The sequence below is a fragment of the Bombina bombina genome, chromosome 2, assembly GCF_027579735.1.
Source record: "Bombina bombina isolate aBomBom1 chromosome 2, aBomBom1.pri, whole genome shotgun sequence".
Taxonomy (NCBI): Eukaryota; Metazoa; Chordata; class Amphibia; order Anura; family Bombinatoridae; genus Bombina; species Bombina bombina.
Genome location: NC_069500.1, coordinates 219,406,273 through 219,478,361, shown reverse-complemented (window position 1 = coordinate 219,478,361; position 72,089 = coordinate 219,406,273).

The window sequence follows — 72,089 nt, the reverse complement described above, 5'->3', positions numbered from 1 at the left end:
CAGGTGCTCAGAGCGTGAACACAGTCAGGGAGCGCGGGGTCAGGGCATCAACCTCTGTTACAGGGACAGTGAATGAATGGAGTGGTAATATGGATGACGAAAGGGCTAGGGGGGTCCCAACTAGTGCTGGGGTCAGTACTTCTAACCCGGTTGGGGGTGGCAGGCAAGGGGGCCGCATGGCTGGCCTGGATATCCCCCTCTTGTTTGTTTCTCCTCCACAGGATATAATGGCTGCAGCGCCAAGGGCAGAGATCTCTGGTACAGCAGGAGCTGGACCATCAGTACAGATTCAGGAGGATCAGTGGGAGCTGCACCCGGAACATCTACACCTTCCACATCTGCAGTTGGTGAGAGAAATTTATTTAATTTGTCACACACCATTGACACTGACTATAGCACTGATTCAGACTCAGATGGAGGGAAGAAATTATGGCTAAATAGCAAGGGGCAGCGCCACATGTTCAAAATGTTGAAGCTGCTGGTTGCAGAGCGTAATCAGACTAAGGGTTTAGGCAGCATGGAGCAGCCTGTGCTGCCGGCAGGGCAAAGCACAGCGGCGGCCTCCGCGGGCAGTGCTCAGGGAGGGGAGAGTGCTGCGCAGCCGCAGGACATTCCAGTTAATGCTAGGAGGGTGGCTCTGCAGGGGGACTCTTACCCCTGCAAGATCCACTGCCTGCATGCGGATCTCAAACCCAAGATGGTGTAAAAAATTTGTGATCTTAAGTATTTTAATATGTTTGAGCTGTCACTAGAGGCACAGCGCGACAAAGAGCGTAGCGAGGATGGGACTGGACCAATAAAGATCCAGCGCCCGGATACATTTGAAGAGTGGAGGCGGTGCTTTAGGGTATTCTCCTCCTGTTACATTGAACAGAGGCCGGAGGCTGCGGTAGATGTAATCAAGTATGCAGAGATAATAGAATTTATCTACAATAGATACAGGGAAGGCATGTGGCGGGCCTACGATAGTGAATTTAGGAGAAAAATGGTCGGGAACCCAGTTTTGAACTTTGGGGTGAAAGACTTGGACCTGTGGTCCCTGCTCATACCAGAAAAAGGGGTGGCAGGGGGATCGCTGCTGCGGACGGGGAACCCGAGGCCACAGAGCCTTGTCAAGCATCGGGGCAGGGAGTGTTGGAAGTACAATGAGAAGCAGTGTGACAAGGGGGCTTCCTGTTCCTTTCGACATGCCTGCATGTACTGCAGCGGTCAACCCCCGGGCGTCAAGTGCCCCAAGCGGAGGGATGGCGGAGCCTTCCGTGGGGCAAAATCGGGGGGTCTCGACAAAAGAGCTCCAACACCCCTGAAGCTGGATGCCATTAGGCCTTGGCTAGCAGCCTACCCAGATAGGGTGGCGGCTGCCAACCTATTGGCGGGGATTGGAGACGGATTCAAGATACCAACATTGGGGTTGGTAATTGGGTCTGCCTCGCATAAGAATTTAAAGTCGGCTTACGAAATGCCGGGGGAAGTTTGGGCAAAATTGAGCAAAGAAATTGCTCTGGGGAAGTTTGCTGGTCCATTTGAACAACCTCCCATCCCTGACCTGGTTATCTCCCCTTTAGGGGTGGTCCCTAAAAAGGAACAGGGGAAATTCCGCCTGATTCAGCATTTGTCTTATCCAAAGGGCGGTTCTGTCAATGACGCAATAGACCCCCTGATAAGCTCGGTGTCTTACCAATCATTTGACCAGGCATTGGAGTTGGTAGTTGCGGCGAGTCCGGGCGTGCTGCTAGCCAAAATGGACATCGAGTCTGCCTTTCGGCTGCTCCCCATACACCCATCATTGTTCAGGCTGATGGGGTGTAAATTCAAGGGAAGTTATTTTATTGACAAATGCTTGCCCATGGGTTGCTCGCTATCGTGTGCTTATTTTGAAGAATTTAGCTCATTCTTACATTGGGCTATCGTCGCGGAGGCCGGCGGGGGAGTAGTTGCCCATTACCTGGATGACTTCCTGCTGGTCAGCACCACAAATACCCACGAGTGCAATTGGCTAATCGCAGTAATGCGGGGATTAATGGCGAAATTCGGAGTGCCGCTAGCTGAGGAAAAAACCCAGGGCCCCTGTACAAGGCTCACGTACTTGGGGATCGAGATTGACACTGCTGCAAGGCTATGTCGTCTTCCATCCGTCAAGGTGGAAGCCACGCTCTCAGCGGCACGCAAGGCAGTGGTGGCAAGGAGCATGCCACTGAGGGAGCTGCAGTCAGTGCTAGGCTTACTCAATTTTTCGTGCAAAATTATACCCATGGGCCGGATGGAAGCTATGCTTTCCACTCCTCATGGTGCATGTAAGATGACGGTTTCAGAGGACATGCGGGAAGACCTAAGGGTATGGGAGCATTTCCTGAGAGACTTTAACGGAACGCTGCTTTGGCGTGCTCCTCGGGTTTCCAGTCAGACAGTGCACCTGCTGACGGACGCAGCTGGGGCGGCTGGTTATGGTGCTTACCTGGACGGGCAATGGAGCGCTGAGCCATGGCCCCTATCCTGGGTCCAAGGGGGCCTGACAAGGAACATGACACTACTGGAGCTCTTTCCCATAGTCATGGCTATGGAGCTCTGGGGGCCGGCCTTAAAGGACCGGTTTATCGTGTTTTGGACGGACAACGCTAGCGTTGTGTTCGCAATAAATAGGTTGTCTGCGTCGTCACCTGTAGTGGTTAGGTATTTGCGCCAGCTGGTGCTGAGGTTCTTGCAATGCAATATTCAGTTTACCGCAAGACTCGTCACCAGGGTCAACAACACCCTGGCGGATGCACTCTCAAGGTTTCAATGGGAGCAGTTTCGCAGACTGTCTCCTAATGCAGCAGCAGTTGGCTAACCTTGTCCCCACTCTATTTGGCAGTTGGCGGGGCATGGAGGTCCATAGGGCACCTCGTGAGGGCGTCCCTGGCGCCGAATACTTGGAGAGCTTATTCACAGCACTGGGGCGAGTGGGTAAGTTATTGTCACGAACAGGGCGCAGCGGCAGGAGAAGCTCCTAGGGAACTGTTCTTGAAGTGGCTTGCAGAGAGAAACAGGCAGGGAATTTCGAAGGGTGCTATATCTAATAGGATAGCTGCTGTCTCCTTCTTCTGCAACATGTTAGAGTGGCCCAACATCACTAAGGGATTCCTGGTGAGGCAAGTGATTAAGGGTTGGGGTAGACTTGAAGGCATATCGAAGGATGCGCGTGAACCAGTGATGTTTTGCAGATTAGCCAAGCTGCTAGATGCCACTGGGGGCGTTTGCGTTGAACCTGGGGAAAGGGAGCTGTTTCAGTGCGCATTTTCTTTGGCATTTTTTGCTGCCCTTAGGCCCGGGGAGCTGGTCGCCGCTTCAAAGGACGCGGTTAACTCTGGAATGCAGTTGGCTCATGTTAAATGGGCTGGGGATAATTTGTTATTGTTTATCTCGCATTCAAAGACAGAACAGGAGCGGAGAGGAGTGTGGTTTACTCTGACACCCTCATTCTCGGGTGTCTGCCCGGTTTTGATTACAAGGGCTTATATGGCGCAGCGACCGCAAGGCCCTGTTCAGTTCTTAGTGCACTCTGATGGATCAAATCTTTCTCGGTAATAGTTTGCAGCGGTGCTCAAAAAGGTAGTGCTCGCGGCAGGTTTGGGGACCTGTAGAATCACCCCTCATTCCTTCCGGATAGGGGCTGCTACCAGCGCTGTGGCACTGGGTTGGAGGGGGGAACACATCCAGAGGTTGGGAAGATGGAGGTCCCAATGTTATAAGTCATATGTGTGCCCGCCAGCAGAGGCGTAGTGGTTAATTGGGGCGTGGGTAAGAAAACATGCGTCTTGCAGTTTTTCTGGTTGTGTTGTCTGTTTATGGTTTCAGGTGATTAACTATGTAATCCGTTTTTTAGATGTGGCTACAGGTCCTACTCGAATCTGGATAATAGGGCACTCTTACATGCACTGGCGACACTAAGGGCCCATTCTCTTCCTGAGGGGCAGCAGTTGGGTCTTCCGACGTTAAAGGCATCAATACGGTGGCTGGGCAGCAGAAGCTTACAGTGGGATGGTTTGCCTGCCCTCCTCCAGAATGCTAGACATAGATTGGGACAGCCCCACATCATCCTCCTACACATGGGGGGAATGATATAGGGAGTGCACCGGCTTTGGACCTCATCAATGCGATGAGGTCCGATGTCAAGTGGATCTGTACCACGTTCCCGGGGGTTAGGTTGGCTTGGTCCAACATAATTCCCCGGTTGCGTTGGAGACATAATTCCCACACCTAGAGTAGCTTATAGGGTTAGGAAAAAAGTTAACAGGGAGCTTGGTAGAGCGGTACTAGCGGTAGGGGGTTTTGTGGTCCGCCATGAACTGATCTCAGCGGACAAGAAAGGGCTGTATCGCCCGGACGGGGTGCACCTGTCTGATGATGGGCTGGCGATCTTCCTGGCAGACCTCAAAACGACATTGGTTAGTAATATTTAGCGGGTGGCGGCAAGAGCCCGGTTTTGGGAGTGCCTGTCTCTTGTGGCGGGAGGTCGTGGCCATCAACAATTGAGGGCAGAGTCTGCAGAGGTGACAGTCGGGCTAATGGGCGGGGTTGATGTCCTCAGGTTGTGAGGCTGAAGATCCTTTAGGACGTCCGTGCCTATTAGACGGAATGGGGTGGGGCCACAGTTGCGGCCCACCCTTGGCATTTGCAATTCCACAACATTTGGCTGCGACCTCTTGTCATATGGAGCTAATAGTATCATTTTACTAGGCCTCGAATGCCGCCACAGGTTAAATATTTGAAGTGACTTCCGTTGAAGTCAAGTTAATCTTTGTTAATAAATATGACCATTGTCATGGTCTTTAAAACCCAGCTATCTGTGTTGTGTGTTTATTTCTAGAATAAGTAGTTATTTAAGTGATTTCGTAAGGGGTTGGAACTACCAAATACAGCATCAGCCATTAGGGGAATGAAAGGTAGCAGAGTCTCCTGTAATGGAGTTAAGGGATGAGCTGACAGGCTAGAGAAAAATCCCAGTGCAGTGTAGTAGCAACAATGTTGCAAAGTGAGGGGAGGTCTTAGGCTTACCTCATATAAGGGAAGTTCTAGAACAATCTGGCCTCTTCCACCTGGGATTTTCAAGAAGAAAGTTTCCCTCCCTCCCAACCCTATTGTTAGTGGTTATTCAGGCAGATGGCTTCCCAGATGGGTTGCTGGTCCTTAGATGCGAAAGGCAGGGATGGGGTTAGTTGACCTAGTCTTGGTAAGACCTTAGCCGTAATTTTAGTTGCTTCCTGGATAAGCATTGCTGCAAGGCTTTGCTATACCAGTGCCTTAGAGGTTGAAGCGCATCATAACAACCACGTATCTCCTAGTGGCGGGAGGTCGTATTCATCAACAATTGAGGGCGGAGTCTGCAGAGGTGACAGTCGGTCTAATGGGCGGGGGTGATGTCCTCAGGTCGTGACCTGGGGGGCCCCGCCCCGCGGGTCTGCTGGCTGAAGATCCTTTAGGACGTCCGCGCCTATTAGATGGAATGGGGTGGGGCCACAGTTGCGGCCCACCCTTGGCATTTGCAATTCCACAACATCTGGCTGCGACCTCTTGTCATATGGAGCTGATAGTATCATTTTACTAGGCCTCGAATGCCGCCACAGGTTAAATATTTGAAGTGACTTCCGTTGAAGTCAAGTTAATCTTTGTTAATAAATATGACCATTGTCATGGTCTTTAAAACCCAGCTATCTGTGTTGTGTGTTTATTTCTAGAATAAGTAGTTATTTAAGTGGTTATGTAAGGGGTTGGAACTACCAAATACAGCATCAGCCCTTATTGTAAGATCTGCAAAAAAAATCACTGGGTGTCATCTTATTTCTCCTAAAGGTATAGTAAACACCTCAAAATATTAATATATATTATTTAATCACATATAGTAAAACAACTTTGCAATATACTTTCATTATTTATTTTGTTCTCTTTTCCTAAATTTCAATTCTAAATATTCTGGGCTTTCCAATTCATGTTAAACATGGAAGTGCAGACACAGCTATATCCCGCAAAGTAATTGATTTCACACTCTAGTAAGCCATAAATACCCATTCCTAATTGGCCTCAGGAGGAAAGATAACTTAAGTTACAATATGGTGGCATACCCACTGCTTTATGGACATTATCTCTACCCTTTTTTGTAATATTTAAACAACTAATATAATTTTAAAAAATAAAAAAATGTGCAAATTATTATTAGGCCAATCTTTGCTCTGAATACATCAATCAAGCAATGATTTATCTAGTGCGTAATGTCCTTTAAGGACATTTACTTTTCAAGAATGAATAAGAGAGTCAGAAAAAAATTATCTGATTCATTTCACCCTGGCCCTTGTTTTGCTTGTCTATCTTTTTATCCTAAGCAAAGGTTGAGAGTTTTATGAACTTGGACATTACAATAGCAAACAGGATTACTTCTCTTAGTTCATTTTAGTCAGTCTTTGTGAATATATTTGATGGTAAAATTTACACTGCTGATTGTATTTGTTTGTTCATTGTCATCTGATACATTTAAAACATTTCTTGTATAATTTTCTTTTTTTCATACTTGGTAATCAGAGAAGAATCCCTTCACATTGAAGCATAGATCAATATTAATTGATTAATTGAAAATATGTGTTTTCTTCATAGTCACATATGTGAACTCAGTAGACTCATACCGCTCCATCCAGGAAGATTACTTGGAGCTGTGATACACAGAGGCATCATTTAAAAAAAAAATAAAAAATACTTAATACAATTTTAAAAAGTAAAAAAATAAATAAAAATAATGATACTTCATTTCTGAGTTTAGTTTTTTATTGTTGAACTGATGTTTAACGTATAAATGCCAACTAATATACTATATGCAAAGACAATGGGCTCTGTTTATGAAACTACAGCCACATCTTTTGAGCCAGAGCGATGTAGGGATGTGCAATTAGGATTGAAAGGCTACTTAACCTCTCTTCCACCTAAGGGTAGTGGAATGAACAGGATGATTGACAAGCCCTGCTCTTGCTCAATTGGTTGCGTGAGAGCATGGGGTATGGCAGCACAGTTGCGATGCTGGGCAAACAAGGATTTTGATATTTGAGGCCAAAAATGTGCCAGATTACAATTCTCGCTTAATATTTCCGCTCATGTGCAATCACAAAGTAAACTTTTAACATGGGCAGGCGAAACCCAATGCACACTAACTTTAAGACTTCAGATATTGCATCCACGGTAGCTTCTTCTCCCCATAGACTTCAATGGAGTGTGCTTTCAAAAAACCTAACAGCAGTTGAGCACTACTTTGACACTGTGTTAGACCTACAGCACTAAAGCGGAAGTTAATTATTAATATTTAACTAATATTTTACATTCCATTGTGCATCCCATAGAAGAAAATGTTCTTTTTATTTTTAAATATATATTTCTCTTTATTTATGGGGCAACTGGGGCACATTTTTAATTAACCAGATGTCTCATCTCTGGTTAATTGCACTAAGCACAAAGTGCTCCCGCGAGAGCATTAACCAGCCATTTGTAATGGCTGGTTATTTAACATTTGCCCGTAAACTGGCAAATTTGCCGCTTTAAGGATGCATGCTCCACTTGTAATCTAGACCTTAATTATTTTTTTTTAAAAAAAGTTGTTTTCAGATTATTATGTAGCCCAATTTTCTTGGATAAAAAATAATGTTTTTTTACAATTTATACTTAAAAACAAATCTGATATGCTGGAATTAAGAAACATTAAGATTTAGATCTAAACATTACCATAACATGTGTACATTGTTAATAAAATAAAGTTCAAGTCTTAAGTTGCATTTTTGCCCATCCCTTTGTTTTTTGTAGTTTCTTTTTGAAAACTGCCATAATTGTCTTCAAGAAAACTTAAAGATATATCTTTACTCTATTATTCTGATTGGTCAGATTGCACAAGCCAAAGCATGAATAGGTACAATATTTTTCTTAAAAACAAAATGTAACTATTATACAATTTATCATTTACTTGTTCCCAATATAGACAAAAATAAGAATTTAAGCAAGATATCTCTTTGCAGACTCAATACTTATTTTCCTCCATCATATTACAGTTGCAACTATGACTACTAGACAAGGAACAAGTTTATAACTGGACATTTTGAACCAGAAGCACATACACTTTTTACAGAGAGTTCTCAAGATTTACAACCACATTTGGATTCACTGAAATGCAATTTAAAAGATGAAGTGAGAAAGTGGTTGGACATAGCTAGATTAAAGCAATTTTTCAAAGCCAGAAACATTCCTAAAGGATTGAAATATTTGCAGAAATGTATTTCTTTTTTCTTGACATAATTTGGGAACTCTTAAAATATTTATTTAGAAATTAGTTGATTTACGTTGTCATTTTCTGAACAAATTATTACAATTAGTTTAAATCACTATAATCAAACCATTTTGTTTTTTTCTATCCTTCATTTATCAAGCACAAATAACTTTATCTTCATTTGGTAGCTAATGCGTTTGCTGAAAATAATGGAATGAAATAGATTAAACAATGTAACTGAAGAAAAGATTTGGAGATTCTAAAAAAATCAGGTTCATCATTCAGGAATACCTGATCCCTAACACTTGCAGTTAAAAAGATCACTTTAGTATTAGGTTTAAGTGCACTGGTTTTAATTTAGCTTTCTTCTTCTTCTTCATCTGATTATTATTATTATTTCTGATTTCAGAATATTTTTTTATCATATAAACAAACTCAAAGTGTATAAACATATGAAACTGAATAATCAAGGAGTAAGTTTTTTGCTTTGAGTGTTTTCATAGTTTATATATTTATTGAAAAGTACTGGTGCCAATTCAGAAAAACTCTCCAGCTTCGATAGAAATTATAGTGCAGAGAACTAAGCAAATTTGATAATAAAAGTAAATTATAAAATCGCTTAAAATGATATGCTGTATCTGAATCATGGATGTTTAATTTTGAATTGCTATCCCTTTAATGGCTCGGATAATGCAACAATTAAAACTGTGTCTAGTCAAAAGGGTTAGAATAGACTAAATTAATGTAAAATTGCATGTTCCATCTAAACAATGAATATTTAATTTTGACTTTACTGTCCCTTTAAGATTTTATTTTTTGTTTGCTCACTATAAGGTAAGCACATGAATTTGTGGGCTGTAATGGTATTATTAAACGTCATGGTTGTCATGACAATATTCTGAAGTAAATAGCATCTGGGATGTTGTGGGTTCAGATATATTCTTGTTGTTGGTTAAAAAAGAGAATTCCTTTGAGACACTGAAATGGACATTATTTCAGTCTGTTAAATTTCTAAAATCAAACTTTAGTATTTTTTATTGATCAGAGGCATTTTATTTTCTTTGCTGGACTGAATCAGGTGGTTAATGATCATCAGGGACACAATTCACATCCCTAAGAGCATTCTAGGCACTCTAGAATATCTAAGGATCTGATTTAATCATTTTCTTGTTACTGGGAGACCAAATATGATAAACTTGTTATGTTTGATGTTAAAATAATCCACATTGTTTCATGGTGTGAATGATTATCAGTTTGTAGGTACTGTATATACTTAAACAAAATTATAAGATATTATAATATTATTTCATCCAGGGCTTGGGAGCTGGTTTATAATCTGCCATAAAAGTGATGGCTACAGTCCTTCCCCCTTTCTGGAATGGGAATGGTCAGAAACCTAACCTCATCCAAAAATGTATTTAATGTTTAATTTAGCTATTTATTTAATTGTCATTTACATGGGAGGCTGCTACAGCATAGGTGACCATCTTTCCTTCCAATATCTCTTCCAACATTAGAAAGTATGGAGGAAAGCACACCAAGTATCAGCAGATAGCACATGAAAATTAAATGTATGACAACAAATGCAAGAAGCATGACAGGTAAAATGGGGAGCTGACGCTCTTAGTTGCAGAAGAAGACTATGATGTTATCAGTATAACTGAAACTTGGTGGGATGATTCACATGACTGGGCAGTTAACTTAGAGGGGTATACATTATTTAGGAGGGACAGAAATAATAAAAGGGGTGGAGGAATCTGCATGTATATTAAACCTAACCCACAATAAGGGAAGATATTTCTGATACAGGCCACAATGTAGAGACCCTGTGGGTTGAAATAAAGAGTGTGTGTGGGGGGGGGGGAAATCCTAAAAAAATATTACTAGGAACATGCTACAAGCCCCCCAACATTAGTGACCTGGATGAAACTCAACTACTAATACAAATAGGTAAGGCTGCTAATAACAGTGCTGTAATTATGGTAGATTTTAACTACCCTGATATAAACTGGGCCAATGAAACTAGTAATTCAGCTAAGGGGGATAGCTTTATAAATGTTCTCAGGGATAACTTCTTGTCACAATTAATAGGGGAGCCAACATTGAAATTTATTTTCATAAGCAGTGTCTTAAAGGTTTAACCAAGACTTTTAATTTTAAGAAAGCAAAATTCAACGATTTAAGCAAATCATTAAATAACATAAATTGGGACAAAGTATTCTCTAATAAAAATACAGAGGATACATGGATAACATTTAAAACTTTGTTAAATAAATATACATATCAACAAATACCATATGGTTATAAAAATAAAAAATCCAGGCCAATGTGGCTGAATATAAATGTGTTAAGAGAAATTAGGAAAAAACGTAGGGCATTTAAATTATTCAAAGAAAATAGTACAGACTAAAAATTCCATATTTATAAGGAATGTAACAAAGCATGCAAAAAAGCAATCAAATTAGCCAAAATTGAAAATGAAAAATTAATTGCAGGGGGGCGGAGTTTGAAGCCAAGCTGAACAGACGTGCTGAGTGAGAGCTCTGCTTACAGCACAATCTTTTTGCCCAAAAACTACATATAATTTGTAGTGTTATTTGCCTGCAAATAACACTGTCAGCTCCGGAGGGTCGGGGATCCGCTCCAGAGCTCTGCTGACACACTACAGCTACAGGCAGAGACACCGAGCAGATAGTACCGCAACAGAGGCATTGAATTGAGGCGGTTGCCTTAACTAACCCTTCAGCACCATCGAGATCTGTGAGTAACGGTCAATACAGTTGTGGCCATCTACCTGTCCCCCACAACAGCCGCACTTACATAATCACATAGACTAACCCACAAGCCCTACACAGTGCCCAGGACATAAGCAGGCAGCAACACATGTGCTTTGACTGTGGCGCAAATCGCCATATTTATTTGGTCTCCCTCTCAGTTGCGCAGTTCACTACTGTACCGGCCAGACTTTATAAAGCTTCTGTTGGCCCTTAGGCCTGTTTGTGATAAAAATCCCCTAAACATCTGTGAAGGATTTTCCTCAATCCGGTAGCACTAATAACAGTTAAGGAGTGCTGGTAACCCCATATGTACACGCATCTGCCTATCAGTGAGTCACCATTTTCCTCCCAGACACGTGGAGCTTTTATGTGCTGCTGAGATCTATTGCGGACATTGCAACTGGCTACACTATTCACATCATTACTATACCAGCAAACCTGTGGCCACCCTGCTATTTGACACGGCACATCCCCTTATAAAATTAGGGGAACTATAGAGGTCTTTGAAATCACAATAACAGGGGAGACTAATAGAGACAATCTTTTTTACATATGGTGTCTGCATTATTTACTTTAATAGCTGCCAGTTATTTTTTTTTCGAAAGCTGCTGCGCCAGCGTTATTGTCTTCGCTAGGCACGAAGTGTAGTGTGATGCTTGTTTGTTATTTGGTGCTTGTCTAATAACAATTACCTTCTCTCAACAGCGCTGATAAATACTGTAAGGTTATACACAAATACTATTTAGAGGTTTTATGTGAGTACTGTTTTCAAGCAAATATATCCAGTGTGCTCTTAAGGGGCCTCCTATAACTGTATTATCACTGCCTGCCTAACCACCTTTATTTCCTGACAGGCTTTCATTATTGCTGTCTTACTCATTGCAATTGTTTAGTTATTGTTGTTTTAAGGCAGTGACCCCTCAAGACTCACCGTTTCCGGTCTAGCTAGTCTAGGCTGGTCACTTCCCCTTCCCCTTTTCCCTTCCTTAGGGTCGTATCCCCTGTCCTGTCGAGAGGGGGCCCTGGTGATCCGGAGATAGCCCATTCAGCAACTCAAATTCTAATTATTTCTCCCTACTGTGATGTACCCTAAGGATATGTAGGTTACTTTTCTATGCCAAGGCCCCAGTCAGCCGGACAACAGCAGATCTTTATAGTGCTGTCTCATGCCCACAAATCTAACTGAAAACCCATGCAAGTCCACAAAATGCCTCAAACATTTAAAAGAAAACAGAAACCCCTGAATACCCCTAAGCGTACAATGGTGGATCACTTCAGTAATCCTCTCTCCAGATCTCAGGCTGGCTCTGATGAAGAACTTACAGATGCTAGTAGCTCAGCTGAGACCACCGGTGAGTCGACCTTGACCCAGGCTGTGGGACGTTCATTACGTGCTGAAAAGGAGGTTAATAACAACCTTATGGACTCTATCACAACGCTTCTGGCCTCACATCATGACTCCCTAACTAAAAAATTTGAAAAGAGCCACGCAGATTTGAAACGCGACATAGCCTCCATAGGTGAGCGCACAGACATAATAGAGCGCAAACAGGAGGATTTGATGATTGACCATTCCAATTTGATGATTGACCATTCAGGTACTCTCAATGCTTAGCTGAGCAAATAACAGATCTTGAAGTCAAATTGGCGGACCTAGAAGATCGCACCCGGCGCAACAATATCCGGGTGAAAGGTATCCCCACAGGATCTAGAGAAATACCTCCGGGAGATGTTCACTACGATATTAGGCCCAGAAGAAGGTCAAGAGATGTTGATGGATCGGGCACACAGAGCACTGAGACCCAGATCTAGTGAAGGTGATAAACCTTGGGATGTTATAATCCGCCTGCATTATTACACCTTCAGAGACAAACTCCTTCGAGCTCTTGCAGGGGGCAGAACCCTCCCGGGCCAATATTCAGAGGTACAGGTCTACCAAGATCTTTCACCGCACACTCTTCAGCTGAGGCGCCACTATCAACCTTATACCAGGTTAATGAGAGATAAAGCCATCAAATATCGTTGGGGTTCCCCGTCAAGCTACATATCACCAAAGAAGGCCATCAATACACAGTCTCCTCACCGCAACAGGCTAGAGAACTCATGCAAAAATGGGACTTCTTACTGCCAGATCCGCCTGATTCCCAGCAACTTAAAGATCCAAACAGGGGATTGAGGGCTTCAGCCCCAGAGTGGCAACCTCTCCCCCAAAGAGTGGGCAATGCCCAGAAAAAACCTCCACAGTACACAGAAAAATGTGCGCCCATATGCAGTACCTCTGCTGATCCAGGCGCAACATGACCCCACCTCACTCAACACTCCACGCTAATCTTTGGGCAATGAGGCCCCTTGTTTTCCCTTGAGGTTCCAGATGTCCCTTATGGGATTTACTACCTTTACTGTTCACTAAAGGACTTAGCATGGATGTTTTCAGTTTCTTCTGTTTTGTGGTTTCTCCCAAATTCTTCCCCTCTCTTTTTATTATATGCTCTCCTCCCAACACAGAGGGATATGCAAATATTAATGCGTTGCAGCACAGTTATTATTACTAATGTCTGCTTGTTTATATTACACAAAGTCGAGAGACTTGTTTGTACAATAGATTAGCCAGCACAGTTAGGTGAAAAGGCGGTTACTCCGCCAGTTTTCTAGACATAGAAACACAGCTTGACAGTGGGGTAACCATGTTCCGCCACTTTCAGGCAATGCTCCATTGAATTGTCCTAAAGTATATACCTTGGGACCACTTACCTTACTGTCAATGTTTGTTGCTAGTTAGTAGACTATTAAGTAGAGGGGGTGAAGGCCCTGGAGATCACTTCTCTGAGTGACTTCTACCTTAATGAGAATCTCCTCTTGCCCCAAGACATGATATCTAAATTCGGCATTCCTGGCCCCTAGAGTTTGACTTTATGAGACTAAGATCCCTGATGAAGGCATGGGGCTTCCTGGTTGAAAAGATCAGGGCACCTACTATCTGGGAGATGAGATGGAGAGCGAACCTGCAACTGTGCAAGCCTCTCACTGCCCATTACCGATCTCTCTTGGGACCTCCCACACTAGTGAAAACTAGACATATGACCTCCTGGGAAGCAGAATTGAGACACAATTTTACGACACTTGACTGGACTAAGGCGATACAATTGACTAAATCCACACTCCATTGTGCCACAATGTATGAACTCCACTTCAAGATCATCACCAGATGGCACTTAGTGCCGACCAAACTCCGGACTCTGTACCCTGAGCATTCGCCCCTATGTTGGAGAGAGTGTGGAGAGATAGGTACCCCGCTCCATATGTGGTGGTCATGTACCAGACTCCGACCACTTTGGTTGAAAACCTGTGAGGTCTGCAAGGCCCTAGAACTCCCGACTCCAGATACTCCAGGTCTAGCTCTTCTGCATTTGGGGGTTAAAAAACTGCCAAAACACAAGAGATATATGTTAGTCTACCTGTTGACATCAGTCAAGATGTTAATTGCCAGGAATTGGAAGAAGCAGCAGCCCCCAAGATGGCAGGCAGTCATTGATTACCTACAATACGTTAAAGCAATGGAAGACTATGTCTTCCGGATTAGGAAACAGTCAGACGTCTTTTGCCTAGTCTGGGGACCCTGGGAGACCTACCTAAAGCCGACTACATAATGCCCCTATTTACGACTATAAGCGCCTCGCTATGTCAGACCTGAGGTGCCCTAAGAGAGGTGGGTGTATATGTTTCCTATTTTGCCTTACTTAACTGTCAGGCTCATTGGGTATGGCGTAATTGGCTATACACTACCCAAAATGCTGAAAAAACAAAAAGCTAAATTTTTCCTATGACAAACCAATACATAACACATGTGACGTGCGAATACACAGCTGATGAAGGACTACCTTATAGGCTTGACCATTAAGTTTGGTAAACTGATTTTCTTGGAATGCCATTTAATCTTTGAATGTTCGAATGTAATCCTGTTACCTATTATACCGAGTAAAATTGTGTTGTTATGTGAAAAAAAAAAAATTAATTGCAAAGGATTCTAAATCTAACCCTAAAAGGTTCTTTAAGTACATAAATAGCAAAAAATCTAAGAAAGACAATATAATTACATTAAAATGCAGGGAGGGTAGCATGATTAACAGTGACAGGGAGAAGGCTGAGATACTAAACCAGTTTTTTTTCTTCAGTATACACAAGAGAGGAACCATTGGATGATACTTTGGAACAAAATAGAACATGCCAGCCCATACCATTAATTGGGTTATGTATAGAGGAAATCAGGAACAAATTGGATAATATTAAGGTAAATAAAACTCCAGGCCCAGATGGAATACACCCAAGGGTGTTAAGGGAACTTAGCACTGTTATAGACAAACCTCTACTCTTAATTTTTCAAGACTCATTATTATCAGGCATGGTACCCAAGGATTGGTGTAAAGCTGATGTGGTGCCACTCTTCAATAAGGGAAGTAGAGATGATCCAGGAAGCTATAGACCAGTTAGTCTGACATCAATAGTGGGGAAGATATTTGAAGGGATTATAAGGGATTATATTGATGAGCATATTCATGTAAACATGGTTTTATGAGAAATAGATCATGTCTAACTAATCTAATTAGATTCTATGAGGAAATAAGTAAAAATATAGATCTGCTGAGCGGGTCTGTAATATTTAGTCAGCACATCGGGCCAGCTGTATAGTCACAGCCCGGCCCGACCGCGCCATAGCACTAAGTGCAGCTCACTCCTGTCACAGCAGAGAGCAGAGAGCGGGTCTGTAAAAGCGCCACAATTTTTACATATTAAAAGGTAAAAAAGGCGTTTAGAACTATAGCACTTAAATAATGTTATATAATTCTGCACTATGTGCAGAATTATATAACATTATTTTTAAGGTTTACTGTCCCTTTAAACTATGGTGCAGGGTAGCTAACCAGGGTTTTTGTAGTTAGCACTGCTGAATTGTTTAGTAAGACTCCTAAAAAGGAAGTAGGCTTTTATTTTGATGTTTGCCTGTTTTTTATTTGTTTTGTTGCAATTTAAAGGGACAGTAAATCCACAATATTTATGTTGCAATAAAAAGACTGAAATTCTACTAGCTGTCCTGACTGATTATCTAAGTGCACTGGCAACTGCCTTGTCACATGTGGTGTCAGAAGTGGAATTGACTAGGAGTGCAATTTGTCAACCCTCATAAAGGGGCAAAACCCATTGCAATTACTACAGACTTTGCAAACATGGAAGATGTTGTAAAAGCCCTTCTACATGCTACAACAGTCCAGCATGAGACTAATCAGGCACAGCAGGACTGCAATCGCTTGCTGGCTACACAGCTTGCAATGGTGTTGCAGGCACGAAGAAGTGACAGAGAAATTCTTAAAGAGATAGACCAGAAACTTGTGGTCCCAGGAGTTACTGTGCAAGATTGTATTTCAGACAGGATACAGTCAAGTGGCTGCCTTCAGAAAATTACTCCAGGAGATGACGTGAAGGCATATCTCCTTACCTTTAAACACACTGCAATTAGGGAGGCCTGGCCCCAGGAACAATGGGCAGGAATAATTTCTCCTTTTCTTCTGGGAGAAGCCCAGAAAGCATACTACAACTGATTGCAACTGATTACTCCCATCTAAAAGCAGAAATACTAGCCAGAATGAGAGTTACTACTACTGTGAGAGCACAACGTTTCCACAACTGGCGATATGATGAAGGAAAGCCCCCACAGACTCAGATGTTTGATTTGAGACATTTGGCACAAAAGTGGCTGAAACCAGATAGTCAGGGACCGGAACAAATTTTGCAAACCCTCGTACTTGACTGTTTTTTGCCGGAACTACCCTAAAGTTTCTGTAAATGGGTCACACAAAGTAACCCCACTACTTATAATGCCATGGTGACACAGGTTGAGAGATACTTGTCTGCCAAGACCTTGTAAAAGTTTCTCCTGGGGTATCTAAGACTGCCACTGGTGGTGTGCCCTACCAGACAACTAAACAGTCCCAAAGGTATAGGGCTAAGATGGAGGATGAGGAAGTCCGGCCTGGAATGAGTCCTCATCCATGAAGAGTGAACTTTGAGATCTATGATGACCTAAAACAGATGGATTTCAGGAAAACCTCTGTAACCTGTTTTATGGTTACAGAGGTTTTGATGTGGAGAGAAAGGACATGTGAAGGCAAGGTGCCCTAATCTCCACACAAAGGACTTTTGTGGACTCATATACTTGACAGGCATGGGGGAAAAGTGTGCAACCCTTCCGTAACTGCTCTTGTCAATGGATCTAAAACTATTGCTTTAGTGGACTCTGGTAGTGCAGTAACATTAGTGTCAGGCACCCTTATTAAGAAATCTCATTTAAAAAAAAAATGATGCAGTCGGGGTACTTTGTATATATGGGTGCACTGTGAATTATCCTACGGCCAGGATAGTAGTAATTGTGTTATACAAGAGGGGAAATGGTGTGGCCGTGGTTGTGCCAAAATTGCCCTATCCTTTAGTTATAGGCAGAACCTATCCTGGGTTTAAAGCTTTGATACAATGCCAGGTGTCTTTGAGAGAACTAGAGGCTGAAGTTGTTACTGAAAGTTCCCATGATGTATTTCCATTTACTCATTCTGATTTATTTTTAGAAAACCCAAAACTCTGCAAAACTCGGCAAGAATGCCGAGAAAATAAGGATAGGTTTAATAAAGCCTTATGTGAGGCTTTGTGGAATGGGTGGTGAAAACAGTATAATAAAGGGGTGGCTACTCAGGTTAGAGAAGAGGAGCTAACAAGAGATCAAAAGGAACCTGAACCTGAGCAAGGGAATGAACCTGTGTATAATTTCCCTGTGATGCTTCTAGTAGTTCTTTCGGGCCCAAGCAGGCAAATGATCTCTTACTATAAAATGTCCAAAGTCGGGTAGTAGAAGTAAATGGAGTACCAGTGGGTAGTCAACCTAGAAAAACTTTCCCCTGTTTTATCCTTAAAAATGACCTTCTTTATCGAGTGACCAAGGAAGAGGGTACTAAAATGGTTATATTGGCTAGGGATTTATGAGGATGTAAAAAGGTTTTGTGCCTTTTGTCCTGAGTGTCAACTGACAGTCCCAAAACCTAAACTAAGGACACCACTGGTACAGCTCCCAATAATTTATACTCCATTTGAGAGGATTGGTACGGATCTAGTGGGTCCATTAGAAAAATCTGCTAGGGGTCACAAATATATTTTGGTAATACTTGATTAGGTAACCCATTATCCTAAAGCTATACCCTTACGTCAGGCAACTACCAAAAACATAGCGAAAAAGTTAGTTCAGGTGTTTTCACGAGTAGGCATCCCAAAACAAATACTGACTGATCAAGGTACTCCTTTTGTCTCCCGACTTATGAAGGAGATGTGCCAGCTGTTAAAGATTCAAACATTAAGAACCTCGGGTTATCACCCACAGACTGACAGTCTTGTGGAGAGATTTAATCGAACCCTTAAAGGAATGTTGAGAAAAGTGGTTAGTAAGGATGGAAGGGATTCGAGAGGTTCCCCAAAGTTCCACTGGTTATTCTCCATTTGAGGTTTACTAGATATTTTTAAAGAAGTTTGGGAAGAACAGGGAGTTCCAGGGTCTACAGTGGTTCAACATTTGGATATGATGAGGGAGTGTATGGCTCACGTTATGCCCTTGGTTCGCCAGCATATGGAAAAGGCTCAAGGGGCCCAGAAGTTTAATTATGACAGTGCTACTTTTAGGCAATTTCAGCCAGGGAACAGGGTGATGGTCTTAGTGCCCACAGCAGAGAGTAAACTCTTGGCACATTGGCAGGGCCTCTATGAAGTCCTAGAAAAGGTAGGACCTGTAAATTATAAGATTAGTCAGCCAAGACGCAGAAAAAAAAGAACAGATTTTTCATATAAATTTTTCATATAAATCTCCTCAAAAAATGGAAGGAGAGGGAGTCTTGTGTAGCATTAGAGGATAATCTCAGAGAGATTCCCCTATGTCCAAACCTAGTGGTTAAAATTGCCGTGAATCTTTCTCCTGAGCAAACTGAAGAGGCAAGATGTTTTTTCTACTAAACCAGGTAGAACCCAGGAGATTTTCCATGATATTATTACAGATCCTGCGGTAACTGTAAATGTAAAACCCTATAGAATCTCAGAGGCCAAACGAGAGGTAGTCAGAGCAGAGATAAAGAAAATGCAAGACCTAAATGTCATTGAGGAATCTCATAGTAACTGGTCCAGTCCAACTGTTCTGGTGCTAAAACCAGATGGATCAATTCGGTTCTGCAATGACTTTAGGAAACTTAATTCAGTTTCACAGTTTGATGCATGCAGTTAATGCTCAAGCGGTAGCATTAAATAATGCTCCACCTGCAATCTGGCCCATAGTAATCCTAAATGGTAGCAACAGAGATAGTTTAGTGTGGGTGGCATTAAAGGTGTGCTGTGGGCATTTTTATGGGTCTGGTACAGACTATGGATTGTTTTGTTAACCCTTGCACTTACTGAACTTACAAACTTGCCTGAAGTGGCTTGGCTGTGACTATCTGATTAAAAATTTAAATTATTAGTTAACCCTTTACATTACAAACTAGTGACTGATACAGGGCAGGCTAACCCTTTGCCATGACAATGGTGCTTTCACAATCTTTTCCAAAGATGTTTCCAGAAGAAAATTATTGCAAAAAACCCCCACAAAAAAACATATACACAGATACACTACATATCCAATAATCCAACTGCCAGGCAGATAAATTAATGTTGGATATCCATCATGCATAATGTCCAGAGAAAGGAGTATGCTGCTTTGTACCGAGATTGTTTTTATTTTATTATTGTTTGAGCAAAAGAGCTGTGATTACTTCAGGGCAATGCCCAACAAATGCCCTTCTCAGGACAATTTTTAGGTTAGGTTTATTAAAGATAGTTTTTTTTTTTTGAGGGGATGGGGGGTTACTTTGATTTTTTTTATAGGGTTTTTTTTTTATACAAAAGAGATAATTTCTTCACCTAGGGCACTGCTTAACAAATCTTCAGGCTTCTACTGGTTGGGGTTTTTATTTCTGGTAAAAAAAAAATTGGTAATGCTAGTATTTTTTTTTTTTGCAACTTAAGGGTCTTAGGGGGGTTAGCTGTTAGGAGGTTAGAGGGTAGTTTGCAATGGGGGTTGTGGTAATTAGGGGTTAACAGGTTTAGAGGTAGTTTGTGATGAGGGTGTGGTAGTTTAGGGGTTAATAGAGTATGGATCATTGCAGTCGTGGATGTGGCAGTTTAGAGGTTAATAGTGTAGGGAGTTTATAGAGTTGCAGTGTATGGTTGTTTAGGAGTTAATAGTGTAGGGAGTTTAGTGTTACATAGTGTAGGGAGTTTATTGCAGTGAGTGTGTGGCAGTTTAGGGGTTAATTAGTAATTTGTGGTGGGGTCTGTGGCAGTTTAGGGGTTAATAGTGTAGCAGGGTAAGTTGTGATGGGATATGTGGCAGTTTAGGGGTTAATACTGTAGGAAGTTTATAGCAGTGTTATGTGGTGGTTTAGGGGTTAATAGTGTAGTGGGGATCATTTGTGATGGTATGTCTCTGGCGGGTTAGGGGTTAATAGTGTAGGGGGGATAATGTTGGTGGGAAACCTTTTTGTAGGGGGGATAGTGTAGGTGGGAAACCTTTTTGTAGGGGGGATAGTGTAGGTGGGAAACCTTTTTTTTTGTTTGCTTAGTGTAACTTTTTTTTCAGCCCAAACTCTTCACAGTTTTAGAGCAGTACATACAGACTTTTCCCTTTACTAAAATATGAGGGTTTAAGATTTGTTTGAATGCTTGACTGAAAGTGAGTTTTGAATGCTACTTGCATTTAACTAGATTTAAGAAAACGAATTACAAAACAATAATGTAGCAAGTAGCAAAGACTTGAGTATCGCAACAATGCAAACTGATAGAAAGGAGAAAAAGATAACCTTGAAGCAATGCAGAAGTCAATGAACCATTTGTGCATATCAGGAACAAAATGTTCCACTAATCAAGAGAGGAATGTGAATATTAACATTATTATTAGGGGGATTTAAATTCTTCTTCACACTAATATAACTATGGTACCTAGATTTGTAATTAAATATATTTATTACATTATAAAATGTATCAAATATAAGGAGATTTGAAGCAATGAGAAAGGATGAGACATTTCTGCAAACACATATATATAAGCAGTTACATTTTATGTTTCCTACAGGCAGAAGTGCTTTGGTGAGTTAAAAAGGAGATATTTAATGAAATTGTAGAAGATTCAGATATAATATGTCTGTAGGGATATTATAAACTGAGGTTCAATGGGTTCAAGAGAAGAAATTAAACTTTGTTAGGAAAGCAGTAATGTTGATGCTTTGACATCAGTAACAAGGAACTGGATGATAAAATGTATAATTTGAGTATATTTTAGAAATAAAAGAGTGATATGATTACAAAATGTATGATATCTGCATTGCACTGTAAGAATTATAAGAATATAATTTGCAATGGATTTTCAAGAAACCTTAAAGGGCCACTGTAAGTAAATATTTTCTATGCCTGTTACTAACTACCCCAAATACACTTTTTATCAATAGCATTTCATTAACATATCTCTACCGTATATCAGAAATCTTGTCTGCAAATTTAATTGTTTTCCAAACCCACTCCGTGGGTATCCTTTGCTCTGTACCAATCAGTTTACAATACCTAGGTTTCAAAATGGCGCTTTAAACACAAAGTTATTGGTTTAAGTATTTTGAACACACAGTGCTGAAAATAGTGGGCAGGATAATGTGACATCATCGGCGAATAAAAGATATAACTTTTAGAACGTTATGAAACTTTGTTTTGGAGAAAATATAGGTCAGTAGGTTTTAATTAATGTTTATTAATTTTAATATGTTAGTTGTTTAGCTTAAAACTTATAACAGAAAGTAATCCTTTAAACTTAAAGGGACAGTATACACCAATTTGCTTATAGCTGCATCTAATAGACAATAAAGAAGAATATGCACAGATACTGATCTTAAAATCCAATATAAAACCTTTTAAAACCTTATTTAGAAGCTCCCAATTTAGCACGGTTACTGAGGTTAGGTTGAGACACCCATTGAAAGGGGCTAAGAAAGCAGGAAGAACAACCACTCCCCCCACTACCCTGCATATGAAAAGACCCATTACACAAAAAAAAAGAAAGCAGAAATCTGTAGACTTAGTCTATGAGGCCCATTTATCAAGGCCGCTGCTCCATAACCCTGTCCGCCTGTCTGATGAGGCGGACAGGAATCGCCAGAATTCAACCCGATCGAGTACGATCGGGTTGATTGACACCTTCCTGCTGGCGGCCGATTGGCCGCAAGTCTGCAGGGGGCGGCGTTGCACCAGCAGCTCTTGTGAGCTGCTGGTGCAATGCTGAATACGGAGAGCTTATTGCTCTCCGCATTCAACGATGTCTGTCGGACCTGACCCGCACTGTCGGATCAGGTCCGACAGACATATGATAAATAGGCCTCTATATCTGATACTTTGGTGCTTGGTTAGGAGTTTGAAAATCAGCACAATGTTATTAAAAAATAATCAAAACTATACATTGTTACAAAAACACTCACAGATGGGCTATATAATTTGATCATCTACAAAACATTTATGCAAAGAAAAATCAAAATATAAAACAAAATATACAAATATGGTTACTCAGCTATAGTTAAAGTAATTAAACTTTCCGCTTTGTTTAAACAGATCTGGAATGTTAGACATATTTTAGACAGAGTTTAATTCTTCAGTTGTAATACAGATACTCTAAAACTTACTTTTTAATGTAGAGCTGAATTTCAAATACCCTACACTCCGGCTGTCCACTTCAAAAATATTTTTTTTGTGAACTACTAGTTTGAACTGTTTTCCAAAATGTGATCTAGCTGTACGGCACTTAAAGGGAAAGTCTAGTTCAAAATAAACTTTCCTGATTCAAATAGTGCATGCAATTTTAAACATTTCCATTTTACTTTTATCACCAATTTTGCTTTGTTAGTTCAAAGCTAAACCTAGGTAGGCTTATATGCTAATTTCTAAAACATTAAAAGCCGCCTCTTATCTGAATACATTTTGACAGTTTTTCACCACTAGAGGGCATTAGTTCATGTGTGTCATATAGATAATATTGTGCTCATGCATGTGGAGTTACCTAGGAGCCAGCACTGATAGGCTAAAATGTAAGTGTTTCAAAAGAACTGAAATAATGAGGCAGGCTTAGATACAAGGTAATCCCAGAGGTAAAATGTTTATTAATATAACAGTATTGGTTATGCAAAGCTAGGGGAATTGGTAATAAGGGATTATCTATCTTTTTAAACAATAAACATTCTGGTGTAGACTGTCCCTTTAACACAATTTTTTTTTGTGTGTGGCTAAGTTCAACCCATTAGCTCACTAAAAAAAAAGACTTTTAAAGTGGGTGGCCGAAGCCAGGGGTATTTGAATTTCAGTGCTACATTAAAAAGTAAGTTATAGAGTATCTTTATTCCAACTGATAAATTAAACTCCATCTTAAATGTTGCAGGATCTGTTTATACAAAGCTGAAAGTTTACCATCACTTTGTATGGACATTAAACCCTTTAAAGATGTAATATAACATGTTTAATTTTATGTAATTAAAAAGCTTTACCATATACTTTCATTTTGTATTTTGTCTACTTTCCCTGAAATGTATTTCTTGAAATTGTGGGCTTTCTAATTCCCAATAAAAGTATAAGCGTAGGCTTCTATATTTCACACAGTCATTGGTTTATCCCTCTAGTTATGCATTTGTAACAACATGGCGGAACCCAGTGTTTTATGGACACAAAACTTTGGCACTTCATTTTTATAACATTACGAGTGGAGCAATGATGTTTGTGCATGGGCGATATTGGGTTTTCGCATTTGTTTGCTCGCAAGTTATATTGCGCTCATGTTACGAATTGAAAGTAAATGCTAACGCATGATCGCAATGGCAATTTATGCTATAAGGAATACTGCAACTTCAGAGCTCTGGTTAACTGTTTCGTGAAACAAAAAAATGACACAAAACACATCAAAAATACATTACAAAGGAGGGGGGCGGAGCTTCGCCGTGCCGGGACATGGCAGCTGAGTGAAAGAGCTCCGTAGCTGTCAGGATCCCAGAGTACATTAGCCGGCAAGTTTGGGGACAAATTTTCACAAGAAGACGAGCAGGGAGCCGTGGTGCTTGCACAGTCACCCTCCTGACTTTTGTGGACAGAGCAATCCGCTCTCACGCAAAGAAGAGAACAGGTCCGTAGGGGAAGTGGGCACCATCTTGTCTCTCCTCCGGTCAGCCTGTCTACACAAGAAGAGTGATCATACCGCAAACAGCCCAAAGTTCTACTCATCACAACTCCGGTGATACTGATTACTGTCAGCCGGAGAGCGAGCCATTTACAGCAGAGTGAGCGGTTGTCGGGAGCTATGGAAACCCGCTCTGGGAGACAGTTGCTTAAAGGTACAGGGCACAGTAATTTGTAGTAAGCCCAAATACACAAGCCCTAATAATAATAGTTAAGAGGTCACCTGGGGGCTTGATTCTGGGCAAGGGTTTTACCGCTCTGCGGCTCAATATAATTCTGACTCGCAACATAAAAGGCACCCACGTGGGGATCGCCTCATATGCAAGGGAAGCTCAGTATTACTGGGGGAAAAAACAAAAAACAAACAAATAATAATAAAAGAGCGCCAACAGAAGCGGTATCTATCAAGATTCTTGCAGCTTGTCTATACACCCGGTACACTTTATACAGACAGCCCCACACATAGAGATAGTGACTAGCTAATAATTATAAGGTGCCATTGACAACCACGTGGGTGAAGACATATATCCACAGATTTGCTGCCGAGATAAAGGCTAGTACGATAGTGGAGTACAAACAAAAGGCATTTCACATACCAGTGTACTTTGCCCCATAAGTGACTGCTGCTCTCATAGGTGGGGCAAAACCTCTGAGTTGATTTCACAGTTTATCAGGCACCCTTGTGGGGGATATTTCATAAGCACAGGCAGTGATTGTGTGCGGAGACAAGAACAAGAAAGATAAAGGCCCACAACACTCTGCATAGAGTAAACTCAGCTTGTTTGTGTGCTTTGCACCCTATCCAGGGATAGTATCCCCTTAAAGAGATAACACCGCAGCGCCACATAGCCCTATCCTAAACCTCAAATTGGTGACATGGCTTCTAAAAAGGGAAATAAGCCGGATAAACAAAATAAAAACCCTGCCCTAACCCCATCGGTCTCCACTTTTTTTTCATACTCAGAATGGCTTCGCGTCAGAACAACCCCAGCCACAAGAGGCTAACTTTGCTGAAACATCCTCAGAAACGGCGGGTCTTCAGAGAGACTCCCTGATTTCCATTTAGTCTCAGATAGCAAGTTTGCCCTCCAAGACAGATATTGAGTCACTTAAGACCTTCATTAAAGAGGAAATAAGAGACTTAAAAAAAGACCTGAATGAAATGGGCTCAAGAATAGAGTACCTCGAAGATGGCCAGGATAACTTAAATAACCTAGTCAGTTCTAACATTCAACAACTATCTATTCAGGACTTTATTATCCAGACCTTGCAAGATAAGTTGGAAGATTTAGACAATAGAGGGAGGAGGAACAATTTAAGAATCAGGGGTATCCCGGAAGAGGTCCCGCAAGAACACCTAAAATCCTATGTTAAAGAATTATTCCAATATTTGCTACCCAGATCTGCTCCAATATCAAATGAGGACATTGAGAGAATACATAGAGCATTGAAACCCCCTTCCAAACCCCCTGCCCCTCCTAGGGACGTCATACTGCAGCTGTTGAAATTTACAATAAAAGAAGAGATCTGGCAAGCTGCCAGGGCCAGGCAATCTATTTCCTTTCACAGCCATTCGCTGCAGATATTTGAGGACTTATGCCCTCAAACCATACAAAGACGAAGGGAGGTGCGGTTCATCACTAAAAAACTTCAAGAAAACAACATCAGATACCGGTGGGGCTTCCCATTTAGCCTCATTATCAATCACAACGGAGCCCAAATAATCTACAAAAGCCACAATGACCTAGACTCTTTAACCAAGAAGTTTAACATCACTTTTGAGCTGCCTCCAGAGAAAGTCATAGACCTCCCGACGCCACAAGTGGATCAACGCAGGGATAGGCCTATGGAGCAACGTCCCAGTTGGTCCAAGGTGCCCTCTAAGAGACTCAAAACAGGCCCACCGCCTCCAACAGTAGAACCGTGAGGTAGTCAGATAAGTAATGGTGTGAGGACTGAGAATATTTTGAAAGATGTGGTATGATATCTCAAAACCACTCTATTTGTAGACTGTTTATTGTTATGTTTCCCAAACTTTATTGATAACCCGGTAATTCATCACAGTTAAATGACAACTTTTAACAAATATAGCTGTTCACGGCCCCTTAAGTTACCACTTTTCTTCCCTAAACTTATAATTAAGTCGCCTCCAACAGTAGGACTGAGAGGCAGTCAGATAAGTAGTGGTATGAAGACTGAGAATATTCTGAAAGATACGGTATAAAATCTCAAAACCACCCTATATGTAGACTGCTTAATGTTATGTTTTCCAAGCTTTATTTATAACCTGGTAATTCATCACAGTTAACTGGCAGCTTTTAACAAATATAGCTGTTCACGGCCCTTTAACACTCTCTTCTCTAATCCCATAATTATCACTTTGCGTGACTCCCCAATCTTGCTCTCAAACACGTACTAAAAATATTAAGCTAAACTCTGAAGGTTTTCTAACACCATTCGTCCCCTTAGTAAATGGTGTGCACACTGTAAAAATATACACACCGCAGGTTTTTGTTCTATCATATATTTAAATGTGATTATTTATAGTGTTACAGGTCTCAGTTATGCAGACTCAGTTAAATTTATTCCAAATGTTGAACTTATGTTTGTAAGTTGCGGTTTTAATTTTACAGGTCTTAAAATGTATGGAAATTGTGTTCTCTATTTTTGCAGTTTGTCTGTTAAGTACATTGCGTTAACAATAGGTCCTACAAGAGAAAAATATGCCACGTTCTGGGTCTCTCATTACCAAAAAGGTGCTCTAATAACTTTGACTCAAAAATAATGGCAGGTGATCCATTGCAAGTAAGAATAGTTTCCCATAACGTTAAGGGACTGAATACCCCTCAAAAGAGATCCACAGCGATAAGGGAATATAGGCGACTTCATTGTGATATAATCCTTCTACAAGAGACCCATTTTAAGAGGGGACGAGAACCTACAATGTCTTTAAATAAATTTGGACAGGTTTACCTAGCATCCAACCATACCAAACACAATGGAGTGGGCATTTTAATTAGGAAGAATATACCTTTCAGGTCAACCCACATACATAGAGATTTCTTATTTTGGTGGGAACGCTTTATAATAAAGTAATAACGATTGCCAATATTTATGCACCAAATAATCCAACACCCCAATTTTTTGCGCTATCAGAAACTCCATATTGGACTGCGCAAAGGGTAGTTTAATTCTGGGGGGCGACTTTAATTTTGCTTTCGAACCTGACATTGACTGTTCTAGGGGGGTGTCATCGGTCCCTCAAAAATTATTAAGATCAGTTAAATCCAATCTAGCTAACCTGGCATTGCATGATGCTTGGAGACTCTCCCACCCCACAACAAGAGACTATACATTTTATTCACACCCCCATAGAGTCTATTCACGGATAGACTACTTATTTATAGATGTCACCAGCTTAGAACTAGTCCAACACACAGACATTTCCCCTTTAACGTGGTCAGACCATGCCATGGTTAGTTGTACCCTTAGATGGCCTACATCCCAACGACATGATAAGCTCTGGAAATTAGATGAAACCCTTTTGAACGACCCGATCATATGCACTCAGATTGCTAACTCCTTAGTTGATTATTTTAACTTGAACTGTACACAGGATGTTGATTCACAGTGCATATTGGAAGCCCATAAATGTGTTATTAGGGGGGAAATTATAGCTCTTAAAGTGGCCAGAAACAAGCAAAGATTCCAATTATTAAATACACTACTAGAGGACTTGGACAAATTACAAGGCATACATAAAAGATTCCCGGGGAATCAATCCCTCCTTGACAATATACAACACAAGAAGGATCAGCTTAATTTGTTTCTTGGAACTGAGACCAAACGTGCGGCTCTATTCCTTAAAAAAACATTTTATGAGGGCAATAACAAACAGGGTAAACTTTTAGCCAGGTTACTCCGACACCGCACTAACAAACGTTATATCATGACAATAAAGGACCAGAGAGGGAAGACCTGGATATCCTCTAGAGACATAGCAGATCAATTCAGAACATATTACGAAGGGCTATACAATTTAGGGAGAGATCAGCCATCTGCTACTGAACAGGATGTCTCCGCTTACTTATCGCAAATACACCTGCCTCACCCCAGAACAACAGACAGAATTAGAACAGCCATTCTCTCTCAAGGAGGCCATAGCTGTTTTCCCTATGGGAAAAGCACCTGGCCCGGATGGTTTTGGGAACGCTTATTATTCCAAATTCAAAAGTATTCTGGCCCCTCATCTGTTATCTTACTTCCAAGACATAGATAGAAACAAGCCTTTTTCCTCCTTAGCATTGCAAGCACATATCACAGTTATTCCAAAGCCAGGTAAACCCACAGACCAGATACCCAACTATAGGCCATTTTCCCTCCTAAATTCCGATATTAAAATATATGCAAAAATTTGGGCAACAAGGTTGAATTTGATTCTCCCCTCAATAAACCACCAGGACCAGGTTGATTTCATCCCCTATAGAGAAGCCAAAAACAACACAGTCCACAATATGCAATTAATTTGGCACGCAAAAGCCGAGGGGATACCCTCAGTGTGGTTTTCTACCAATGTGGAAAAGGCCTTCGATAGGGTTAGTTGGTCATTCCTTAAGCTGACACTACAGGCTTTTCCGGGTGGAGAGTGTTATGCTACACAGAATTTTTGCTCTTTACACCTTTCCTAGCGAGCATATAACATTAAACGGTATTCTCACAAAACCCTTTCAAATCTCGAATGGCACACGCCAGGGGTGTCCCCTTTCCCCTTTGTTATTTGTTTGCTTGTTAGAAATCTGGCCGCTAAGATTAGACTTAATAATGGGGTTGCAGGTATGAAGGTGGGAGGGAGGGAATATAAACTTTCTTTGTTCGCGGACGATATTCTATTCACCCTTACCAGTCCCGATATTTCTATACCTCCACTTATGGAGGAACTTAGCTTATTCAATAAACTAATAAACTTCCTAATTAACCACTCTAAATCCGAGATTCTCGGAGTCTCCCTTTCACCACAGATGGAACTCCTGATCAAACAAAACTGCCCCTTTAGAGGGTGTACTAATTTTATAAAATATTTAGGCATCCAGCTAGCAGAAGACATAGACAGGATTTATAATTTAAATTATATCCCGATTCAGAAGGCGCTTGTCAGGGATCTTTCATCTTGGAATTCTAAACGATTGTCATGGTTAGGGAGGATTAACACTATCAAAATGAACGCCTTCCCCAGACTATTATACATTTTGCAGACTCTGCCAATCCCTCTCCCACTTAAATATACGTCCCAGGTTCAGCAGCTATTTTATTCTATCATTTGGAAAGGCAAGCAACCCAGAATTAATACAAGGATCATGGTACGTTCTAGGGAACAGGGAGGATTAGGCGTCCCAAACATAGACTCTTACAGATCATCAGTTTTTATTCAGCGCATACTAGATTGGAAGATACATAAGACAGAGAAGAGATGGATTGATCTAGAGGAAAGCTTAAACGCAGGGACAAAATTGTCCACTTTATGCTGGCAACCTAATTTTTAATCCATAGTTAAAGATATTATTAACCCTATAACAAGAGAGACAATCCAGCAATGGAACTTAGCAAATAGACAAAATCCATATCTCTCATCCAACCCCTCCCCTTTGACCTCCCTGATTTATAACAATGAATTTTCTGTAGTAGACCTTAGGGAATTCAATGGGTCAGGTAATGATATCACAGAATTAGATATCCACCAAATAACGAACAATGACCGCCTACAGACTCAATAACAATTACTAGAACAGGGACATACATGGCTCCAAAGCTGGTTTAGCTACAGACGGATACATCACTATATAATGACGCACAAATACAGTAATAACATGTTGAGGCCCCTCACAAACCTAGAGAAATTATTTACATCTAGCCTCCCAAAGAAGCACACTCTGTCTAGGATACACGCCTTCATTACACAGTCCCCCCCCAGGCAATCTCCCCACATCTCTTGAATCTTGGGAAAGGGAGCTGGGAACCATAATACTTCCTCACATGGCAGCAAATATTTTTAGAAATACCAAAGCATCTTCTTCGTCAGCTTACTTAGTCGAGTTAAATTACAAGATTCTCCACAACTGGTATCTTACACCAAGACGTCTACATAGGCTTTATCCTACAGTAACAAATAGATGTTGGAGATGCGGGCATGTGGGTAGCAGAATGGGCCAAATGTGGTGGTGGTGTAACGTTATTAATAAACTTTGGAGAGATAGCGTTGAGGAAATGGAATATGCTTTAGGGGTTACCATCCCCTTAGACCCGCTAATCTTCCTACTTAATAAGTCTTGGAAGTTCCCTTCTAAAACCCACCAAATATTATTTCAAATAATGATAAATAGTGTAAAGTCTATCATAGCCAAACATTGGAAATCCAATACACCCCCAACTCTACACATGTGGAGAGGCAGAGTATCAGAGTTAATGGAGTTGGAGGAATACGGCTCCTATAAAAATAACACGAGAGACCCATACATTGCAGCCCAAGATATATGGGACCAGTATCTATTAGAGGAAAGAGAGATGCCAGCAATAAAATCGAAGCCAAGGTTAGGCATACTACAATAGATGACCTATGGTTTATAAGAGACATAAACATAGGAGTGTCGGACCACTATTTGACTTGTTATACTGTTCTGTAACGGAATTTCAATACCATGCATTCCCTGTGGGACCTGAAGTTACTAATTATTTTTGTTAATATAAAATCTGAGAATCATTTGTACAAGAATTGAACTGTTTACACATGGTTAAGCTAAATTTGTTGTTTCTGTACCTTTTGAATGTAACATGTAATTCACATGATCATTATATTTTTTCTTTTTCTTTTCTCTCTAATAAAAAAGAATTTGGAATAAAAATGCATTACAAAGTACAGTTACACCATCTAATAAAAATGATTTAAAAAAAATATTGCACAAAAAAGTTATAAAGGCTCAAAGATATAAGATCCCAGGCAAAGGGCTTTAACTTTGAGATACATGCATATTTAAATATGTGTATGTGTATAAACACCTTAATTATCTAAAAATGAAAAACCAGTCTGGACCTGATCAAATCCCAGCAATGCTGTTGAAGCTCAGTGCGCCGGCAATTGCTAAGCCTGTCACAACCCTAATTATGAATCATTGATGTCTGTATACATACCCAAACTCTGGAAAACTGCATGAGTAGTGCCTATTCATAAAAGTGGGGAGTTAACCTTGGTTTGCGTCCATACGTAATTATGTGAGTATTACCAACTTTCTAACTATCTGACCCCTGATCAATCAGGTTTTCGCCTGAATCACTCCACTACAACTGCCCTCCTAAAAGTTTGCAACAACATCCAAACTGGCATGGAACAAGGTGAACTAACTGGAGCTATTATCCTTGATTTTGCAAAGGCCTTTGACACAGTAGACCATGACATACTACTGCTCAAACTAAAAAACTCTGGTATTGCTGATCCTCCGTTAACCTGGTTTCGATCATATGTATCGGATCGATCACAATATGTCTCCATTTCTAACAATGACTCCCTCCCTCTCCCAGTCATGTGTGGTGTTCCCCAAGGTTCCATTCTCGGCCCCCTACTATTTACATGGTTTATAAATGGTCTGCCTAATGTCTGCAAATCCTCAACTGTACACATGTATGCAGATGACACGGTAATCTATGCAAACAATTCCGATCTGCAGCAGCTTGAAACAGTGCTCCAAGACCAGTTCACAGAGGTAGAAAAGTGGATCTCAAAAAACAAACTCTTCCGAAACACTGACAAAACAGTCACAATGATCTTTGGAACGAGACCTAAATTACACAAATTAAAAAATTCTCATCTACGCATCAAAACAAAATCCAATTGCACGCTGACCACAGTCCACTATTTCAAATACTTTGGTATGTTGTTAGACCCTAATCTATCTTTTGGCCTCCACATAGAAAAACTTGCATCTAAACTTTATCCAAAACTAGGTGCCCTGTACAGAAACAAATCCTGCCTCAGCCCTACAGTAAAAGAAAAGAGTGTACAGCAAATGCTGATGCCTATCATGGATTATGGGGACATAGTATACGCACCTGCACCACCTTAAAAAACTTAATACGTTGTATAACTCGTTCTGCCGCTTTGTGCTACAATTAAACTATAGGACACACAATTGTGACATGCTAAAAGAACTAAACTGGCTGTCGCGGGAATCCAGACGCACCCTCCATCTTTCCTGCCTTGTGTTTAAGAGCCTTTCTGGGAAGCTCCCACCCTACCTGAGCAGAATGCTCTGCCCTGCTATTCCCACCTCCTATAACCTCCGATCCAGTAGCAGCACACAATTTAGCTTGCCTCAATACAAAAAGAAAGCAGCTCAATCCTCCTTTTCCTACAGAGCGCCACAGTTATGGAATGACCTCCCGCACACTTTCAAACCTTCCCCAAGCCTAATATCCTTTAAGAGATCCCTCTCTATATATCTCAAAACAGAATGCACCTGTCAAGGTTGATTATATATTTCCTACCTGTTCTATGTTAATTTTGGCATTTATTGTGTATTATTATTGTTTTTGTATTTTATTGTACCCTATTGTATCAATTGCGATGTTTTGTGATCCCAGGACATACTTGAAAACAAGAGAAATCTAAATATATCCTTCCTGGTAAAATATTTGTATAAATAAAGTAAATAAAATAATATATATATATATATATATATATATATATATATATATATATATATATATAGTTATTAACTATTTAATAACTACCTAGCTAAAAGAAATACAAATTTACATGTAAAATAAATCCTAACCTAAGTTACAATTAAACCTAACACTACACTATCATTAAATAAATTAAATTAATTAACTACAAATACCTACAATTAAATACAATTAAATAAACTAACTAAAGTAAAAAAATAAAAAAAAATGTTACAAAAAATAAAAAAACTAAGTTACAAAAAATTTAAAAATATTACAATATTTTTAAGCTAATTACACCTAATCTAAGCCCCCTAATAAAATAACAAAGCCCCCCAAAATAAAAAAATGCCCTACCCTATTACAAAAGTTAACAGCTCTATTACCAGCCCTTAAAAGGGCCTTTTGCGGGCATGCCCCAAAGTAATCAGCCAATCAGATTCAAGTTCAATTCGATTGGCTGATCCAATCAGCCAATCAGATTGAGCTCGCATTCTATTGGCTGATCGGAACAGACAATAGAATGCAAGCTCAATCTGATTGGCTGATTGCATCAGCCAATCAGATTTGTCCTACCTTAATTCCGAATGGCTAATAGAATCCTATCAGCCAATCAGAATTCGAGGGACGCCATCTTGGATGACGTCACTTAAAGGAATATCCATTCGTCGGGTAGGCGTCGTTGGAAGAGGATGGCTCCGCATCGGCTCATTTGAAGAAGGCTCCGCTCCGGATGGATGAAGATTGAAGATGCCGCCTGGATGAAGACTTCTATCGGATGGAAGACCTCTTCAGCGCCCCTTGGATGATGACTTCGGCCCGGCTGGGTAAAGACGACTCAAGGTAGGGAGATCTTCAGGGGGGTAGTGTTAGGTTTATTTAAGGGGGTTTTGGGTTAGAGTAGGGGTATGTGGGTGGTGGGTTTTAATGTTGGGGGGGTTGTATTTTTTTTTACAGGCAAAAGAGCTGATTACTTTAGGGCATGCCCCGCAAAAGGCCCTTTTAAGGGCTGGTAATAGAGCTGTTAACTTTTGTAATTTAGAATAGGGTAGGGCATTTTTTTATTTTGGGGGGCTTTGTTATTTTATTAGGGGGCTTAGATTAGGTGTAATTAGCTTAAAAATCTTGTAATATTTTTAAATTTTTTGTAACTTAGTTTTTTTATTTTTTGTACTTAATTGTATTTAATTGTAGGTATTTGTAGTTAATTAATGTAATTTATTTAATGATAGTGTAGTGTTAGGTTTAAATGTAGGATTTATTTTACAGGTAAATTTGTATTTCTTTTAGCTAGGTAGTTATTAAATAGTTAATAACTATTTAATAAAAAATGAGGAAATAAGGGAAACATGTCAACACCCAAAGATTCCCTGAAATCCTCTAGGAGGCGCTATAGGTGATAAAAAATGATATAAAGTGACAAGATAGACATACAATGTGATATATATTATATAAATAGCGCAATGACTATATGATTTGACAACAAATGTATATTGTTATTATTTCTATGGTGTAATAGAGTCCAATGAAATGTCAGCTGAGATCCTGATTGCTGAACAAACGTGTTTGATTGTAGAAATTTGTAGAAATGGTTCGGTAGGCAGCTCTCTAACAACATACAATGATGGACGATCTGTAGTAAAGATAAAATAGATAGAGGCGCCAATGGTGCAGATCAATGAGGAATCTCAAGGGGTACCAATAAGAGATATACACAGGGTACTCACTTGTGGAAAAGGCAATCCATTATGCCTATAGGAGCAGACTGTATTTCTACAGCAGTCCAGCTAGCTGATCAAGGCCTCAACAAGCAAAATAAATAAAATAAATACAGTACACTTCCCCCTCCCCCACATTTGGTATATACACACTCATACTAACAGTAGTCTAAATGTCACATTCTTGTTTTTATACAGCTAATCATCTTAAGTGGGTATTTGATTAGGCACTTTATTATATTATTATATTTTATTATATTTTATTATAATCACACACTCAAGTCACTTATAATATTTCCACATGTATAGAACTTTAACAGGGCTATGTATTTTTAGAGATACCTATGCCCCGTAACATACCTTTATTATGGTTGTTTGTAGACTGTATACACACAGTTAGATATCGCTATTCGGTAATACCCTAGGGGCTCCCCAGTTAGATCGCTATAACAACTGTTGCTAATACTGCACTCCAAGCTTTGCGGAGACCACACAGCATATGTATCCGATTTTTAACCTGTTGGGTACATAGCGGCTACTAATGATAGTGATAGGTTAACATGTGCCTACTTATAGTAAGATACCATCAATGGGCAATATACAAGGGATTCCTACAGTTAGGTATACATCGGATCACTTTTATGTTTGTCTTCATATTCACGATCACTCAGTATACTGGTTAGAGTGATGACACGCTGAGGTTGCTGCGGTGGATAGTAACGAAATGGTTGCTAACAACAATATGGGGGCCATTTGGTATCTATGCTACATAATTCATGGCAGCACCAATAGAGTAAGCATTTATCACGCATGCTCCCTAGTCTGTTAGCAAGTGGTGGATCATTGGGTGTGTTCGCTTGCCTGAATGTAATTGGATAGCGAGTCACATTCACTGCGGCTTATAGGATTGGCCAATTGAGCCTTCTATCAGCAGTACACATGATTGACAGTTATAATCACCTATCAGTAGCCTCTAATTACGAAGGAAAGGAATACTTACAAATTAGTGAATTACCACACTCTAAATTATAAGTATAAACACTTTAAACATTATTTGTAAAGGAGACAAGCATAGGGTATCACCCCATTGTCAAAAAAACATATTTTATACTTGTTTTTAATATATTCATGGTTCAAACAACACTGCAGTAAGGGGGTGTTTGCAAATGAAGGGTCTTGATTGGTTGTACTATAGGTTTTGAGAGGGGTGTGTTTAGGGGTGTGTTTAGTAGCGTAGCCCTATATAAGGACTAAATGTATTGATGTGAAACATGCCTGATGAAACAGTTTTTACTGAGAAACTCGTTGCATTGTTTCTCCTTTTATCCAAGATTTTATTTGGCACTATAAAAAGTTGTGTATTTTACAATTTTTAAATAAATTTGTTTTTATATTATCAACTTTTAAGTGTCTATCATATCTTGGTGCTACGCTACGAATAGGGTGATTTCCCCTATTTCTACCATCCTGCCTGCACACCTTGTATTGGTCTACAACCTGGACTTGTAGATATCCTGCACCCTGGAGTTGCTTGTTGAGGCCTTGATCAGCTAGCTGGACTTCTGTAGAAATCCAGTCTGCTCCTATAGGCATAATGGATTGCCTTTTCCACAAGTGAGTACCCTGTGTATATCTCTTATTGGTACCCCTTGAGATTCCTCATTGATCTGCACCATTGGCGCCTCTATCTATTTTATCTTTACTAAATAACTATTTAATAACTATTCTACCTAGTTAAAATAAATACAAAGTTGCCTGTAAAATAAATATATATCCTAAAATAGCTACAATGTAATTATTAATTACATTGTAGCTATCTTAGGGTTTATTTTACAGGTAAGTATTTAGTTTTAAATAGGAATAATTTATTTAATGATATTGTAGTGTTAGGTGTAATTGTAACTTAGGTTAGTTTTTATTTTACAGGTAAACGTGTCTTTATTTTAACTAGGTAGCTATTATTAGTTAATAACTATTTAATAGCTATTGTACCTAGTTAAAATAAATTTAAATTTGCCTGTAAAATAAAAAAAATCCTAAAAATAAATCCTAAAATAGCTACAATATAATTATTAGTTAGATTGTAGCTATATTAAGGTTTATTTTAAAGGTAAGTATTTAGTTTTAACTAGAAATAATTTAGTTAATAATAGTAATGTTATTTAGATTTATTTAATTAATATTTAAGTTAGGGAGTGTTAGGGTTAGGGTTAGACTTAGGTTTAGGGGTTAATAATTGTATTATAGGTTGCAGCGGTATAGGGGGGCAGGATAGGGGTTAATTAATTTAATATAGGTGGCAATGGTGTAGGGGGGGGCAGATTAGGGGTTAATAAGTTTAATATAGGTGGCGGCGGGGTCCGGGAGCGGCGGTTTAGGGGTTAAACAATTTATTTAGTTGCGGCGAGGTCCGGGATCCGCAGGATAGGGGTTAATAAATTTATTATGGGTGGCGGCGGTATGGGGGGGCAGGATAGGGGTTAATAGGTATTATGTAGGTGGCGGCGGGGTCCGGGAGCGGCGGTTTAGGGGTTAATACATTTATTATAGTTGCGGCGGGGTCCGGGAGTGGCGGTTTAGGGGTTAATACATTTATTATAGTTGCGGCGTGGTCTAGGAGTGGCGATTTAGGGGGTACTAACTTTATTTAGTTGTGGGGGGCTCCGGGGCGCCGGTATAGGGGGTAGAATAGTATAGTATAGTGTGAGTGCTTAGTGACAGGGGTATTAATAAAGCTGTAGAAAAGCCGAAGAGCAGCGAGATCGATGTGTGATAACTATCACAGTCCGCTGCTCATCGCCCTGTACTTGATGCACAGCTTTTGCACAGCTTTTTTAACAACTTTGGCGAGCGTATTCAGGTCCGTGGCGGCTTAGGCGGGCGTATTGGGCCAGCGAAGGCAAGCAAATTACAGAGCTTGATAACTAGAGGCCAGAGTGTTCACTGGTGATCACGTTTCATTCACGCTAATCTTCGATAAATAACACAAGGACATCTTAATATACTTACTGTGAAAATTGTATTAAAATCAAGAACTTATTGCTAAAAAATATTCATGTGTAACTGATGCGGGGTTATCTGGTTAGGGGGCTCAAATGTTATTGGGTATTTTGCAATGTGAGGGTGTGAAGGTTTAGAGGTTAATAGTGTAAAGGGGTATTTTGCAATGGGGTTTTGGCACTTTAGGGGTTAATAGTGTAGCAAGTATTTTGTGATGGTGGTTGTGGCAGTTTAGGAGTTAATACATTAGCGGGGTATTTTGTGATCTGATGGTGTATTGGTATAGGGGTTAATAGTGTTGCGGGTACTATGTGGTGGGCTATGGGGTGGTTTAAGGGTAATTAGAGTAGGGTTTTATGGCAATTAGGGTTAGTGTGTGAGTATGGGTGTTAGGTTTTTTCCACTTTTTTCTCTCCATTAAAGTCTATGGGGGAGTATGTTAAAGCAGTCGCAATCTACCAATTTCAACTTAATATATGCACTACCTAACACATGCAAAGAGCAGAGGCCGGGCAGAGTTAGCTTGCAAGAAGGAGCAGTAATTACCACTCCACTCGTAATCTAGCCCCATGTCAGGGCACTGATACTAACTATATAAGCTTTCAAGTAGTGCCTTTAGACTCTTTACCCGACGGATTATATATCCTAGAATCCTAAAGTTTTTTTTACTGGAAGTGGCATATATTTTTGCCAAACCGGAAGCTAGTACAACACTACTGTATTCTTTGGGCCATTGTAAATATGAGTAGATCTGGCAGAAAATCGCCACTGTAGATGGTACACTATTGGTGGGTTATCATTTATAAACAACACTTTGTTTAGACCAAATATCAGTTTTAAAGGGATACTAAACCCATATTTTTTTGTTCATGATTCAGATAGAGCATGCAATTTTAAGCAACTTTTTAATTTACTCCTATTATCATTTTTTCTTCATTATCTTGCTATCTTTATTTGAAAAAAGCAAGAATCGAAGCTAATGATCCAGTCCATTTTTGGTTCAGCACCCTGGATAGTGCTTGCTGATTGGTTGGTACATTTAGCCACCAATCAGCAAGCACAACCCACGTGCTAAACCAAAAATAGGCCGGCTCCTTAGCTTTCCTGATTTTTCAAGCAAATATAGCAAGATAATGAAGAAAATTTGCTAATAGGGGTCAATTTATCAAGCTCCATATGGAGCTTGATGCCCCGTGTTTAGTTATGAAGCATAACCTGTCCGCCTGCTCTGAGGCTGCGAACAGAAATCAACCTGACTGAATACGATTGTCCGCAAATCTGCAGGGGGCGGCATTACACCAGCAGTTCACAAGAACTGCTGGTGCAATGATAAATGCAGACAGCGTATGCAGTCGGCATTTATCGATGTGCAGCAGACATGATACAATAAGTCGTATCATGTCCGCTCGCACTATAATACATTGACCCCTAGAATTAGAAAGTTGCTTAAAATTGCATGCTCTGTTGGAGATCCGGAGGAGGAGCTCAGGTGTGTGGTCACGTGAGACACCTGTTCTGGCTCACCTCTCCTGCAAGCTCAGTGGCGGGAATTCTGCGCCTAAACCCTTGGACCCTGGGCGGCTTGCATAGCCAGAATTATCGCTACCGGAATCTTTTTTGGTGCCACTCCATTGCACTAAGCTGCACGTAGCAGCCTTTACAAGGACTTAATTCCCCCTCATTCCCTAGTAGAGGTTGAATCTAAAACTACTATACTCTGGTGGAAGGCTGGGGAGGAGAAGGGAAGAGACGGCTCTCTGCCCGCTGTCCATACCTAGTACTGCTATTTATCCTAAGCAGCCTTTCTCCTGACAGCTGTATACGAAGGAAGCTTTACCAGCTCTAGGTGTAGAATGCTTCCATCTGCCTGGACATAAAAACAAGACGTGTTTAACGCCGGGAACCTCGGCTATCTGCGACTGCATTCCACCTTTACCCCTCTAAAATATTCTGTGACAATTGAGTTGAACCTAGCAGCTTAACCGGGCACCGGTCTGTGGTGCAGCCCTCTCCTTGGCCCCTGTGTTCTTACCTGGCTCTGAAGTGGGAAACTCTGGCCGCCTGGAGGACCGTGGGTGAGTGCTGCACGCCAGGTACATCGAGCCGCGGTATCTCGGATGACAGGAGATTGAGGAGGCGCAGGGATTGCCTGAGCGCTGCTCCCCATTGGCCCGGACGTCCCCTCCCACCGGTGCTGCGTGAGGGGCCCGGGTCACATCCATCTGCTGTGCTGTCAATCTTGTCCTGAGTCGCGGCGACTCTTCCTGCAGTTCCTCTGGATCCATTCTAACGTGCAGCGGTCTCCAGGACTCCCTCAGTCACCTCTGCCTATCCAGTACTCCCCCTCCCACTGGTGCTGCGTGTAGGGGGAGACTGGTCTCATAAGGAAATACTCATCGACATCGCATATATCTGGCCAGGGGCCGGTAAAGTATTTAACTGACTTACATTGTTCTCACTTAGTCCTGCTTTTTTTTTTTTCTTCTTCAAACACTATTTTTCTGCATATTAACCACATATTACAAGCAAACTGCCATTAATGCTTATGTTTGAACTGATTTGGCTCTGTACCTTTTAAAAGAAAAGGGAAGGGGAAAGGGGAAAAAAGGAAGAAAAAAAAAACCTCCTTTTCTCAGGCCAATACCCCAAGAGCTGCTGCTAATATCTTCTATGAAAAGATCTTGGGCAAAAGACAAGGGAAAGGGAACAGAAAAGAAGGAAAAAACAAAGGGAAAATAACACTGATCTGCAAACTACCAAATATCTAGTTTGGGACTTTAGCATATCTGTTAAAAAATGCACAGATCTTAGATATATGGACATATTGTGTATGATTCCCGTCTTTTTGTGTGCTCCTTAAACATAAAAAAGGAAATCACCTTGAGAAGTGCTTTAATTTAACTATACCGTTATTGTACCTACAATGCTATATGAGTATTATAATTCTATTGTTTCTATATTATAATATAAGGTTATAGCTTTAGATCTTTTTATAATATCCTATGAACAACAAAAACTGCATTGCTAGATTGTCACTACAAAGGATCTTAAACCTATGCTGAACTGTGAGACTTACTTAGTAGCACTGCCCTATTGTTACTAATAAAGGAGCCATACCTATACCTATAAACAGGCATCTATCATTCTAGCACAATACAGGCCTATAAAAAGCTGGTTGGCCAATATATTGATAACTCTGTACTATTACTACTTAGCGACATTGGTACATATAAAGTTACATAATCAAAACAGTATTGCCCAGATAGGATTAGTGTATCATTTTAAGACAATACTATACTGTTTCCATTTCTGATTTTGTATGTCTTGTACATTATGAACACAATTCTCTAAGCGCTCCTTTCTCTAAAAACTGCTTACTGTCTCTGGCACCACTAAGAGAACAAATAGCTCCTGTCTACTTTGGCCACCTATACAGTACTATTATCTATTATACCATTGTTTGTAAATTACAAAACTTTAAGATCTATCATAGAAATGTCACTGTTTAACTAACACTTTGACAACGTTTTCTATACTTCCTGTGGGCCAGTAAAACTGAAAATCCTTGGTCTTTTCACCTGAACCTTTCTGTAGCCGAAACTATAAAACCTAAACATAGAGAATACTTGACTATCTTTATGAGAAAATTACAACTAGAGCATCTGCTAAAAAAAAACAAAAACAAAAAAAAAACTTACTGTTGATTTCTAGAATTAACTTATCTAGGGAGCTAGTAATCTACACTGCCATTTCCTAGCACACCAGAAACCCTTTATCGATTGAAGAAGAGAGGAAGCGAACATCTTTCTAAATCCCCTCACTCCCACATTAAAGAATTACGTAATTGTCTACCGTGGTTATAATATTATGGACTGAGCATTTTTCAGAATCCTATTATTTGAAATTTTCATTAATCCCACATAATTGTTACCCTGCCAAAATCACAAACACCCTAGCTCCACCTGTATTGACACCTCATTATTTACTTTGGTAATTAGACTAAACTTATCTCTTACAGAATTCCACACTAACCACCTTAAAATAGCCTAAGCACACTACACCTCACTTTTTTTCATTTATTACTGTTGATCACAAATACTGTCTTTTGACACACAATTTTTTTTCACTGTCCTTCACCTCACTGCTTCCTCACACTCTGTCACTTTTCTGGATTAACCCCATATAGGAATATTACTCCTATTTAACTTCCCCTGGTTTTCCTTCTTCACTCCTTGTAGAAGTGTTTTTTATCAACACTTCCCCCTCACTATCACAAACAGACACGTGGCTTATGGATAAATTTGTATCTATTGCATCTAAGACACCCTCTCCAAACATGGCAGCTAGACACAGGGACAGGAAACCTAAAAACACACAGGATTCTATCATTGAGTCACAATCAACCTCAGCCCATATAATAGCTCTGCCGGAACCCTCCACTTTACAGAGTTTGGTTGCAAGCATTACAGATGCTCTTACACCTAAATTTGATGCTCTTAGGGCAGAGATCAGACAAGACATATCTTCACTCACCCAAGAGATTAGACAATTCTCCAATAGGCTGCAGGAAGTGGAGCAGCGAGTATCAGACCTGGAAGATCTAACGTTAGGGCACAGTACTAAACTAGAAAGTCTGAGCAATAATACTCAAAAAATCTATGATAGGCTGGAGGATCTGGAAAATCGCTCCAGAAGAAATAACATTTGGATAATTGGTCTCCCAGAAGACAAACAATTCGATGATCTATGCTATTTTATCTCAGACACACTCACAAAGGCTCTTAAAATTCCTCCAACTTATCACCCAATCCTGGTGGAGAGAGCCCATAGGCTAGGCATTCCTCGTCTAGATAACAAAAATGGTATGCGTCCTAGACCGGTTATTGCAAGACTACTTAATTTTCAGGACAAAAATATGATATTGCAATACTTTCGGAAAAAACAGCCTATCTTTATAGAAAGCGCTAAGATTCTAATCTTTCAAGATTTCTCTGCATACACAGCTTCCAAGAGAAGAGAACTGGCCCCAATTTGTACCAAATTCATACAGAATGGTCATCATGCCACTATAATCTACCCTTCCAAACTCAGACTTGTAATTAACAACACAACACATATATTTGAAGATGCCCAATTGGCTGAAAATATCTTTAAAACGCTGAACTCACAACCTCACTTGGAAATAACTATGTTATACATTGAGAAGTTAGGTCCTGTGATTAGGGAACCCCCTCGGGATAGGGTGGTTTTTGTTTTTTGTATAATAAGTACATTAAGTCAGGTAGGACTGATATGATAACTATATTACACTGACTGGAGTACTACCAAATAAAGAGGGAAGGCGAAGTTGGGCTAAACTTCCTTCTGCAGTCTGCTTGAAATGGGATAATGCTATATGTTTAAGTGTGATTTTGTGTTTTATTGTGGGGCTTTACTTTTTTTTTTTTTTTTTTTTCTCTTTTCCTTCTCTATGTCTCGCTAGTTTTAGTATTCTTAAACTCAAATGGCTATGGATAATAAATTCAAATTAATTTCCTGGAATATAGGTGGCCTCACCTCGCCTATCAAACGAAAGGCAGTTTTAACTTTTCTGAGGAAGAACTATGCGGATTTGGCCTTTCTTCAAGAAACCCACTTAAAAGCCGAGGAAGTGCTTAAATTAAAAGCTTCTTGGGTTAAGGAGGTTCTTTTTTCCGCCTCTTCTAATAGGAAGAGTGGGGTGGCTATCCTCCTGGGGAAAAACTTTGTTATGAGATCTTACAGGTTGATACAGATCTAGAAGGAAGGTACATTATTGTAAAGATGAAAATTAACAAAATTCTTTATACACTATGTAATGTTTATGCCCCAAATATTTTTAATTCCTCATTTTGGGATGCTCTTCAAAACAGGCTCATGCTTTGTGCAGCAGGTTACCTAGTCATTGGTGGCGATTTCAATATGGCCCCAAAGTATCCTTTGGACAGATTCAGGCAAAGCTCCCACATTATAAAAACCAAAAGAGATAATCTTGAAACAAAGATGTTTAACAAAATTTCACATAATTTAAAGGTTACTGACATCTGGAGATTGAAAAATCCGGACGCCAGAGACTTTACCTGTCACTCAAGGGCTCACAAATCGTTATCACGTATAGATTTGTTTTTGCTAGATGACAGGCTTGTTAATTCTAATGTAACTGTAGAAATCTTCCCCATCACTATTTCGGACCACGCGCCCATTTCTTTATACTGTCGGCCAAGCCCTATCCCCGCAAGGAATATGGGCTTTCGGTTTCCCCAGCATTTAGCTACAGATAACAAGTTTAAAAATTGGCTTATAGCTAAATATCGTGAATATACACTATTTAATCATGAACACACCATTAAACTTGCCATTTTTTGGGAGACAGCTAAGGCGGTCTTGCAAGGCGAGATTCTAGCATACACTATAGCAAGGACAAAAAAACTTAAGGTAAGAGAAGCAGAAGTTCTGAAATCAGTCATAAATACCTATAATCAGTACATTCTATTAAAATCACCTGAGAATTGGACGAAGTATACAACTGCCTTACGAGAAAGAGATTCACTCCTTCTGTACCAATCGTCTCAGAAAGACCTAAGAATGCAGGCAAAACTGTATCGTTTTGGGAGCAAAACAGGGAAGCTTCTTGTGAACCTGGTTAGGTGTGATAGGGCCTCTTCATTAATCACTTCACTTCATCATAAAGGCAAAACCTATAAGACAGCTGAAGAAGTTCTCGATATTTTCACTGAATATTTTAAATCTATATATGCACATAAGACCTCTGACTTTAAACAAAGGGAGGAATTCTGGGAGAAAATTCAATATCCAAGGTTAACTTCTCAAATGCTGGATCAGATCTGTGCCCCAATATCAGAGACTGAAGTTCTTGCTTCAATAAAGAAACTGTCTCTTAACAAAACCCCAGGACCAGACGCTCTTCCAAATGAGTTCTATAAAATCCTAATGCCCGAAATAGTACCTCATCTAACTGCATTATTCAATGATCTCTACATTAAAGGCACCACCCCCTCCCCTGACTTTGTGGCTTCATTCACTTCCCTTATTCTTAAACAGGGTAAAGATCCAGCTGAAAAAGAGTCTTATAGACCAATTGCGCTTCTCAACACCGATTACAAACTTCTATCATCAATACTTGCACATAGGCTTCAATCTCACCTGCCTAGTATTATTCACGAGGATCAAGCTGGTTTTTTGAAGAAACGCAATTCCTCAGCTAAAATAAGGGAGGTGTTCCTTGTGGTAGATTATTTTAAAACAGGTGGGGGGCAGCGGGAGGGGGCTGAAAAGGGCACCCCTGACTTGGCAATTATATCAATAGATGCAGGCAAGGCATTTGACTCGGTTCACCATGATCATATAGCCTTTACTTTACAACAATTTGGTTTGACGGGTCATTTTTTGACTTTTTTTTAATAATTTATATAAGAACGCTTATACGAAAGTAATAGTAAATGGGTCTCCCACGCAGGCCATAAAACTAGAAAAAGGTATGAGGCAGGGGTGCCCTCTTTCGCCGCTCCTGTTCGATCTAGCCATTGAACCTCTGGCTAATCAAATCCGCCAACAGATTGAGGGGATCAAGATTAAAAGAAAAATCTTGCAAACTGCACTTTATGCTGACGACGTGTTGATATATATGTCAAACACACAATGTAATATTCCTAAACTTCTTTTGATAATTGAAAAATTTGGATCCTTCTCAGGTTATTCCGTTAATTCTGCAAAATCAGAACTGCTCTGGATCAAACAATCTCAAAATTCACATATATCCATTCCTTTCAAAATTGTTCAGGATTCTTTTAAATATTTGGGTATTTGGATCTCGGCTAACCCATTGAATATACTCCCGGTGTTGGCCAGTGTTAGAGAAGTACTAAAAAATTGGCAGAATCTTCCCTTGTCATTGTCAGGTCGTATAGCTTTGTTCAAAATGTCCCTTCTCCCTAAAATTCTCTACGTTCTCCAGAACACTCCTCTACTTCTTAAAGCAAAAGATATCACTGCATTTAATACTGCCTTACGAGCATTCATCTGGCAGAAAAGAAAATCGAGAATTTCGTTAACTAGACTAACCCTACTGAGAGAGCACGGAGGACTGTCTCTCCCTGATCTTCGTATTTATAATCAAGTATTTCTGGCACGAATTATGGCAGACTGGCTTACTAATAGCAATTACATTACTAACGGGGACTTAGAGAGCAATATGACTCATCCCTACTCATTGGTGGCATTGACTCATTGTAATAGCAGTGTGATCCCCATTTCAATAAAAAAGATGAGCTCAATTTATAACCCAATCTCCGCTTGGAGAAGGATAGGTTTGGCTCTTCATATAAACACTGAAGTCTCAAAACATCTCTCTATATCAAATAATCCTCAGTTCATAGCAGGCATACAGTCAGCTGTATTCTCTAAATGGGCATTACTTGGACTGATAAGACTGGAACAGGTATTGGACTTTGAGAGGAAATGTATTAAGTCCTTTGACTCTCTCAAGCAGGAGTTCGCTATTCCTAATAACGATTTCTTTGCATACTTGCAAGTGAGACATTTTGCTCTTAAGCAGGTTACTGACCATGGCTGGGACTGGTCTATGGGAGATTTGGAAAAATGGACGATATTATTCAAAAATGGGCTCACATCAATCTCATACATCTATCAAATCATATCAGCTTTTAAAGGCCCTGGTGTTCTGGAGAAACTTCACCTTAAATGGTCCTCTCTGCTTCAGCAGAACTCTCTGGATCCAGTCCTTCTCACCTTCTCGATTCAGGAAATTTGCCGGGTTACTCTCTCAGCTACGTGGAGGGAGTCACACTTAAGACTCCTCCACATGACCTATTTCACCCCTAAGAAAGGCTTCAAATGTAGAAGTTTGGAATTCAATAAATGCCCCAAATGTTCATTTCCATCTGCTGACCTGCTGCACATGATCTGGGACTGTCCAAAAATTCATAGCTTCTGGTTAAAGGTTCAATTTTGGCTTAACAACATAGTCAAAGTACCTCCCTTCACATTTTCCCCCAGGAGGATAGTCTTCTTCTCGGATAACCCTATCCCTCCGTATCAGACTAGTAAAATTATAAGTATGGCTACCCTCGCGGTGAGATATCTGATTTTTAAGAAATGGAAGTTAAAAGCCATCCCGAGTTTAACTGAAGTCAAAAATTGCTTAAAAAAGCAATGTATCATTGAACAACTTGACACTAACCTGCAAAAAGATCAAGACATAAAGAATTTTTTTTCTAAATGGCCACAATTTATCAAAGCGCTCCCCCCCCAGCGAGATTGAATACATTATCTATCCCTTTAAAGATAGTGAATTAGTACTATTAGGAATATGGTGAAGTCTAGGCATCCGGGTTTTTTCCCGGAAGTAATCTCAGCCTACCCCCCCCCCCTTCTCTTTTCCCCTCCTGGGGTTTTCTTTTTTTTTTGTTGTTGTTGTTTTGTTGTTTTTTCTTTTTTTCTTTTTTTTTTTTTTTCTTCCTTCTTCTTTCTTTTCCTTTTTTTGCGTTTGTTAATGTCCTTGTCTATGTTTTAGCCCCATGTCTGGAGGATCTTTTTGTCCTCTGTCGATAGCTGTGATTTATTTTCATCGAATTTCGAAATTAAATAATATCACAGCTGGTTGTTCTAAAAACAGAAAAAAACTCATTTTTTGGTTTCCATCTAGGGGCTAATTTTGATGAGAGCAGGTTACTTATCTAGAGGACTAGGTTGTGCTCGGCTAAAATTAGAGAAAGATCTATTTTGCCTTAACTATTCTTTTTTTCATTTTTATGATAAGCCACTAGGATGTATGCATATAGTTACATGAGATATGGAACAATTCCTTATACTCTGTTCCTGGTCGCTTTTTCACTTGTTTGATCAGAAAGATAAAAAAGAATAAGGAATAATCCGTTTAGCTTTTATTTTCTGTGTGTGTTTTTGTATACTCCCCTAATATGTAACTAATGTCGCTAACCTTATCCCCTTTTTTTTCTTATGTACCCCTGAATGGTTTACCAATAAAAAATTATAAAAATTAAAATTGCATGCTCTGCCTGAATCCTGAAATTTGGGTTTAGTATCCCTAAAAGTCTCAATTCTGGATACATTTAATTTGGTAAGCCTATTTTTGCTTTTGTGATAAATTTGTTATATGATTTGCACTATGTACCCATTATTTTTTAATTCGTCACAAAGCTACACTTTCGAAAATATAATATTGGAGTATTTGGATAATGACATATTTACATATTTATTGCGACTTTTGATTTAGATAAATAAATCTTTGGATTTATTTCTTTTTTTTTTTGGCATTGTATTGGACATTTAGCAGGATACTATCTATATATTATTAACACAATCACATCGTACATTAAACCATATTCACCACAATTTTTTCATCTTTTCACATTTTCATTTTTTATATATTTTTCTTTTTTAAAGGATATCCTATTTTTAATTATTTGCATATATATATATATATATATATATATATATATATATATATATATATATGTAGGAAAAAAGGCACTCACTGGTTCAGAGTAAAAAATAACATTTAATAGTTTAAGTTAAGAATGCATGACGTTTCGGAGGCATTCCACCCCCTTTATCAAATGCATAATACAAACAGTTTGAATGTACAAAAAAACGACTAACACATACATTACCCCTTCACCTTAAATAACCCTGTGGCATCTGATGGCGCCAAGCCGCAATCGCGGCTTGCATGGTGCTAAACCGGAAGTCATGTGACCGGAAATCGCGTCATCCACGTGAACCACGTGGTGACACCGGTTGTCATGGTGACAACTGTTTGTTGTCTGACGATATTCTCAGACAATAAGGAAATGTCTATCCAATAGGGTACAAGTATTCAATTTAAACATTAACAAGGGAATCTAATTGTCAGCATTAAAGGGAGCTAAAGAATACCACGGTTTAGCCATAGGTCAGAATGCCAGTGTATTAAAAACAACAAAGGTAGTCGATCATAGATGATCGAATGTAACAACATAAAGGCATGAATATGGTGAACATGCAGCAACCTAAGCCAACAGCAGACATATATGCAATACCACATTACCATCTATAAACAATTATATGAGAAAAATTATGGAAAATGGGTAAAAATTCATCACTAACCATCTCAAATCTTGGATAATGACTGGTATATGCATATATGTCTGCAGTTAGTCAAATCGTGTGTTCTTGGTGTCTCCTGGAGTATGGCAGAAAATACCTGAGGACTTATAAATTGAGAGTGATAAAAAGTCATATTTAAAAGTCATTGATAGTGGATATGTTTAATGGTAGAAAAAACAGTTATAGTCCATATAGAGAAGTTAAATCAACTCGCAGTATAGAATGGCGAGAAATCCAGCATAGTATTCAATCCCCTAGGTGCTATGGTATCCAAAGTGTAGATCCATCTTGTCTCTATTTGTAGGAGTCGATTGCCCTTGTCACCTCCCCTTGTCAGCGGTGGTACTTGATCAATCAACATGGTTTTTAAACTCGATACACCATGTTTATGTTTGGCGAAATGGCGTGCTACTGGCTGATCAGAGTCGCCATTTTTGATGGCTTCCCTGATCGCACAGCGATGATTGGCCATACGCTCCCGAAATGTAGTGACCGTTTTCCCTATATAGACAAGGGAACAGGGGCAAATCAACACATAAATCACATAGGTACTCATGCATGAGAGTCTGTGTTTGATTTTGTAGCGCTTGTTCGTATGTGGATGCTGGAAAGTGTCACCTTTAAGCATGCTGTCACACGTGACACAGTCGCCACATTTAAAGCAGCCTTTTTTGTTGGATTTTAGCCATGTAGTATTCTCATAGCACCTAGTTGGATCCGTTTTTACTAGCAGGTCCCGCAAGTTTCTCGCTCTTCGATAAACCATTCTAGGGTGTTGTTGTTTCACGAATGGTAAAGACTTGTCCGAGTGTACCAAGTCCCAATGTTTAGAGATTGCTCCAGCAACTTTTTGGTGCATTGGATCAAATGTAGTTATGAAGTTGATTTTCTCCTCTGAGTTATTAGTTTCCTTTGTTCTAGTTGCATTGCCCTCAAAACGTTTTGTGGCTTCTTCTTTAATGTCCATAACCATCTTTCTATCATATCCACGTGTGATCAATTTTTCTGACATCTCATTAAGTTGTGTTGTTCTATTGTGTGCCTCAGTGTTGTTGCGCAGAACCCGAGTGAGTTGTGAGGCTACTATCCCTTTTTTCTGGTGTGTGGGATGATAGCTCCGTGCATCTAATAGAGAATTACGGTCAGTGGGCTTGGTGTAAAGGGATGTACCAAACCTACATACCTCTTTGTCAATTACCTTAAAAATATTAAGGTCCAAAAAATGTACTTTATCAATGTCATATTCAAGTTTAAATTTGATAGGGCTAGATAAACTATTTAGGCCATTTACCCAGGATATCAGAGTTTCCGGGGTCCCACGCCAAATCAAAAGGATGTCATCAATATATCTTGTGTAATATACCACCTCTACTATGTCCTGAGGACGCATTAAAACATGCTCATACCAGGACATGTAGAGGTTGGCATACGTGGAGGCCATATTTGACCCCATGGCAGTCCCAGAGATCTGCAAGTAGAAGTCCCTCTCAAACTTGAAATAATTATTTTCTAGACAAATCTGCAGAAGGTCCAACAGAAACTCAATGGGAGGTCCCTTATACAGATGAGATCCCACCACCATGGACCTGACAGCCTGCACACCTCCCACATGAGGGATGGAAGTGTACAGGCTGTCAATGTCCATGGTGACCAGGATGTCACCAGCCTGCAGGGAATCAAAAGCTCTCAAAACTCTGATCAGACTAGGGGAATCCTGTAGATAAGCAAATGTGTCCTTAACAACTGGTTGAAGGTGATGATCAATAAATTTTTCTATATTGGAGAACAATGAACCCCTGGCAGACACAATCGGTCTGCCGGGGGGTTGATCAAGTGTCTTGTGCACTTTGGGTAACAAGTAAAGTACTGGGACTATAGGAAAGGCTACAGTTAAAAAATCATATTCTTTATCACTTAAGACACATGCCTCCCTTGCAGATCTCAGGGACTGATCAATTTGTTTTTTAAATGTGGCAGTGGGATTGCCTTTCAAACGTACATAAACTTTGTTATCTGCTAATTGGCGTTGAGCCTCCTGCCGGTAGTCATGGTAATTCATAAGGACAATCCCTCCCCTTTATCCGCAGGTCTTATGATAATTGACTTGTCATCATTTAAATCCCTAATGGCCCTGTACTCATCAGGAGATAGATTAGAAAAGCCTGATGTGGCCTGATCCAAATCAATATCATGACAGATCATACGTGTATAACCTTTAATAGTTGGGTGAGTAGTAGCCGGTTCAAAAGTAGATTTAGGTTTAAAGACAGATTCATCATAGGTGGTTATATCTTTATCCTTAAAGAAATCCTTTAATTTTAATTTCCTCTGTAGACTATGTGCATCTACAATTTTATCAAATTTGTTACATTTGGGAGTCGGTACAAATGAAAGGCCACGGTTCAATACACCATGTTCAGCCTCAGTAAGACAACGGTCACTGAGGTTAAACACAATGTCTATAGCAGCCACAAAACCACCACTAGGATCGAATACAAGAAAAGATACAAGAGAACCCACATTAGACGGGGGGGATACCACAAAAAAGAGAAACCAAAAGAAAAAATAGACATTGTGTTTAACCTCAGTGACCGTTGTCTTACTGAGGCTGAACATGGTGTATTGAACCGTGGCCTTTCATTTGTACCGACTCCCAAATGTGACAAATTTGATAAAATTGTAGATGCACATAGTCTACAGAGGAAATTAAAATTAAAGGATTTCTTTAAGGATAAAGATATAACCACCTATGATGAATCTGTCTTTAAACCTAAATCTACTTTTGAACCGGCTACTACTCACCCAACTATTAAAGGTTATACACGTATGATCTGTCATGATATTGATTTGGATCAGGCCACATCAGGCTTTTCTAATCTATCTCCTGATGAGTACAGGGCCATTAGGGATTTAAATGATGACAAGTCAATTATCATAAGACCTGCGGATAAAGGGGGAGGGATTGTCCTTATGAATTACCATGACTACCGGCAGGAGGCTCAACGCCAATTAGCAGATAACAAAGTTTATGTACGTTTGAAAGGCAATCCCACTGCCACATTTAAAAAACAAATTGATCAGTCCCTGAGATCTGCAAGGGAGGCATGTGTCTTAAGTGATAAAGAATATGATTTTTTAACTGTAGCCTTTCCTATAGTCCCAGTACTTTACTTGTTACCCAAAGTGCACAAGACACTTGATCAACCCCCCGGCAGACCGATTGTGTCTGCCAGGGGTTCATTGTTCTCCAATATAGCCAAATTTATTGATCATCACCTTCAACCAGTTGTTAAGGACACATTCGCTTATCTACAGGATTCCCCTAGTCTGATCAGAGTTTTGAGAGCTTTTGATTCCCTGCAGGCTGGTGACATCCTGGTCACCATGGACGTTGACAGCCTGTACACTTCCATCCCTCATGTGGGAGGTGTGCAGGCTGTCAGGTCCATGGTGGTGGGATCTCATCTGTATAAGGGACCTCCCATTGAGTTTCTGTTGGACCTTCTGCAGATTTGTCTAGAAAAGAATTATTTCAAATTTGAGAGGGACTTCTACTTGCAGATCTCGGGGACTGCCATGGGGTCAAATATGGCCCCCACGTATGCCAACCTCTACATGTCCTGGTATGAGCATGTTTTAATGCGTCCTCAGGACATAGTAGAGGTGGTATATTACACGAGATATATTGATGACATCCTTTTGATTTGGCGTGGGACCCTGGAAACTCTGATATCCTGGGTAAATGGCCTAAATAGTTTATCTAGCCCTATCAAATTTAAACTTGAATATGACATTGATAAAGTACATTTTTTGGACCTTAATATTTTTAAGGTATTTGACAAAGAGGTATGTAGGTTTGGTACATCCCTTTACACCAAGCCCACTGACCGTAATTCTCTATTAGATGCACGGAGCTATCATCCCACACACCAGAAAAAAGGGATAGTAGCCTCACAACTCACTCGGGTTCTGCGCAACAACACTGAGGCACACAATAGAACAACACAACTTAATGAGATGTCAGAAAAATTGATCACACGTGGATATGATAGAAAGATGGTTATGGACATTAAAGAAGAAGCCACAAAACGTTTTGAGGGCAATGCAACTAGAACAAAGGAAACTAATAACTCAGAGGAGAAAATCAACTTCATAACTACATTTGATCCAATGCACCAAAAAGTTGCTGGAGCAATCTCTAAACATTGGGACTTGGTACACTCGGACAAGTCTTTACCATTCGTGAAACAACAACACCCTAGAATGGTTTATCGAAGAGCGAGAAACTTGCGGGACCTGCTAGTAAAAACGGATCCAACTAGGTGCTATGAGAATACTACATGGCTAAAATCCAACAAAAAAGGCTGCTTTAAATGTGGCGACTGTGTCACGTGTGACAGCATGCTTAAAGGTGACACTTTCCAGCATCCACATACGAACAAGCGCTACAAAATCAAACACAGACTCTCATGCATGAGTACCTATGTGATTTATGTGTTGATTTGCCCCTGTTCCCTTGTCTATATAGGGAAAACGGTCACTACATTTCGGGAGCGTATGGCCAATCATCGCTATGCGATCAGGGAAGCCATCAAAAATGGCGACTCTGATCAGCCAGTAGCACGCCATTTCGCCAAACATAAACATGGTGTATTGAGTTTAAAAACCATGTTGATTGATCAAGTACCACCGCTGACAAGGGGAGGTGACAGGGGCAATCGACTCCTACAAATAGAGACAAGATGGATCTACACTTTGGATACCATAGCACCTAGGGGATTGAATACTATGCTGGATTTCTCGCCATTCTATACTGCGAGTTGATTTAACTTCTCTATATGGACTATAACTGTTTATTCTACCATTAAACATATCCACTATCAATGACTTTTAAATATGACTTTTTATCACTCTCAATTTATAAGTCCTCAGGTATTTTCTGCCATACTCCAGGAGACACCAAGAACACACGATTTGACTAACTGCAGACATATATGCATATACCAGTCATTATCCAAGATTTGAGATGGTTAGTGATGAATTTTTACCCATTTTCCATAATTTTTCTCATATAATTGTTTATAGATGGTAATGTGGTATTGCATATATGTCTGCTGTTGGCTTAGGTTGCTGCATGTTCACCATATTCATGCCTTTATGTTGTTACATTCGATCATCTATGATCGACTACCTTTGTTGTTTTTAATACACTGGCATTCTGACCTATGGCTAAACCGTGGTATTCTTTAGCTCCCTTTAATGCTGACAATTAGATTCCCTTGTTAATGTTTAAATTGAATACTTGTACCCTATTGGATAGACATTTCCTTATTGTCTGAGAATATCGTCAGAAAACAAACAGTTGTCACCATGACAACCGGCGTCACCACGTGGTTCACGTGGATGACGCGATTTCCGGTCACATGACTTCCGGTTTAGCACCATGCAAGCCGCGATTGCGGCTTGGCGCCATCAGATGCCACAGGGTTATTTAAGGTGAAGGGGTAATGTATGTGTTAGTCGTTTTTTGTACATTCAAACTGTTTGTATTATGCATTTGATAAAGGGGGTGGAATGCCTCCGAAACGTCATGCATTCTTAACTTAAACTATTAAATGTTATTTTTTACTCTGAACCAGTGAGTGCCTTTTTTCCTACATATATATTTGATGATCTTTTGAAGTGCACCCTGGAAGTTGCTACATTGTATATGGAGTGCCTTTCTCATTGACTTTTATCTATATATATATATATATATATATATATATATAATTATATATTTCCATGTTCTATACATTTTTATATATCAAAAATAAATTTATGGCGGTTGTTTAATTTTAAATTTAACTGTTTGTATATTTCACACGTTAGCCTTACAGGCACTCCCTAATATATATTTATATCCAAAATAAATTTTTACAAAAGGACTGTGGTTTGTCAAAATACATTTTGGCATACTCAAATCAGGTTTTTTTCTCTTAAAATGCAAGAGTACAAATACTTTTGGCCACATCTCTATATACTATCTATCATCTATCTATCTATCTATCTATCTATCATCTATCTATCTATCTATCTATCTATCCATCCATCTATCAATACACACACGCAAAACACAGTAATTGACTGCCCTTCAAAGTGGATTGGGTACACTCCCGCAGTATTTGGCCAAATAGTTTAAGCCCAGGACCATGTCAATGTTTGTTCCTCTTTGGGTCCCTAACCAACAAGCACACAATGCATATTTTCAGTCAAGCAAACTGAGATACATACAGGTGTGACACAGCCTTATGTCATTTCCCAAGACACATATAAAACACTTAAACCTCTGACAGAAAGAGAAGGAAGGACACTTGTATATCTAGTGACTTCTTCTTAAGCATTATATAATGAGATTCTTGATTCAGATCCATTAAATTATCTCAAATGTTGACAGAGGATCTCTTCACTCCTCATGGGTCACTGTTAATATTCTCCCTGCTAATAATGAAATAAAGGGGAATGGATAATAAAGTGATTATCTATCTTTTTTAACAGTAAAAATATTAGTGTAGACTGTCCCTTTGATGATTTAGTTTTTATATGGTCATATTTGGCGGCCAAATAGTGTTATCAAATATACCGTAATGGGCCTAGATCAATACCTTGGTTTGTTTACTTTTAACATATATATATTTTTATAGGTAAATAAAAAAGGCTCTATTTCCAATTAAACTGAGTGATAGCAATAATGCTAACAATTTTTAGATACTTTGGGCACATTTTTATATAAAATTTCCGTTTGCAAAAGGTTTAACGTCATTAAGAAGTATATAACTGATACTGGTATATAAGTTCCATTTTAAGCAGCTTTTCTATATTTTTTCAGACAAAATAGAAAAAAACATGTTTTTGTATGATAGATATTTTTAAAGGACACCAATAAAGCAGACAGTAAATACAAAAATTAAGTTTTCTATAATTACATTTTTTTTACTGCATTAGTAAAATAATAAGGGCAAGTATTATTATATGTACAATGAGAATGATGTATTTTGTATTTTTTTTCAGAATTTTAGCAATTTAAATTAAATAAATGGAAAAAAGAAGTAAACTTATCTATGTGCACATAAATGTGGTACAATTACAGAGCACTCACAAATTGAGTTTAATGTCAAGTTAAATGTTAGCTACATAAAAAAAATTATAGTGTCTTATGTGTAATTTTCTTCTTCAAAGTAACAACTGTCAGTGGGCGAACAGCATCTGTCGTCCTTCATGTTTGTAAAAGAAGAATAAACAATTATATATTTTAACACACAACTCCTTACGCATTTCTCATAGCCTAAATGTAAAAGATTTAAGATGTCAAAAACAGTAAGAAGTGTATTTTTGAAAGATTCTATCGCTCAGACGGCAAACAAAAGCTTATAGGTTTGAAATTGTTGTGTTTGATACAAAGAAATCATAAAATTTGTAACTAAAACTAAAGTAACATAAAAGTTCCACATTTGCAAACAGTGACATTAAAGCTCATAAATCAAACTTGAAATGAAAACTTTTGCTTGAAAATATGAGTATTGAAAACTTTTATTAAATATTTATCAAAAGCACTTTTACATTTCTTGTAAATTCATTTACATAACAGCTTTGTTTCTTCAGGAAACATTATGTATATTTCCAAAAAAGGGCATTGTCTTGTCCACACAGATATATATGCTATAAATAATAAAAAAACAACAACATTAAATTATAGAAAATAACAGGAAATCGTGCAAACATCACCACACAAACTTTTAATCATTATTTATTATATAGTTAAGGGATATAGGGCCAGATTATAAATAAAGCACAAAATAACGCTTTTGCTAAAGTGATATCTGTGCTCCGCTTTGCTATACCAGCGCACACAAAGGTGCGCTGGTATTACAGGTAAGGTGCAATGCGAAAGCGACCTCGCGTTCACATTGCACAGAAGTATTGCGCTCCGTTCTGATGCTGTTCTAGTTCATTTTTGAAGCGCTAATTGCTACTGCGAGCTGGTTATAAATTGCACACCTGTTTGCAGGCATGCAATAATTTAGCGCTCCACTTGTAATCTAGCCCATAGTAGTCAAACTAGAAACATTTTTGGAATATACTTGTGCTAGTAAAAATGTTTTTAGTAAAACATTTGAAGGGCATATGTACAAATGTCACACTTGCCCAGTACATCTACATTATATTCCCAAGCCTGCTCAACAGCCAATAAGAGAGAAACCAAGTTTACATCACTCACTGTCCAAATGTTTACACATGATTGGGCCAATGGTATTAAAGAATGTACAAAACTGCAATCCAAGTAAGAAGCCAAGGGTCAAATTAAAAAAAAGAAGTAAGGTTGAAGTTAAGACAGAGTACTGGAATGATCTCTAACTGGATCTAACTCTTCTGACAATGAACATTCTGAATACCCAAGCATAAATATCAGGACATCTGGGAATTTATATGGAAAGCTCCTGTCAGAATGCAAATGCTTCACAGGAAACCTCATTCATTCCTGAAGCTCATGCCAACATTGAAGTACCTTTACAGAAACCAAAGTACCACTACACTTTGCAAGATCTGCTGCATTAGTCCATTAATGTGTTGTCACTGATGCAAACATTCTACAAGCCATGGGAACTTCAGCATGTCATTGCCCTATCAGGTCTTGATCTCACATTTGTTGTGGATGCTTTCCTGTTTGTTTTCTACTTTCTCTCTCAAGCTCTCTTGCTCCACCACCTGTCAGCAATTACTAACAGACTATTTAAACCTGTCTGGCTAATTAGTATTTACCCTGACATTGAGTCTACTATAATAAATAATAATAATGTTTGCTGTTTGCTTTCTAACCTTGACCTTGGCTAGTTTCGGATTTTGGTTATGAGTGAACCCTTGTGGTTGCATGACTTTGGACTGACCTACTGTAATTTTAAACTTTGCCTGTTTAATGGCCAAGCCTCCAGATTTCTCTTTGTACTTTATTTGCCAGATTGATACTTATCCTGTGTGTCTAATCATTGTTCTGTCTAAGCTGTAACTTGCCATTTTCCTGCCTCAACTGTAATCTGCCATTATCCTGCCTCTGCTGTATTATGTGTGTGACCTTGCTGCCAGTATCCTGTGATAATAGTTTCTGTATTTTTATTCAGCCTTTAATGCCTAAGAGTAAGAAAGTCACACTAGCCCCATTTCATATACAAGAGCCTGTAAACAAATATACCTCTGCAAATGAGCTTCACTCTCCAGTCCTGACACCAAGCATGATACTGAGAAGTTAGTAAATGGCTGTGTCTAGGCCAGTGGCCCAAATATTGCAGTGCTTTTCATCATTTTTATTTTCTTCTACTGATGTAAGCACAACACTTTAATAATGACAAAATAAAGAACATACTAATATGGCCTGAGTTTTTTTATTTAAACAAAATATCGGCTAGACTTAGAGTTTTGTCGGCAAAGACCCATGTAGCTAACGCTTCTTTTTTTCCTACCGCTGCTTCCAAACAACGCTGGTATTTAGAGTTGTCTGAGGGGCTGCGTTAGGCTCCAAAAAGGGAGCGTTGAGTCAAATTTACCACCACTTCAACCCTCAATACCAGCGTTGCTTACGGTAGCCGTAAGCTGGCAAAACGTGCTCGTGCATGATTCCCCCATAGGAAACAATGTGGCAGTTTGGGCTGAAAAAAAAACCTAACACCTGCAAAACAGCAGCATTAAGCTCCCAATGCAGCCCCATTTTTTCCTATGGGGAAACACTCTAAATCTGCACCTAACACCCTAACATGAACCCCGAGTCTAAAGACCCCTAACCTTACACTTATTAACTCCTAATCTGCCGCCCCCACTATCGCTGACCCCTGCATATTATTATTAACCCCTAATCTGCCGCTCCGGACACTGCCGCCACCTACATTATCCTTATGAACCCCTAATCTGCTGCCCCCAACATCGCCGACACCTATATTATATTTATTAACCCCTAATCTGCCCCCCCAACATCACCGCCACCGCTACTCTAATAAAGTTATTAACCCCTAAACTGCCACACTCCCGCCTCGCAAATACTATAATAAATAGTATTAACCCCTAATCTGCCCCCCCCCCAACGTCACCGCCACCTAACTTCAAGTATTAACCCCTAATCTGCCGACCGGACCAGATTAGGGGTTAATACTTGTAGTTAGGTGGTGGCGACGTTGGGGGGGCAGATTAGGGGTTAATAAATATTATGTAGGTGTCGGCGATGTTAGGGGCAGCAGATTAGGGGTTCATAGGGATAATATAGGTGGCGGCGATGTGCGGTCGGCTGATTAGGGGTTAAAAATATTTACTTTAGAGCACTGTAGTTAAGAGCTTTATATACCAGCGTTAGCCCATAAAGCTCTTAACTACAGCCTTTCCATGGGTGGTAGGAGTCTTGTCGGTAGAGGGTGTACTGCTCACTTCAGCCAAGACTCTAAATATCAGCATTAGGAAGATCCCATTGAAAAGATAGGATACGCAATTGGCATAAGGGGATCTGCGGTATGGAAAAGTCACGGCTTGAAAGTGAGCGGTACATCTTTACCTGGCCGACTCTAAATACCAGCGGGCGGCCAAAAGCAGCGTTAGGAGCCCTTAACGCTGCTTTTGACGGCTAACGCAGAACTCTAAATCTAGGCGTATATTTGGCCCTGAGCATTGTATTTACTTACTGTATATGGTATATCAGATTTTGCCCTAACAAGGGCTTTATCATATCTCACCGTTTGCGTTTTGTAGATATTTTTGGTTCAAATTGATAATCTTTATATACAAGCTTTTTTATGGGTCCATCCACTTATATATATGGATTGTGTCATTTTCTTTGTCTAATATTTTTTTTTGGCATCCAAATTAACTTGAGTCAATAATTTGATGCCAATGAACCACAATTTTTAAAATGATATTTAAATTTTAATGTTTGAGACATATTTGTATGCTTCCTCACCGGAAAAATGTTTTAGAATATTTATGAATGAGCCTTAGACTTAAAGGGACAGTCTACTTGAGAATTATTGTTTAAAAAAGATAGACAATCCCTTAATTACCCATTCCCCAGTTTTGCATTAGCAATTCTGTTGTACTGATATACTTTTCACCTCTGTGATTTCCTTGTATCTAAGCCTCTGCAGACAACCCCTTTACCTCAGTGCTTTTTAAAAACTTGTATTTCAGTCACATAGTGCTGCATAATTCCATGGGAGGGATCACACTGTTATCTATATGGCACACCTGAACTGGCAGTGTATTTTAGTAGCTTTTCAAAGTGAGACCGTGAGAAAAGAGGCAGTCTGCAACGTTTTAGAAATCAGCCTCAAAGCCTACTAAGGTTTAGTCTTCAACAAATAATACAAGAGAACAAAGCAAATTTGATGATAAAAGTCAATTTTAAAGCTGTTTAAAATTACATGCCCTATCTGGATGATCATGAACATTTAAATAATGGCCAGATCAACAGCAGCCAATTTTCAAAAGCTTTCCTTTTTTATTAAAATGTATCCAATACAGATATAATCTGAGTACACCTGTTAAAACAGCCGTATTGCAAGCTTGTATTAACTGAGAAACGAGTAGTGAATTGTGATATACATTTAAGGTATATCTCCTCCTACCTACTTCCTATTTCTATTTAAACGTCAACTTCATAGCTCATCGCTGAGAGAAATTTACCTTTATTTTATCAGGTCAATTTAGATTGTGTTTGTTCTCTGCCGTTAACCCTATTGCCTCTAGAAATTATCAGCAGAGGATCTACCTACAGACAGCACTTGTCTTAACCGCTATTCAGCTTAGGCTGAATACTTTCTCCAGTTTCTGCTGCTTCTGTCAAGGCTCTGGGAACTTGTTACTGAATACTCCGCTGTGCCAGGAACAGCGAAACCGGAACCTCCTTGCTGTCTGCCGGAAGTTAGCAACACACACTCTTGTCAGCGCTGTGGATCGCACAAACTCCGGAACGAAGACAAGGTAACTCTCTCATTGTCTCCACAGAACATCGAGCAACAAACAAACGGTGTCATCTACAAGGTAATCTGTATTACGGTACATCATCATCATTGCCTAAATGTGTGTGCTTATAGTTAAAAGATCCGCAATACTTGGTTCTCTTTGCTGCTACTCTTAATTACTCAATTGCTCTGTGTTTCCTGTTTAATTCCGAAAATACGATCCACCTGCATAACAGTTCTTGTGGGTGTGTGTGTCATTCGGGACTTTACTGACTCAAACTCCAACATAAGTTTTTAACTGTCTACTTGAATAACGCTATTTGTCTAATTAATCCTGTATGCTGATATAACCTCAAACTAATTTCCAGTTTACCCCTTGCAAACTCTCACTGCATTATTTGGGTTTCCTACTCAAATCTGATCCTAGTAATGCAGTCTAAATCTATATCTAAGTAACTGGCTCACTGTATCTTATCCATTTAATTCTACTAATGTTATCTGGATATGAATAAAATAGAGCAACAAAGCTACTTAATATAAAAACAAAGCTAGACTATCAAATCCTCAAGAGAGTCATAACATGAATACAGTGTAGTTTTATTTTTATTTTTTCACAAACACTGTATCACTATCTTTTATTAGATATATACATTTTTAATAAACAATTTAACTTTTAAAAATTGGCTGCAGTTGGTCCCAAATGAGTTAGCTGGACAGCTCAGAGGGTCCAGCACATGCCTAGACACTTTTTGTTTGGTGCCTCACAAAATCTATACAAATTCTGCAATTTTCAATGTTGTGGAGAGGTTTCTTTTTTTTCACATGAAATTTGTTTCACAAATTTATGTAATTGAATGCAAGCCAAAATGTTGATCCTTGTTACTGAAAGTATTTTATAGCAAATTCATTTAAAAATCATTTTGAAACTGTACACTGTATTGTGAGGGCAATATATCCTAAAAATATTTATAATTATCTTGGAGTCTCTTACACTCACTTGGATTACATTTAATTTTCATTATTAGTTTTAACCATTTCACATTTACCGTCCATTAGTTAACATTTAAGCTTTCAGTGACTTCACAATTAATTTAATGTCACCTGGAGCTTTAATGTGCACCAGCTGCCCTGTAATTAGGTCTTGGTCTTCATATTGAAATACAGCTTATGCGTAAACATGCGTTGTGTCCTGTTGAGTGCTGAAGTTGATGCAAGTTCAAACTGCATTGACATTGCATTAAAAATACTTAATTAAAAACATCTTATTTAACGTTCTTGACATTCTTACAGTAGCTCAAGTAAACTATTTGTATATATTAAAATATACTCTAATAATAAATCACTCTTAACAATGATTATTAGCATTTAGCTCATCAAGCAGATAGTCACTGAATTAAGTAGATGAACCTATTATTTCCCTGTTTTGTAACTGTATTATAATCAGTGCTACTAAGGCTTAATCTAAGATGCTCCAAATGGATCAGCATAAGCCTTTAGCAACTTCTACTTTACCACATGCCTATTTTTTATTTTGATGGTACATTTATAGTGATATTTGTGCAATTTCAGAACACCTTAAATCATTCCATACGCTATTTCTGCCTATGAATGGATCGGTAATACATTACAACCCAACAGGGCCTGATTATTATCCGTTTAATCATGAAATGTTCATGCCTAAATTCCTAATTACTTTGTATATTTGTAGACCAATGTTTTTTATTAAATGAGCCTTAAAGGGACACTGAACCCAATTTTTTTCAGATAGAGCATGACATTTTAAGCAACTTTCTAATTTCCTCCTATTATCAAATTTTCTTCCTTCTTGGTATCTTTATTGGAAATGCAAGAATGTAAGTTTAGATTCCGGCCCATTTTTGGTGAACTACCTGGGATAAATTCATCCACCAATAAAAACGTTCTGTCCAGAGTACTGAACCAAAAAAAAAGAGCTCTTTTTCAAATAAAGATAGCAGGAGAGATAGCAATTAGAAAGTTGCTTAAAATTGCATGCTTTAGCTGAATAATGAAAGAAAAAAGTTTGGGTTCAGTGTCCCTTTAATTATTTGTCGGCTAGATTACGAGTTTTTGTCGGTAATGGTGTGCGGGACTAACGAGCATTTTTTTCTCACTGCTCACTTAAGACAACGCTGGTATTACAGGTTTTTTCAAACCCGGCATTAGCCTCAGAAAAGTGAGCGGAGAGCAAAATTTAGCTCCACATCTCACCTCAATACCAGCGCTGCTTACGATCGCGGTGAGCTGGCTAAATGTGCTTGTGCACGATTTCCCCATAGGAATCAATGGGGGAGAGCCGGCTAAAAAAAAACACCTGCAAAAAAGCAGCGTTCAGCTCCTAACGCAGCCGCATTGATTCCTATGGGGAAATAAAATGTATGTCTACACCTAACACCCTAACATGAACCCTGAGTCTAAACACCCCTAATCTTACACTTATTAACCCCTAATCTGCCACCCCCGACATCGCCGACACCTGCATTATAATTTTTAACCCCTAATCTGCTGCTCCGGACACCGCCGCCACCTACATTATCCCTATGAATCCCTAATCTGCTGCCCCCAACATCGCAGACACCTACTTTTTATTTATTAACCCCTACTCTGCTGCCCCCAATGTCGCCGCCACCTAACTACACTTATTAACCCCTAATCTGCCGCCGCCAACATTGCCGCCACTATAATAAAGTTATTAACCCCTAAATCTAAGTCTAACCCTAACACCCCCCTAACTTAAATATAATTACAATACATCTAAATAAAATTACTACAATTACCTAAATAATTTCTATTTAAAACTAAATACTTATCTATAAAATAAACCCTAAGCTAGCTACAATATAACTAATAATTACATTGTACCTATCTCAGGGTTTATTTTTATTTTACAGGCAACTTTGTATTTATTTTAACTAGGTACAATAGTTATTAAATAGTTATTAACTATGTAATAACTTCCTAGTTAAAATAAATACAAATATACATGTGAAATAAATCCTTACCTAAGTTACAATTACACCTAACACTACACTATAATTAAATTAATTACCTAAACTAACTACAATTAATTACAATTAAATTAAATAAACTAAAGTATGAAAAAAACCCCCACTAAATTACAGAAAATAATAAAATAATTACAAGAATTTTAAACTAATTACACCTAATCTAATCCCCATAATACAATAAAAAAGCCCCCCAAAATAATAAAAATCCCTACCCTATACTAAGTTACAAATAGCCCTTAAAAGGGCTTTTTGCGGGGCATTGCCCCAAAGTAATCAGCTCTTTTACCTGTAAAAAAAATACAATACCCCCCCAACATTAAAACCCACCACCCACACACCCAACCCTACTCTAAAAACCCACCCAATCCCCCTTAATAAAACCTAACACTAACCCCTTGAAGATCACCCTACCTTGAGACGTCTTCACCCAACCGGGCAGAAGTGGTCCTCCAGACGGTCCGAAGTCTTCATCCGATCTGGGCAGAAGAGGACCTCCAGGCGGGCAGATGTCTTCATCCAGGCGGCATCTTCTATCTTCATCCATCCGGAGCAGAGCGGGTCCATCTTCAAGCCATCCGATGTGGAGCATACTCTTCCATCCGATGACTAACACTAAATGACGGTAACTTTAAGTGACGTCATCCAAGATGGTGTCCCTTCAATTCCGATTGGCTGATAGAATTCTATCAGCCAATCAGAATTAAGGTAGAAAAAATCCTATTGGCTGATGCAATCAGCCAATAGGATTGAGCTTGCATTCTATTGGCTGTTCCAATCAGCCAATAGAATGCAAGCTCAATCTTATTGGCTGATTGGAACAGCCAATAGGATTGAACTTCAATCCTATTGGCTGATTCCATCAGCCAATAGGATTTTTTCTACCTTAATTCCGATCAACTGATAGAATTCTATCAACCAATTGGAATTGAAGGGACACCATCTTGGATGACGTCACTTAAAGGTACCGTCATTTAGTGTTAGTCATCGGATGCAAGAGGATGCTCTGCGTCAGATGCCTTGAAGATGGACCTGCGCCACTCCGGATGGATGAAGATAGAAGATGACACCTGGATGAAGACTTCTGCCCGTCTGGAGGACCACTTCTGCCTGGTTGGGTGAAGACGTCTCAAAGTAGGGTGATCTTCAAGGGGTTAGTGTTAATTTTTATTAAGGGGGGATTGGGTGGGTTTTTAGAGTAGGGTTGGGTGTGTGGGTGGTGGGTTTTAATGTTGGGGGGGTATTGTATTTTTTTTTACAGGTAAAAGAGCTAATTACTTTGGGGCAATGCCCCGCAAAAAGCTCTTTTAAGGGCTATTTGTAATTTAGTATAGGGTAGGAATTTTTATTATTTTGGGGGGCTTTTTTATTTTATTAGGGGGATTAGATTAGGTGTAATTAGTTTAAAATTCTTGTAATTATTTTAGTATTTTTTGTAATTTAGTTTTTTTTTCATACTTTAGTTTATTTAAAGGGACAGTTTACTCAAAATTGTTCTCCCCTTTAATTTGTTCCCAATGATCCACTTTACCTGCTGGAGTGTATTAAATTGTTTACAAGTAGCTCCTTTACCCTTATATTGGCATTTGAAATAGTTGATTTAGTATGTGGTATCCCCACCTATTCTGAAAGTTTGTGGCCGCAGGTCCAAGCTATTAATAAGCTTTGTAAACACAGCCAGCAGAAGAAATAACACTCCAATGGGCTATAGCAGAGATAAGGTAATACAATGTTAATTTTCCATTGTTCTCTCCAAGTACTGGTGATTGTTTTATGGACAGATATAAGATAAAGAAGCAGTTATATGAACACAATGTGATGTGATAAAGTAATGAGATCTGATTATACCTACAAGCTCAACCCATTTTATTAGGTTGTGGCTTCAAAACACAAAATCAGAGCTTTAATATACACAAATAAACCTTAAAAAGCAAATTTTCATACATTTTTTACTCTGCAGTTGATAAAAAAAGCAATTGTAAACACATTAAGGGAAAAACTATTTTACAGTATACTGTCCCTTTAATTTAATTTAATTGTAATTAATTTTAGTTAGTTTAGGTAATTAATTTAATGATAGTGTAGTGTTAGGTGTAATTGTAACTTAGGTTAGGGTTTATTTTACAGGTAAATTTGTACTTATTTTAACTAGGAATTTATTAAACAGTTAATAACTATTTAATAACTATTGTACCTAGTTAAAATAAATACAAACTTGCCTGTAAATTAAAAATAAACCCTAAGCTAGATACAATATAACTATTAGTTATATTGTAGTTATCTTAGGGTTTATTTTATAGGTAGGTATTTAGTTTTAAATAGGAATTATTTATTTAATTGTAGTAATTTTTTTGCGATTATTTTAAATTATATTTAAGTTAGGGGGGGTTAGGGTTACGGTTAAACTTAGGTTTAGGGGTTAATACATTTAATATAGTGGTGGAGACATTGGGGGTAGCAGATTAGGGGTTAATAAATGTAGGTAGGTGTCGGCGATGTTAGGACGGCAGATTAGGGGTTAATAAAATTTAATTAGTGTTTGCGATGCGGCAATGGAGTGCGGCGGTTTAGGGGTTAATATATTTATTATCGTGGCGGTGATGTCCGGTCGGCAGATTAGGAGTTAAAAAATGTATTTAAGTGTTTGCGATGTGCGGGGGGGGCCTCTGTTTAGGGGTTAATAGGTAGTTTATGGGTGTTAGTGTACTTTTTAGCACTTTAGTGAAGAGTTTTATGTTACAGCATTAGCCCATAAAACTCTTAACTACTGACTTTAAAATGTGGTAGGAGTCTTGACAGGAGAGGGTGTACAGCTCACTTTTTCCAAGACTCGTAATACCAGAGTTAGGAAAATCCCATTGAAAGATAGGATACGCAATTTACGTAAGCGGATTTGCGGTATGCTTGAGTTGCAGAAAAAAAGTGAGCGGTACACCTGTACCTGCCAGACTCGTAATACCAGTGGGCATTAAAAAGCACGTCTCAACGCTGCTTTTTAACCCTAATGCAAGACTCGTAATCTAGCCTTGTGTTTTTTTTTTATTTAAATTTGGTTATTTGAAGTTGATGCTAGCTTCAAAGTTTGGCTTTTTAGTTGGAACTTTGTACTGTGTAATCAGTGATACAGACCTTTATTCCCTCAAGATATTGAAGCATGCCTAATATTTTCATGAGGATTAAACAGAAAAGTAACTTATACCCTATGTCATTTTTCATAGCAGTAGCCTTTACATGTAAACATTATGCATATAATGTTGATTTGTGCTAAAAACCTGTTTTGATTTTGAGTTAAAATCCTGTTTACTTACTTTGCTTTTGGGGATGTACTGTTTTTTAAAGGATTAAATAGCACATAACGTTACATAAAATGTCAATAACATCAAGGGTATGAAAATATCTTGAAGCTGTAAATAGTGTGTTTAGCATAATGTATTCTTCACTGTATTTTTAGCCTTTAGTAATAAAATTTAATGCTATGTTTATGAGGATCCATTTTTCTCATATTAAGGCTACATTGCATTTGTGTGATCAAGATTATCACTCATTTTTAACAACACATTTTCCAATCTTTAAAAAGGCATTAAATGAATATAAAAATAAGTTACAGACTTGGATAGTGAATTAGATATGAATATATAACTAAGTGGGATACACTTTTACCATTGTTATTCACCTTTGCTTATGTTAATTAAATATTTCACCAACCTTGGCTTCTAACCACTTCTCTTAGCTTTTTATTTGTACAACCTCTATTTATTTAACACACTTGCTAGTCTCTTTGTTGAGTTTTATTTGTATACAACTCTCATAATCATTCATGTATGGGTTGTAATCTCAAATAAACTTTACAAAACATTGCAAGCCAAAGACCTATCATGTGCTTATTCATTGCACCACATACTCCTGATTTCAAAGTCCCTATTACTTAATATGAAATACTAGGAACTATATTTGCCCATAACTGGAGTATCTGCCATTGATAAAGAAGGTCTTGGAGAAGGGACCTATCCTGCCTTTTTAACTCACTGCCTTTATATAGAAGCAGTCTGTCTGTGTGACCGTGCTGCTGTGCACCTCTTCCTATTCCCAGACTGTTGGGTGCAAACCCTGTTTCCTGTTTTGTGCCTACTTGTTTCCTGTCACAGCTAAAGTACCAGTCTATATCCTGTCCCAGCTAAAGTACTAGCCTTCATCCTGTTTATTCTGTGTGATCAGATGTAATACAGAACTTTCATTAATAAACTGTGTCAAAAACCTAAGCAGTAGTCATACCACAAGCTAAACAGAACTCAAAATCAGATAACACCTCACAAAACAAGCTCCAAAGACTTGAACCAAACATAAACATGCAATTTAATTAGAAATGACAGAGGTTACATGAGGCCCCATCGAGCGCCTGTGAGAGGAGGGGCCAGTGACCTCACTCAAGGCGTAGAGGGGCGTGTCTTTGTGAGCCGTTGCTCACTTTCCCTTTCAGCGTCGTTTGAAGAGGACCTGGAAAAGAAGCGTTACTTGCAAAGAAGCTTTCTACTCACCATGGCGGATCTTCAATCAATTCTCGGCACGGTCCAGGAGCTGCTGAAGTCGAAGGGCATCGAATGGATCCAGCAAAGACTCGTTCCCGAAGAGGTCGTCGGTTCCAGAGGAGCAGCGACGGTGGGTGGAGGAGCTTCTAGGCCTGTTCGCAGGTCCCGCCCGCCTGAGAGACTTAGTCCGGCGGGAGCGAAGAGACAGGATTCCGGTAGCAGAAGAAGAAGAGCGGCGAGGTCTTCAGCAGCGGGAGGAGTTTCCGATCAACGGGCGGTGCAGGCCGGCACCGTTGGAAGCAAGTCGGGAGTTGGAGAAAAGCGCCGGAGCAGGAGTGGAGTCGGCAGCGTTCCGGAGGAGTCACGGTTGCCGGTTTCGGAGCCTGGCGAAGGTAATGTTATTTCTTTTGCAGGTGAAGTGGGGCATTATGGCGGTGTTATGGAGGATAATGAGGCAGCAATGGGGGCAGTGGATGAAGACTCAGAAGAAGAGGCCTCTTTGAATTTGGCGCCATTTAGGGAGCAGGTAACGGCCATTACAGGCCTAAAGGGATCATCTTTCTGGAAGGGTGTTACGGCCTCTGGGCCTAATTTGGCGCAGTTTCAGGAGCATACGGCCCTCAATGAAGGTGCCAGTGGGGGATTGTCAGAGTCTGCTGGGATAAGGAGCTCAACGGGCTAGGCTAGGCCTGATGCTAGGGTGCTTGAGAGGCCGGTGGATAATGCAGTTAGGAGAGAATTAGTTTTTCAGGACCCCAGCACTAAAGGGTCTGGTAGAAAAGCTGTGAAGAAAACTAAGCATTGTGACAATATAGCTGGACCAGCTTACACTGTGGCACAGGATGTTAGTTTAGATGTAGGGGTTCAGGAGGGTGGTATTTTGGAAGAATATGTTTTCAATAGGGGAGGTAATCAGTTTAGCAGAGGTAGGGATAGTGGAGTTAATCAGGGTTTTAAGGATTTTAGGGGGGGCTGCAGTTAGGCAGGGTAATGTGTCTTTTTCCCCAGATGTTTTTCAGGATAGGTGCTTTATTTCTGGACAGACTGACGTCGCTCGTCGGAGCGGCCACGAAGAAGGTGATTCTTTATGGATAGAGGAGCAGTACAGCGACTTTGGTGAGGAGGAGGAGCAGTTCCCATCTTGTTCAGGACCAGTTTCAACGGATCAGGTAGAGGGTATTGATGTTTTAAATCAATTAATTAAGGCTTTAGTTCCAGAGAAAGTTGGGGGATTTATTAGTAGTCCAGTGGGTGGGAATTCTCCTTTAGCTGAGTGTAAAGATAGCAGGGCTAGGCCTAGTTTTGTCAGGAGTCATAGGGATATTAATGATTCTGTTAATGGTAGAATTGTAGATAATAGGGATTACGCATCCTCTCTGTCACGGGTCAATTCAGGCGAGTGGAAGAGTCAGGAAAGAAGGTCCAGGATTCCAATAGCACGGCGTCGGGTAAGATCCCGGTCGCCTATTAGTGTCAGGAAGAATCAGGATTCAGAAACGTCTGTCTGGGGTACACTAGACAGTCAGTCAAGGGAGAGAGTGAGACTAGGAGATCTAGATCTCCGGAAAGAAGGAGTCACAAAGATAGAGTGGTTCCAAGACATGGAAATGAATCTATACGCCTGGATGCAAGGAAGGAGACAGGTACATCTAAGGAGTTATCCAAATCTTCATGTGATGCAGGTGGCGAGTAGTAGTGTTGTTTTCCAGTGTTTGAGTGTGAGTGCGGAGGCGGCTGATGACAGGTGTGAGCTCTTACTGAGAGGTTTGAAGGATTTGGTTTCTCAGATGGAGAACAGTTCGCAGTCTAATGTGTTGTTAACAGTGCGCAGGCAAATGTTATTGTTCCCTCGGGTCCGTTGGTACCTGGGTTGCGCAGAATGTGACTTCCAGTGAAGTTTATTGGATCAGGTGGTTTCTGTACCATCTGGTGCTCCTTCTGTTGTTAGTCAGGTTAGGGTATCGATCAAGCCTTGAGGCGTCCTTGTTTGTAAATTTAGGAAGATTCCTAAAACTCTGTCTAATTGGTCTAGGGCCTTCTGTAATTTAGCTAATGTTATTGGGGAAAAGAACCCTGAATTGTGTTCTTCCCTCTTCTGTTACCTGGGACGAAATAGCAAGTGCTTGTCGTACTTATGGTGGTTTAGCTTGGTGGAAGTATGATGAGCAGTTCCATCAGCGTTTGGTGGTTTGGCTGGAGATGCTTTGGGGATGATAGGGATATGGGGCATCTGGTTGGAGCTTATGACTCTGCTAAGGTCTGGACAGCCCTTTCGGGGTTCTGGAGTGGTTTCAAGTGCCTCCTCGTCAGATTCATCAGCAGTGGCCTTTAGGAAAGTTCTCGGCTTTCAGTTCAATGAAGGGGTGTGTAAATTTGGAACGGCTTGCAAGTACAAGCACAAATGTTCCTTTTGTGGAGGAATTCATTCCAGCGTCAAGTGTTTCAAGAGGGCTAAATCTTCAACAAAGGTCGATAGTGTCATTCAAGGCCAAGACTCTGGTGAATTTAAAAAAGATGGAGCCTTGGTTAAGATTGTACGGTAGGAGAAGGGGTATGGCTTCTGATGCGGAGATTCTGTTTAATGGTTTCAATGATGGCTTCTTTATACCATTTGTTAAGGGTATTGAGTCTGTTTTTGCTGGTAATCTTAAGTCTGCTAGGGATTTCCCTGATGTGGTGTTGCAAAAAATTCAGAAAGAGGTTTCCTTGGGCTGAATGGTAGGCCCCTTTTCTGCTCCTCCTTTTGATAATCTAAGGGTGTCCCCCTTGGGTGTTGTTCCAAAGAAGGTTCCGAATCAATATAGGCTTATCCACCATCTGTCCTTTCCGAAAGGTTTTTCGGTAAATGATGGAATTGAACCTGAGTTATCTATGGTAAGATATGCTTCATTTGATAAAGCTTTGTCTTTGTTAAGGAGGCGGGTTCTAACGCTTTGTTGGCTAAGGTGGATATTGAATCTGCTTTTAGGTTGTTGCCGGTGCATCCTGCATGCATCATTTATTGGGCTGTTTTGTGGATGGTTCTTATTTTGTGGACTTGTGTTAACCTATGGGTTGTTCCATTTCCTGTTCCTTGTTTGAAAAATGTAGCTGTTTCTTGGAATGGGCGGTTAAACAGGATTCTGGGTTGTCATCAGTTGTCCATTATTTGGACGACTTTCTTTTTGTGGGTCCGTCTGGACAGAATTCGTTGTCAGGTCTTATGGATGCGTTTTTTTGGCTATGGCTGGGGATTTTGGTATCCCAATTGCATCAGACAAAACGGAAGGGCCTTCTTCTGTGATTAGTTTCCTGGGTATCTGCATTTATACAGTTATGATGGAATGCAGGCTTCCTGAGGACAAGGTGAAGGATTGTTAATTTCTGTTTGATTCAGCTCTGAGGAGGAAGAAGCTTTCTTTGAGGGAGATTCAATCTTTGGTTGGCAAGCTGAATTTTGCTTGCAAGATTATCCCGGTTGGCAGAATTTTTTGCAGGAGATTGTCCTTGTCAACGGTCGGGGTTAAGATTCCTCATTTTAGGATCCGTTTGTCTGCTCAAGTAAAGGAGGACTTTCGTGTTTGGAAGGCTTTTTTAAAGGACTTCAATGGTAATTCCTTGATTCAGTCTGCG